Raw genomic sequence first — 72,089 nt, forward strand, 5'->3', positions numbered from 1 at the left:
ACGTACTTGTGTCTATTTTGTAAATCATTTATAAAACCTGCATGTATTCTCATCCCAAAAATATTAGATTTTAAAAGTGGGACTATAACTCACTTTCACAGATTTTTACTTCGTCGGGAAGTAAGACTTGGCCACTGGTTGATTCACGAACCTATAACAATATATACATATATATCAAAGTATGTTCAAAATATATTTACAACACTTTTAATATATTTTGATGTTTTAAGTTTATTAAGTCAGCTGTCCTCGTTAGTAACCTACAGCTAGTTGTCCACAGTTAGATGTACAGAAATAAATCGATAAATATTATCTTGAATCAATCCACGACCCAGTGTATACATATCTCAGTATTGAGCACAACTCAAACTATATATATTTTGGAATCAACCTCAACCATGTATAGCTAACTCCAACATTCACATATAGAGTGTCTATGGTTGTTCCGAAATATATATAGATGTGTCGACATGATAGGTCGAAACATTGTATACGTGTCTATGGTATCTCAAGATTACATAATATACAATACAAGTTGATTAAGTTATGGTTGGAATAGATTTGTTACCAATTTTCACGTAGCTAAAATGAGAAAAATTATCCAATCTTGTTTTACCCATAACTTCTTCATTTTAAATCCGTTTTGAGTGAATCAAATTGCTATGGTTTCATATTGAACTCTATTTTATGAATCTAAACAGAAAAAGTATAGGTGTATAGTCAGAAAAATAAGTTGCAAGTCTTTTTTGTAAAGGTAGTCATTTCAGTCGAAAGAACGACGTCTAGATGACCATTTTAGAAAACATACTTCCACTTTGAGTTTAACCATATTTTTGGATATAGTTTCATGTTCATAATAAAAATCATTTTCTCAGAATAACAACTTTTAAATCAAAGTTTATCATAGTTTTTAATTAACTAACCCAAAACAGCCCGCGGTGTTACTACGACGGCGTAAATTCGGTTTTACAGTGTTTTTCGTGTTTCCAGGTTTTAAATCATTAAGTTAGCATATCATATAGATATAGAATATGTGTTTAGTTGATTTTAAAAGTCAAGTTAGAAGGATTAACTTTTGTTTGTGAACAAGTTTAGAATTAACTAAACTATGTTCTAGTTATTACAAGTTTAAACCTTCGAATAAGATAGCTTTATATGTATGAATCGAATGATGTTATGAACATCATTACTACCTTAAGTTCCTTGGATAAACCTATTGGAAAAGAGAAAAATTAATCTAGCTTCAACGGATCCTTGGATGGCTCGAAGTTTTTGAAGCAGAATCATGACACGAAAACAAGTTCAAGTAAGATCATCACTTGAAATAAGATTGTTATAGTTATAGAAATTGAACCAAAGTTTGAATATGATTATTACCTTGTATTAGAATGATAACCTACTGTAAGAAACAAAGATTTCTTAAGGTTGGATGATCACCTTACAAGATTGGAAGTGAGCTAGCAAACTTGAAAGTATTCTTGATTTTATGTAACTAGAACTTGTAGAATTTATGAAGAACACTTAGAACTTGAAGATAGAACTTGAGAGAGATCAATTAGATGAAGAAAATTGAAGAATGAAAGTGTTTGTAGGTGTTTTTGGTTATTGGTGTATGGATTAGATATAAAGGATATGTAATTTTGTTTTCATGTAAATAAGTCATGAATGATTACTCATATTTTTGTAATTTTATGAGATATTTCATGCTAGTTGCCAAATGATGGTTCCCACATGTGTTAGGTGACTCACATGGGCTGCTAAGAGCTGATCATTGGAGTATATATACCAATAGTACATACATCTAAAAGCTGTGTATTGTACGAGTACGAATACGGGTGCATACGGGTAGAATTGTTGATGAAACTGAACGAGGATGTAATTGTAAGCATTTTTGTTAAGTAGAAGTATTTTGATAAGTGTATTGAAGTCTTTCAAAAGTGTATAAATACATATTAAAACACTACATGTATATACATTTTAACTGAGTCGTTAAGTCATTGTTAGTCGTTACATGTAAGTGTTGTTTTGAAACCTTTAGGTTAACGATCTTGTTAAATGTTGTTAACCCAATGTTTATAATATCAAATGAGATTTTAAATTATTATATTATCATGGTATTATCATGTATGAATATCTCTTAATATGATATATATACATTAAATGTCTTTACAACGATAATCGTTACATATATGTCTCGTTTAAAAATCATTAAGTTAGTAGTCTGGTTTTTACATATGTAGTTCATTATTAATATACTTAATGATATGTTTACTTATCATAGTATCATGTTAACTATATATATATCCATATATATGTTATCATATAGTTTTTACAAGTTTTAACGTTCGTGAATCACCGGTCAACTTGGGTGGTCAATTGTCTATATGAAACATATTTCAATTAATCAAGTCTTAACAAGTTTGATTGCTTAACATGTTGGAAACATTTAATCATGTAAATATCAATCTCAATTAATATATATAAACATGGAAAAGTTCGGGTCACTACAGTACCTACCCGTTAAATAAATTTCGTCCCGAAATTTTAAGCTGTTGAAGGTGTTGACGAATCTTCTGGAAATAGATGCGGGTATTTCTTCTTCATCTGATCTTCATGCTCCCAGGTAAACTCGGGTCCTCTACAAGCATTCCATTTAACCTTAACAATTGGTATCTTGTTTTGCTTAAGTCTTTTAACCTCACGATCCATTATTTCGACGGGTTCTTCGATGAATTGAAGTTTTTCGTTGATTTGGATTTTATCTAACGGAATAGTGAGATCTTCTTTAGTAAAACATTTCTTCAAATTCGAGACGTGGAAAGTGTTATGTACAGCCGCGAGTTGTTGAGGTAACTCAAGTCGGTAAGCTACTGGTCCGACACGATCAATAATCTTGAATGGTCCAATATACCTTGGATTTAATTTCCCTCGTTTACCAAATCGAACAATGCCTTTCCAAGGTGCAACTTTAAGCATGACCATCTCTCCAATTTCAAATTCTATATCTTTTCTTTTAATGTCAGCGTAGCTCTTTTGTCGACTTTGGGCGGTTTTCAACCGTTGTTGAATTTGGATGATCTTCTCGGTAGTTTCTTGTATAATCTCCGGACCCGTAATCTGTCTATCCCCCACTTCACTCCAACAAATCAGAGACCTGCACTTTCTACCATAAAGTGCTTCAAACGGCGCCATCTCAATGCTTGAATGGTAGCTGTTGTTGTAGGAAAATTCTGCTAACGGTAGATGTCGATCCCAACTGTTTCCGAAATCAATAACACATGCTCGTAGCATGTCTTCAAGAGTTTGTATTGTCCTTTCGCTCTGCCCATCAGTTTGTGGATGATAGGCAGTACTCATGTCTAGACGAGTTCCTAATGTTTGCTGTAATGTCTGCAAGAATCTTGAAATAAATCTGCCATCCCTATCAGAGATAATAGAGATTGGTATTCCATGTCTGGAGACGACTTCCTTCAAATACAGTCGTGCTAACTTCTCCATCTTGTCATCTTCTCTTATTGGCAGGAAGTGTGCTGATTTGGTGAGACGATCAACTATTACCCAAATAGTATCAAAACCACTTGCAGTCCTTGGCAATTTAGTGATGAAATCCATGGTAATGTTTTCCCATTTCCATTCCAGGATTTCGGGTTGTTGAAGTAGACCTGATGGTTTCTGATGCTCAGCTTTGACCTTAGAACACGTCAAACATTCTCCTACGTATTTAGCAACATCGGCTTTCATACCCGGCCACCAAAAATGTTTCTTGAGATCCTTGTATATCTTCCCCGTTCCAGGATGTATTGAGTATCTGGTTTTATGAGCTTCTCTATGTACCATTTCTCTCATATCTCCAAATTTTGGTACCCAAATCCTTTCAGCCCTATACCGGGTTCCGTCTTCCCGAATATTAAGATGCTTCTCCGATCCTTTGGGTATTTCATCCTTTAAATTTCCCTCTTTTAAAACTCCTTGTTGCGCCTCCTTTATTTGAGTAGTAAGGTTATTATGAATCATTATATTCATAGATTTTACTCGAATGGGTTCTCTGTCCTTCCTGCTCAAGGCATCGGCTACCACATTTGCCTTCCCCGGGTGGTAACGAATCTCAAAGTCATAATCATTCAACAATTCAATCCACCTACGCTGCCTCATATTCAGTTGTTTCTGATTAAATATGTGTTGAAGACTTTTGTGGTCGGTATATATAATACTTTTGACCCCATATAAGTAGTGCCTCCAAGTCTTTAATGCAAAAACAACCGCGCCTAATTCCAAATCATGCGTCATATAATTTTGTTCGTGAATCTTCAATTGTCTAGACGCATAAGCAATCACCTTCGTTCGTTGCATTAATACACAACCGAGACCTTGCTTTGATGCGTCACAATAAATCACAAAATCATCATTCCCTTCAGGCAATGACAATATAGGTGCCGTAGTTAGCTTTTTCTTCAATAACTGAAACGCTTTCTCTTGTTCATCATTCCATTCAAATTTCTTCCCTTTATGCGTTAATGCAGTCAAGGGTTTTGCTATTCTGGAAAAGTCTTGGATGAACCTTCTGTAGTAACCAGCAAGTCCTAAAAACTGGCGTATGTGTTTCGGAGTTTTCGGGGTTTCCCACTTTTCAACAGTTTCTATCTTTGCCGGATCCACCTTAATACCTTCTTTGTTCACTATGTGACCGAGGAATTGAACTTCTTCCAACCAAAATGCACACTTTGAAAACTTAGCGTACAATTCTTCCTTCCTCAATACTTCTAACACCTTTCTCAAATGTTCACCGTGTTCTTGGTCATTCTTTGAGTAAATAAGTATGTCATCAATGAAAACGATGACAAACTTGTCAAGGTATGGTCCACACACTCGGTTCATAAGGTCCATGAACACAGCTGGTGCATTAGTTAAACCAAACGGCATGACCATAAACTCGTAATGACCGTAACGTGTTCTGAAAGCAGTCTTTGGAATATCATCTTCTTTCACCCGCATTTGATGATACCCGGAACATAAGTCAATCTTTGAATAAACAGACGAGCCTTGTAGTTGATCAAATAAGTCATCGATTCTCGGTAGTGGGTAGCGGTTCTTTATGGTAAGTTTGTTCAACTCTCAGTAGTCGATACACAACCTGAATGTACCATCTTTCTTCTTGACAAACAAAACAGGAGCTCCCCACGGTGATGTACTTGGTCGAATGAAACTACGCTATAAAAGTTCTTGTAATTGGCTTTGCAGTTCTTTCATCTCACTGGGTGCGAGTCTGTAAGGAGCACGAGCTATTGGTGCAGCTCCTGGTACAAGATCTATTTGAAATTCAACGGATCGATGTGGGGGTAATCCCGGTAATTCTTTCGTCAAACTTCAAGTACCATTGCCGAGGTGCTTGCTTCAACCCATACAAACTTTTCTTTAGCTTACAAACCCACTTCTCTTTACCCTTTACCTCAAAGCCCTCGGGTTGCCTCATGTAGATCTCTTCAACAAGATCACCATGTAAGAATGCAGTTTTTACATCTAGTTGCTCAAGATGTAAGTCTTCGGATGCAACCATAGAAAGTACCAAACGGATAGTAGTCATTTTAACTACCGGTGAAAATATCTCTTTGTAGTCAACCCCTTCCTTTTGTTGAAAGCCTTTGACTACCAAACGAGCCTTGTACCTTTTCTTGCTATCCATCTCATTCTTGATTCTATATACCCATTTGCTTTGCAATGCCCTTTTATCATGAGGTAACTTCACTAGTGACCAAGTCTTGTTCTTCTCAAGTGATCCCATCTCTTCTTTCATGGCAAGTTCCCATTGTATGGATTCTTTTGTTTTTCTTGCCTCAAAGTAACTTTCGGGTTCACCATTCTCGGTATAGAGCAAGTATTTTGCTGATGGAGAATACCTAGGATTAGGTTTGGGCACTCTAGTCGAGCGTCTTGGTGTAGGAGTAACCGGAATGGTTGGACCGGTTTCATTTGTGTCCTCCTCATCACTAGAACTCGCACTATGTTCGGAATCATCACCGCTTTCCGAATCATCCCCGTCATTAGCATTTTCCGACGCCTCACCATTATTTGGCAATTCATTGTTCCCCGTACTCCCACTAGAACCTGCAAGATCATCAATAGAAACATCGTCAAAAGTAACTTGACTCGGTTTAGGACTCCCCGTTTCCGGTTTGCCATAGACCGAATCTTCATCAAAAGTAACATCTCGCGAACGAATTACTTTTCAAGCTTCGTTGTCCCAACAACGATAGCCCATTTCATCCGACCCGTAGCCTATGAAAGTACACTTCTTTGAATTAGCTTCAAGCTTGTCTTTATCCGCATCTTTGGTCTTCACATATGCATTACACCCAAAGATCCTAAGGTGACCATAACTCACCTTCTTACCTTGCCATTCTTCCTCGGGAATTCGAAAACCCAACGGTGTTGAGGGTCCCCTATTTATCAAATAAGCCGCCGTGTTAACCGCATCCGCCCAAAACATTTTAGGCAAACCGGCATGTAGTCTCATACTCTTAGCCCTTTCATTTAACGTACGATTCATACGTTCGGCGACCCCATTGTGTTGCGGTGTCTCCGGTACCGTTTTCAACATTCTAATACCGAGCTTTGCACAATGGTCTTTAAACTCAAGACTACCATATTCCCCTCCATTATCCGACTTCAAGCTCTTGACTTTCAAGTTAGTTTCATTTTCTACCATAGCTTTCCACTTCACAAAAGTATTAAATACATCGGATTTAGCTTTAAGAAAATAAACCCATACCTTTCGAGTGGAGTCGTCAATGAAGGTGACATAATAGCGAGAACCTCCATGTGATTCTACATTGGTTGGACCAAACACATCCGTATGAACGAGCTCCAATTTCTCCAACTTAGGTGCATTCCCTGATTTCCCAAAGGTCACCTTCTTTTGCTTCCCATATACACATGGTTCGCAAAACCCAAGTTCTACCTTTTTCAAATCCGGAATTCTCCCACTCGAAACAAGCATCTTCATACCCTTCTCACTCATATGCCCTAGTCTTCGGTGCCATAGAGTTGATTCGGACACAACATTAATCGTAGCAACCACCGTGTCTTCATCAAACACTTCAACCATATAAAGTGTTCCCCTTTTATGTCCACGAGCCACAATACTACTACCCTTAACCACCTTCCATTGGCGGTTTTCAAAAGTAACCGCGTTACCTTCATCATCTAATTGACCAACCGAAATAAGTTTCCTTTTCAATTTAGGAATGTACCTTACGTTCTTCAAAGTCCAATTAGAACCAAGAGTAGTCTTCAAAACAACATCTCCAATGCCCTCTATGTTGAGTTGCTTGTTGTCCGCCAATCTCACATTGCCTTGATATGAACGAAAATTCTTCATCATGCTTTTGATATGAGTAGCATGAAACGAAGCTCCCGAATCCAAGATCCAAGACTCCATAGAATTTTCAACACTACACAAAAGTGCATCATCACTTTCCCCTTCGGCCAAGTTTACACCTTTCGTGGAACCATTTTTGCAATTCCTTTGAAAGTGCCCTTTTTGATTGCAACCCCAACAAGTAATTTCACTTCTATCTTTCGATGGATGCCTCTTCTTAGACTTCTTCCTACCCTTCTTCTCACCGCGTTCAAATTTTCTACCACGGTTGTCGGTACTTAACAAAGAACCGGATGTCGATTCTCCCGAGTTTCTTCTACGAGTATCTTCACCAAGAATCAAATCCCTTATAGCTTCAAACGCTAGCTTAGTAGTTCCCGTAGAGCTACTAACCGCGGTAACCGTACCCGACCAACTTTCCGGTAATGATGAAAGCAAGATAAGTGCTTTTAGTTCATCATCAAACTTAATCTCTACCGATTCAAGTCTTGAAATGATATTATTAAATTCATTGATATGATCCGTTGCACTCGTACCTTCCTTCATCTTAGTATTAAACAATTGACGCATGAGAAATACCTTATTTGCAGCTGTAGGTTTCTCATACATGTTAGAGAGTGCTTTCAAGCAAGCAAACGTCGTCTTCTCATTCACAACGTTGTATGCAACGTTCTTAGCAAGTGAAAGACAAATAGCACCCAAAGCTTGACGATCCAAAAGCGTCCAATCGGCATCGTCCATGCTTTCGGGCTTGGTCTCTAACAAGGGTTGGTGTAGCTTCTTTTGATACAAGTAATCTTCAATTTGCATCTTCCAAAAGCCAAAGTCTCTCCCATCGAATCGGTCGATTCTAAACTTCCCATCTTCCGCCATCGTTCCCTTAACGAAACCTTGTGCTCTAGATACCAGTTGTTAGGATATTAGGACCCAAACAACGCTAGTAATTCTACAAGACTACTAGCCGAGTAGTGATTCTATCAAGATCACTCAAACCCACTTAATGAACGAAAGATAATAAATGCGTAAATGTAAGAACGACACAAGATATAACGTGGTTATATGTAATCGGTGTAATTGCTTTAGTCCACGGACCAACTATAGAGTGTTTATTACTGAGAATCTGTATTTGGTATGTTACAATTGCATACAATGAGTTCTATATATAGGAGAAAACAAGAACACCATGACAACTAGCTAGGAATCTTCATCATGACAAGTAATCATCTTGTTTACCAACTAGCCATGCTTTCCACCTTGTAATGGCATGATCACAGCCCTAATTTTAGGTGTAAAGTGATTAACTTTGCACCTAAAGTGAAAGGAGGCCAAAGCATGCTCGGATGTAAAGGTTGCAACTTGCCAACTTGCTGCCAGACACCAGATGCGCCGCATCTGATGTGTGATGCGCCGCATCACTTGCTTTTCACGTTCCAGATTCATGTACCAGCACTCGATGCGCCGCATTGAGATGGTGATGCGCCGCATCTGACCCCTGATGCGCCATATCAGCTCAATGCTCCGCATCAATAAATCTCGGACTATTTTGCTCGATGAATGCGCCGCATCCATGTCAAGATGCGCCGCATTTGACTGCTTCACGCTTCCCGAAATCTGCAAAATCCGTGCAAGTGTTGGAACAGTTTTTTTTTTTTTTTCTCGTTTTGTATAAATGTCTCCATAATCTAACAATTTTGTCAGAGATTTAGTTGCTCAGGGACAGGTTCGGGTTCTACATGTTCCATCCAGATATCAGTTTGCAGACATCTTCACCAAAGGCCTTCCATTTGCTTTATTCGACGAGTTCAGATCCAGTTTGAGCGTTCGTCGTACTCCCGCTCCAACTGCGGGGGGATGTTAGTCACTATATATATGTCCATGTATTTAGCAGTTGGGCCGAGCCCATTTTCATGTACTAAGGTTTTACGCTCTATATATATTCATGTACTGTACACTCTTAATCATTCAGAAAATAATACTACTCATCTTCTAATAACTACTTCATTGAGTTTCGTTGTTTTCATGCTCGAGTTCATCTTTTAAGTCTTATCGTAGTTCACTATTCGACCTATAAGATGTGATTTTTTTTTTTTTGCTTTTTGTTTTTGGAAAGACGAGAATTTGAATTAAAATGATCATAAGATCTAAAGTGTTAGAATTGATTCAGACTTGAAGCCTGGTTGACATCATCCTATTTTCAACCGGACTATTGTGATAATTTGTCTTTCCAACTTTTTTCTTCTTCCTTTTCGGTATTGTTTTCTATTTTTCATACTATAATAGGATTTTTTTTATATTTATTTAAATGATTAGGTTTGGTAGTTACTTATACAATCGGCTACATTGTTGCGATTGGTTCTTATGAAGTACGGAGTAGGTATTAATTTAGATCTGGCCTATGGGTTTAATTTATATATTTTTATAGATGGTTTAGTTTATTCACCTCTTCATGAATGAGTCAATATATTATCATGCATCCTCGAATATGCTTGTTTTTCAATTAAGTTTATTAAGATTTTTTTTTTTTTTAGAACGGCGGAATTTTATTAACAATCAAACGACTCTCTGGTAAGGAGCTAAAAGAGAATTATAAGGGGCATAAAAATAGAGTATTCCAATTAAAAACAACTTTACCCCGATATCTAAGCCACGCAAACGAATACAATTTAATGGAATCGACAATACAACATTTTTTCAAAGACTTGTCGTTATGTAACGAACAATTCCTGAATCGCCAAATCACAATTGTAAGTAGCTTTTTCTTCTCGTCACTCGATCTATTGCATACAACGCAACTAATAGACTCAATCACTAAACCTCTTCTCAAAAGATTATATCTATGAGGAAGTCTATCAATAACGAAACGCCAAAAAAAATAAAAATATTAACCTTGCCGGGAAGATAACTCTTCCATATCGTAGGATTAGACAACGAGGGAAGCAATAGCCGATCTAAATGATCCATCGCCGACTTAACCGAGAAAACACCATTTCCTGCAATCGTCTACTTCCATTGGTCTTGTGTTTCATAAAGAACCACCTCCGATAATTCTTCACGAAGATGATCCAACATAAAAGGATTCCTACTACCAATATTGAAACGAGTCCAACTCCACGACCATTCAACCGTTTACTTGTTTGTGTGCAACAAGAACCTCGCTCTCTACTTCCAAATGGAACAACCGATTATACCGAATATAAAGAGAGCATTAGTGAGCCAAGTATCAAGCCAAAATCTAATAGAAAGGCCATTACGTAGACGCATCTTAAAAGCGTCAGTAGGAATGAGATTCTGCATCACAACCTTGTTATACACTTCGAACTATATTATTCCAAACTCCATTGCCACTCGCAACTTCAAATGTATCTCCATGTAGAGCATGTATGATTTTCGTCAATAATGAATGTTGTTGATTTAAATACCTCCATTTCTATTTCAATAGCAAAGCCATAATAAACGCTTTTAAGCTACCAATTTTAAGGCCACATTTATCATACGGACCCAAAATGTTGCCCCATTTGACCCAACACATCTTTTCGAATCTACTCCACTTCCCCAAAAGAAATTTTCTCGAATAGAGTCTAAATCTTTAATGACTTTAGTCGGGCACTTAAATAAGGAAAAATGATATAAACCGAGCGAACCCATTATCGATTTTATCAAAGTTAACCGAGCACCAAACGAAAGCAATGAAACTTTCCACGACGCTAATCTCTTACGAAATTTAGCGATTAAATCGGACCAATGAGCTGTACGATTCATGTTAGCTCCAATCGTTAACCCAAGGTATTTAGATGGGAACACACCCACTTTGCATCCTGCCTCCAACGCAAACGATTCAACCTCATGAGAAGACACACCTATGCCAAAGAGATGAGATTTACCAACATTGATCCGCATGCCAAAGATCTGAAGATAATGTGACAGATATTCTCTCTTTCACTATTATTTTTGATAAATTCACTTAATGAGCACGGTTAAAATAATTAATTCAAAAACTAGAGGGGCCAAGAATAAAAAGAGACACACATGATAACCAAAGGCTGATGTACAATAGAACCTTTTATAAATTAATAATGTTAGGACTTAGATATTTTTTAAATTTAGCGACATACTATTATATCGATATTAGCTAGTTTATGCATGTTAATTTATAACTCTTCACATATATTGTAAACTATAAACTATGGCAAACTCAATATATTGGTCACATTAGACTAATTCTCATCTCTATAGAAACTATGGGACATAAGTTATTATTTTATTATTTTAAGAAAGCGGAACTATGGCAAACTCATCATCAAAGCTATGGCAAGCCATTGAGTGGATTAGTGGGTATATGATAAGGCAAAATCGAAAAAATACTATTGTTCAAAGTCTTTCATTTATATTTAGCTTTCTTATTTTAAAACTTATATATTACTCGTATAAATTATTACGAAGTATTTACTCTTCAAAGTTGTGTCTCGGTACATTAAAAATATCAATCATTCATTTATCAATAATGATTCATATTCATTAAGATTTAGTGTAAGGGAGTAAGAGCCCTCAAATTTTATTTTTTTATCATTAAAATCTAAGTCTTGACGCAAAAGAGTTATTTATAAATTTATTATTATTAAAGAGAAATATTTATTTAAATTCATAAATTAAGTTGAGATCCAAGGAACCAATGAAAGAGCGACATGTGGCGCGAAAATCACATTGATTAAAAAATAAAAAATGAAAAAAAATGTACGAAAAAAAAATTTAAAATTTTTTTTCGAAATTTTTTTTTTCAAATTTTTATTTTTTTTACAATCACATGTGATTTACCTGCACAATCACATGTGATTGAATTATACAATCACATGTGACTGAATTGACATGCAAAATTACATGTGATTGGGTTTACAATCACATGTGATTGGGTTTACAATCACACGCGATTAACATGCAGAATCACATGTGATTGTAAAAAAAAAAAAATTCGAAACAAAAAAATTTTTTAATTTTTTTTTTCAATCACATGTGATTTTCGCGCCACATGTCACGCTCTCATTGGTCCCTTGGATTTTAAGCAAATTAATGGATTCAAGAGAATACAATTACAATTCTATTATTAAAAGATAACTTGATTTTTTCTAGTTCGTGTTTAATCATAGTTCGTCAATTAAAATTTTGCAACTAGATATGTTTTAATACTCGTATAATTTTGTGACACCAATGACTTAAATCTTGACTCTACCTTTGACAATAACTAAAATTTGAAAAATTGCTACTAAAATCTGTATGATCAAAGATGAAATAAGTATAACCGATACAACAAAAATAACTTTTACTGAAATGTTGTTTCCATAGTACGGAGTATCTAATTAACTAATATTTGTATGAACGAATGTTTATAGACCATTTTAAATAATGCAAGTAATGACAAACATTTAGTTTTATATCAATTATCAAAATATCTATTTAGGTCCATAGATATCTCTCTATATACTTATATACTTATATAAAAAAGAGATTTGTTAGCCTAATTGTCAACAAAACCATTTTTTAAGGAGTTAATGACAAGTGGAATTTACACTTGTCAAATTTGTTCTTATCTTTAATTTTATCTTTTGGTTGATATATATAGTTAAAACGATACATTATAATTAATTTTAGTTTTTGTTGATTGAAAAAAAAAAAAAAAAAAAAAAAGAGGCGTAGCCTATTTTGCTGGTTCCGTGCAAGTCTAATGCGAATTACTTGATTTTAATTTTAGTCAGAAGTTCATGTTCTTTATAAATTAGTTTATCTATTTATTTATTTCGCCAACAAACCAATTCTGTCATTAAATCTAACTTTTATTGATCATGAATTTTTGTTTTAATACAGAGTAATGTTTATGTTTCAGGTTCTCGATATTATGGTTTTGTTTGATAATATTTACATGTTTCTATTTGTCACAACTATTGTGGCTTGACATGGTTGATCACACAAAGAGTTTAGCGAATTAGTAGACCACTTACGATATATATTCATTTGTGTGTCGTTATTCATTTATATGCCATTATTATGAACCAAAGTCCTTAAAATAAAAAATTTATATCTATACGTAACTAATTTTCAAACAGATATTGAGTAGTCGTGCAACGCACGGGCTCAAACCTAGTACATATGATATAAACTAAAACAACGGACAACAACGTCACAAACACAACAAAAGTTCTTGCGCTAACGGGCGGCTTCAACCGAACCTCGCTTATTCTAATTGTAAGATGAAGAGAGTAGCTTAATTGTAACATATACTTTTGAGTTTTAGGGGTTCAAATTTTTATTTTGTATGAACGGCAAATTTTGCATCAGTGTATCGTTTATTTCAATGACACTCATCATTTGCACACACACACACACACACGCGCGTTCGGGAGGAAACCCGAATCGCATTACTGAAACCGATTATTTAACCATCCCGATGGGCAGGCGGACCGGGTTTGAATCCTGAATGGATCCGAAAGAAAACCCCCCGGGGTCAATCTGGATATCCATATTTCAGGCAGATTAATTAATAGGATGGACAGAGCGAGACTCGAACTTATGACCTAACCCACAGCCTCAACACAAAAGGTGAAATAGATGTTGTTGAAGCAATGCTTCGTTGGCTTAGGGGTTCAAATTTACGATGTAGAATAATACTCCGTATCTAATTTGCAATGAGAAGTTGTGAATTTGTTATTATTATTTTTGAAATTGCTATTAACCGACTATAATCAAAGTTCTTTTATGCATGGTTATAATTTACAATCTAAATTTACTAAACAAGCTATAGATAAAATACTTTTTATCATGAACATCATGATTTTATCTTTGACTCTAGGACTGTAATCAACTTGTGCATATCTGATCACGAAGTAGGTCGGGTATTCTCCTTTGACTCTCGGGTATAAGTCGGCATCTCACACATGGGGTTTCAGTGGAAGTATTTCATAGACATCCGACTATTGAGTGAGTTTAATGGATTCTCAAAGGCAACACACAATTTAGGTGTACATGTGAATCTACATTTTTCGAGATATGATGATGAAGATTAGTTACATTTCACAAATGAAAATGAGACTAGTGGTGAGCATGGAGCAGTTGGGGGCGGTTATGGCAAAATCCACCCCCATAACCAATATTTTAGTTAAATAACATATTTAACCGTTCATGTTCGGTTAAAATCGATTTGATTAATTCGGTTAAAATGATTAATGAGTAGATTTAAAACGGTTAATTCGGTTAACCATTTATCAACAAAAAATATTCACAACGTTGTGTCTAATATTATAAAAACTGAGCAAGTCTTTTGCTCGTATATTTAACTCAAATAAATGTATATCAATGTCGTTTATATTCCAAATAACACTAAAAATAAAATTTCACCCCTATATTGGTATTGTATACTATATATATATATATATATATATATATATATATATATATATATATATATATATATATATATATATATATATATATATATATATATATATATATATATATATATATATATATATATATATATATATATATATATAGTCAAAAGTTCAAACGAGAACCATTAAAATGGCGAGAACTGCGAGATCCTCTTAATTTATAAAGATTTTCACATGTAACTAGATTGAATCACACATAAACATTGATGAAGAGTATGAATGAACATAAAATAGTTGAAAAACACTTAGTTTACCTATATAATTAAATATATAGCTTCTCGTTTACATGTGCATATTTGTTTCCGAACATGTGAACATTTTCATATAATTAACAATTTAACATGTAATTTGAGCTAATGAACATATGTTTGTTAATGATATGTGCATTAATTAACATTTGCATGTAATTTTGTTGCATTTAAACGCATAAAAACTATTAAATTAAATAGTTCTCGCAGTTCTCAACTTTTTAGTGGTTCTTGTTTGAGCCTTATATATATATATATATATATATATATATATATATATATATATATATATATATATATATATATATATATATATATATATATATATATATATAATGGTGTGGTGCAGTTAAATCGGGGTGGATAATCTTTATTTTCATAACCGCCCCAAAATTCAGTTAATCCAAAAACATTAACCGTAACTGCGGTTATATGTTCGGTTTGGTTAATTCGATTCAGTTTTAACGATTAAAACTATTATGGTTCGGTTAATTTGGATTTCTGTTCCGCCCTAAACGAGACCATCTACCAAGTTTCATTGAACAATGGGTAACGTTGAATAGGATTTAAGTGAACCGTTCCTTTGTTTCATATTGGCCCACTCAGAGATTTTGAAGAGAAAAAACAGGTTACCCTACAAAACCTGTCTCATATTTTTTTAGGTTTCTTTTTTGTAGATGCTGATTTATGGTAGATTTTTGCATATGTCGAAATCATTTTTAGAAAAGAACGTATTTACATTAGAAATAATTTTTCAAGACACATTTTAACAACAATAGCAGTAAATTTATTTTATTTGGTACTCAAAGTGATAGGTAACTGAGTCAAACAAAATCATATTTAAGAGTAGTGAGAGTGATGACCGAGTCAATCGGTGTGTCTCAAGTGATTGACTTTGTCAAAAAGTGGAGAGTGATAGTAGTGTAATAATGTCAATAAACTTATTTTATTCTAATGTATTTTTATATGTCAAAAATAAATCACTATTAAAAAATCATACTCGTATCTTTCAATAAAAAAATTCGGAAAAAAGGACTATGTCTGAAATGAAATTACTCCGTTGATAAATCCACATTCGCATCCGTCCATCTAAGAGATTTCTTCGTGCCGGGTCGTGAGCTAGATGGAAATGACTTCCCCGCGGAGCATTTACTCTTTCGTCCTCGGACGTTCGGATCTTTTGTTTGTCTGCTCGGTCAAGCAACCAATTACCCCCCTAATACGTAGCCTGGGAAAAATTTCTAATCTTTTTCTCTTAATATAGCTAAAAGATAATAGTAAAAGTTAAGGGAAAGACTCCGGAATTACAAGCCATGATCTAAAAAGTGATTGCCCACGACCCTTATAAAATTGATAGATAAAATAAAAGGTTTAATATTTAATTGAAATAAAACTGACTTAAATTTTATGTAAACACATTTTTGCCTATCTTTAAAGTTTAAAGTCTATATATTAGCTCATGTTTACAAACAAAGACGAGTTCATAACTTCATTTTAGCACATGTTTACAAAAATGTTTATAAACGAAGGTGATCAAGTTCACGTTTAAGAAATAATTATCATTTGTACCATACAACGTAGTATAGATAGATCATAGATACGTTTTTGTTTTATTGTGTCACCTGTTTACAAACAAAGAGTACCGACATTTAATATCAGCACATGCTCTTAGAAAACCATGTATCTTTATTACTGACTGATCCATCCATCTTATATTGATTACGAACCATCGGCCAGTCTGCCCTACAAAACCTGAGTCATAGGATCGATCTTGTCTTTGTTTTTTAAGATGCTTTTTTCTAGATGTTGACCATACATAGACTTTGGAACATATTATTAGACTATAAATTTAGGTTGGTCCAATATTCGATTGTAAACTTTAGTCGGTTAAATAAATTAGTTGGAGTTATATTGTAATCTATGATTACCGCAACAATAATAAAGTTATGATTACAAGGTCTTATCATTCAACAAACCTAATTAACCCTAATATACCTAAATCCATAATCGAGCATCGTACCAATTAGAGATGCATATAGAGATGCATATTCAAACTGGTTATTTAAAAACTAGTCAATAAAACTAGAACCAGTTTTTTCTACCAAAAAAAAAAAAAAAGGGTTTCATAAAACCATAACTGGTTTAAAAAAAAAAAATGTAAGATCAATTTTGATATTTTGACCCAGGGGGTTTTCTTCCGGATCCATTCAGGATTCAAACCCGGTCCGCCTGCCCCTCGGGATGGTTAAAGGATCGGATTCCTGTAATGCGATTCAGGTTTCCTCCCTAACGCGTGTGTGTGTGCAAATGATGAGTGTCGTTGAAATAAATGATACGCTGATGCAAGCTTGCCGTTCAAAAAAAAAAAAAAAAAAATTGATATTTTGAAACCGCCAATTTTGTTAGGTTAAAATCTAGTGTTTTGGAAAACTTGTTCAAATCGGTTTTTTGCTGAAAAAACCAACACATCTACTGGGCCACAGATCAACTTCAATAAGGCCAAACAATAACACGATGCTGGGGCCCAACAAATAGGTTTGCTTATCAAATCCTTAAGCCTTTGCTTTTATAGCCAACTTCCTTTTTCTCTTTATCCTCTCCTTGTCGATGTATGAACGTAGGATACACAAAACTACAAAAGCCTTCACAATAATTTAACAATGTTTATCCAATCTTTTTTTATAAAGCTATCGAGATTTTATTTTATTTATATATATTTATATATCATATATATGGCATCCACTCTTTATGTAATCATCTCCAGCCTTTACAAGGCGATATTCCTTTCAACAAAACTCTATAATTTGCTAAATTACGCTACCTTTATATATTTGTTTTATTCATTCATTATATGAAAAAGACTATTCAGATCCAGATGGATCATACAATGATACATCGTTCATACAATGATACATCAAAGTCATTATAATTTGTACTTAGTTTACTTTGAATTTTACTTGAATTCGGTTATACACTTATACCAAATTAGAATTCAGAACAGAATCAGTAAAACCGATTCAAGACTGAAAAAATCAACTCCGAAAAAAGACAAAATTGCGCGGATAGTCCTTGTGTGATTTGTAACATATTGCACGGTTAGTCAAAGTATCAGTCAAAGTATCCTCTTGCAAACCACATGGACTATCCATATCAAAAATTGATGCTTTTACTAACTTTGACTACATGTGCAATGTTACAAACCACAGGGATTACTGCGCAAATTTGTAAAAATAAAACTCAATAAAATCGACCCTGTAATACTTGAACCGGAACCGATTTTGGAAATAATTGGTTTTTCAAACGGTTTTTAATTGAAACCGGTTAAAAACTAGTTTATGCGCACCTCTAGTACCAACACTCAACTTATATATTCTAATAGTGTACTTCAAAAATCAAATTAATATGGTGCAACTTTACAATTCTCATGACACCCCCTACCATCAAATGAACCCAAAGTAAGTATTTAATAGTTTCAAAAGGTTAAATTGTGATTTTAAAATTGAGACGGATGGAGTATATCGTAACTACATATATAAAATTCAAGGAAGTATACAGTTTTCCTTATCAACACTTCTCCATTTCCTACTACACTCAACTCACATCACAATCAAAACCACTTAAAAAGTAATAAAGAAGCTAATTCATGGGTAAACAACAACCTAATAACTACCAACCGATCTCCAAATGTAGCAATCAAGGCCGATCGGAACAAACTGTGGCCGCTGATCTCGATGGCACCCTTCTCGTATCTCGAAGCAGTTTCCCATACTTCTTCCTCGTAGCACTCGAAGCAGGAAGTCTCGTACGGGCTCTCATACTCCTATTATCAGTTCCACTAGTCTACACAACGTATATAATCATTTCTGAAACCATAGCCATCAAAATTTTCGTGTTCATATCAATTGTTGGCCTACCAATACACGACATTGAGCTAGTTTCTCGATCGGTGTTGCCTAGATTTTACGCGAATGATGTACATCCTGAGTCATGGAGAGTGTTTAATTCGTTTGGAAAACGGTATATTGTAACTGCAAATCCTAGAATTATGGTTGAACATTTTGCGAAAAATTTCTTAGGGGTTGATAAGGTGTTAGGGACCGAATTAGAAGTGTCGAAAAATGGTAAGGCAACAGGTACTGTTAAGGAACCTGGTGTGCTCATTGGCGCCCGCAAAAAGAACGCGATCTTGAAGGAATTTAAAGATCGTGAAATGCCTGATTTGGGACTCGGTGACCGCAAGAGTGATAAAGCTTTCATGTCCATTTGTAAGGTGCGTATCAATTAGTCGTAAAACTACAATTCTACCAATTAATCTCTTGTGGTAAACTTTTTATACTACGTTTCACACTCATATTTACTCCTTCCTCAAAAAAGTTCATCAAATTACTTATTTTTTGATGTATTTATATGTGATTTTAATCTGGTTCTAACTAGTCTCATCTATGTGATTATTTGCCCTTGTCGAACAATATTTCGATCCGCCACTTGCATAGCTATAAATATGCTCTATGCAATTGTGCTCACAATTACAACAATGAAAAGTAACCCAAAATAAGCAAACGGTTTTTAATAATCAATATATGTATAATTTTAATTAAGTTTGTAATTCGTGAGTTTGTTTAACCAGCCATCAGAGCTAATGACTCGTTTACTGATAGTTAATAATATTAATATTAATATTATCCCTATATCTAAATGTAACGTCCTCCCAATAGGGTCTGGAAGAAACGTTACTAATATCAAATAAACCAACATATTATAATACGAGAACAATACTAAATGAGAAAATTTAACTTTATTGAGTACGCAGCGGAAAATGAAATGTCGTTACAATAATGGAAATAACGATAAAGTAATTGTTCATATGCAGAAGTAATAAATGCGATAATCTCTTGATCCTATGTCCAAGTAGCATCACATAAGCAGTAGATAGGAAAGCTTGAATTAAACAGCACCTGAGACAAAACATGCTAAAGTGTCAACCAAAAAGGTTGAGTGAAGTTCATAGGTTTAACAAAAGTAGTTATCGTTGTTTTTAGACCACAAGATTTAGTTGTAAAGTTGATCTCCCGCAGGATCAAAAAGTAGATCTCGCAGATCCAAAAGTTATGCCAGTGCGTGATATTTAGACTAAACGTTCAAGTTTGCCCCATGACAAGTTGTGTCTGTCCTTGTCGGTTTAAATTTCATTATCAAGTAATACAAAGACTGAGTCAAATGTATCGGGGACGTTACTCCCGATAGGCCTACCCCCAATAAATAAGCATGCCGCAGCACTTAAAAATATCACTGTAGGGACTTAGTCGGACGTAGCCGGGTATAGCATAGTTTTAGCAGTTGGTACTTGTGTCTAAATTGTAAATAGTAAAAGCAGCATGTGTCTCACCCCAAATAAGTTAAATAAGTTTGCTAGCAATAAAGAGTGGGGCTATGAATTCACCTTAGTAAGTAGGGAGAGAGTTATTCCTCGGAATAAAGAGTTGAACGAGTGAGCAGGAAAGTCAACCTATTGACATTTAAGAGTAGTTAAGTGTTTTGCCCATGTTTAAGTTTAAGTATGTGTTTAAGTATAGTTTGTTTTACTAAGTTTCTATTCCTAGTAAGTTACTATTTTTATAAAGTTTCTATTTTTAGAAAGTTTCTTATTTTACTAAGTTTCTATGACTAGAGAGTTTCTACTTTTATGAGTGTTTCCATTTTAGGATACTTGCCGTATTAGATAAGCTTCCAATCACCCCTTTCCCTTCGAATGGCTAATTTAGATCTAGGGGCTTGAGCCATAGGACCCTTTAAATCGGAAATCCAAACCCTCTGCCTAGAATCTCGTAGAAACCATTCGTCAAGAAATTTCGAAGATCTATACATCTCTAATACATATCCCAAAATATTTTTGTGCTACAATATAATTAGTAGGTTATAGGTGCTAGTAATAGTAATAGTGTATACATGTTAAGTAGTATTAGGGTTTCATTAATTAGGGTTAGTTAATTAAAGTAGTAATTAATAACTAGGGTTTAGTAATTAATGTCCTAGGGTTTCATAAATGTTTAGAGTTTAATTAATTAGGGTTTAAGAATTATAGTTTAGGTGTAATTAGGGTTTAAGGTTTTAATATGTATATGTATATATAATTCGTATATATATATATATAAAAATATTTTTTTTACATGTATATATGTATATATAAATCTAGGTGTGTTTATGTATATACTTATGAATAACAAGTTTATAATATGAATATGAATTATCAAAGATCAAAGTTTATGTAAATAGTTTAGGGTTTATGTTATACCTTTGAAGATTCAAGATAATTAACAAAGAAAAGATGAACACGATGAAGATGGAAGATCAAAGCCTTGAAAATCTTGAAGAACTCCTTGAAGATTCTTGAAGAACACGAAGAACAAGCTTGAAGATCCGAATACCACAAGAGAGGGAGAGGGAGAGATTGTTTTTGAGAGAGGATTTTGGTGTGATTTGTGAATGAGAAACTAGGAGTCTAGGAGTATTTATATAGTGCAAGTATTAGAGTGTTAGTCAACATAAGGATGTTCTAATTAATGATTTTATTTTGTTTTATAATTTTTAGTCAACAAAAGGTGGTACTAGTTTATAATTAGTCAACATAAGGATGTACTAGTTTATACTTTATTTTTAGTCAATATAAGGATGTAATTGTTTAAGATTCTTTAGTCTCATTATTATTACTATTATTATTATTATTATTATTATTATTATTATTATTATTATTATTATTATTATTATTATTTACATTTACTACATGATAAGTATTATTTTCTTTTTACTAATTCATGACTTGTATTTATTTTTATTTAGTTCCCAATTGTTTTATTATTTATATAAATGTCACTTTTTATTTATTACTTATAGATTAATAGTTATAAATAATATTACTGAAATGCATAAATTTTAATTAGCAGTGAGTGTCGAATAAAAATTTATTATTTGGTCAACGTTAAATTGATTGTGTATATAACAACCCTTAAATAATTAATACGTATAGTCAGACAGTAAACCCTAGGGTCATTTCAGTAATTTCAGAAGTCAAAAAGTGAGGGTTGTTATAGTACCTCCCCGTTAATAAAAACTTCGTCCCGAAGTTTTAGGTAGACTTCTCGGATGCATCAGCAGTTGAGAAGAGATGGGGATATTTTCGTTTCATATGGTCTTTGCGTTCCCAGGTATATTCGGGGCCTCTACGCGAATTCCAACAGACTTTAATGATAGGTATGTTGCTTTTACGCGTTTGTTTGACCTCTCCTTCCATGATTTCTATAGGTTCTTCAACGAAGTGCATTTTATCATTAATGCGAAGATCATTCAAAATGATGATGTTATACAAGTCATTTCAGTAAATTGGATACATGAAATGTGTTATGAATAGTATTGAGCTCATTTAAAACCTTGAGCATTTTATGCCACAATATTAGGGCAGACAAACAGAGAGGAGTTCGTGAAAATCACAGTCATGAAATTTGATAGAGATCTTCATTGTTTACAACAAGAATATTTTAATGATGAATATAAGTTGAAAAATAAAGTTTTATCACTATTGAATAATATGGATAAAACGATTCGTTTATAGGAAGAGTATAAACGAAGCAATCATAAAAGAGTGAAATGAGAAAATTAAATGTTCGCCTTAACTTTTGACGTAGTCACGATTGATTTCCGGAATTCAAGGAATTAAAGGAAATCTTCGTAATCTATAAGATTTGATTCTCCGGTAATTAAGGAATTTGAGATTTTCTTTGATTAAATGCGGTGGATTGTCTCGATTGTTGTGTTTGGAATTTTGCTATAAATTAGCTTCTTCCGTTTCATTATCTTCACCACTTCTATACTTTCTTCCTCAATTCAAACTTCCAAAAGATTAAGAAAATGCTTAATCCAGTTCTGATCCGGGTTATTATATTGACCATATATGCAGTCATTCTTCTTTTTCTTTTACCGCCAGAGGAATCTGTTTACTTCTACTATGCTCTTGGGGTTATAGTGTTTTTAATTATCCCGTGTCTTTATATTGCTATACGCATTGATATACACGGTTTGTAATTTCGGAGTCGTTATCGGGCTTTATATTTTCCCTTATATGTCGGAGCTTTATGCTTTTGTTTCCTCTTCCCGACTTCAAGTCAAGCGAGTAATGGTCCAGAATTCATAGGTATGAAGTTTTGAATGATCATAATATATAAAGTAGAAAGGAAAGGTAATAGCACGATTTAATTTGTCATATTACCAGAATATCCGGAAAAGACCGAATCATCAAGAAAAATATTTTCTTGATATGTTTAGAGGTTAAATAGAATGTAAGAGTCGTGTAACATGGAAAATGATAATTATAAAATCTATGAATCATCATCTTCCATTAAAAACTTAGCATGACTTACTGTAATATAATCACGTTGGCCTGACGTCATTATATTATACTAACTCATGCTTCAATTCCCAACACTTCTTCAAAGCATTTATAATTTAAACTCGAATTTTACAGAATATAGAAACTAAAACAGTTTCCTTTATAAAGATATCGCAAAGAGATACTTAATTGCGGACATGAATCGTTATGAAGATATCTTCCGAAATATAGAGGATATTTATGATGATATTTTGGAATTTCTAAGTTCGAAAGTTGATGAAGAAAAATTTTCCGCAAGCTTTTAACATGACTTCGGAGCAAGATATTCTCTAAAGATTTCACCGGATCCAAAATTACCTGGATTCTTTGAATATAGGGTTTGGCCCTTGTGTTTGTCCTTGGTCTCCTCCATGGTTAGCTCAATCCGTTTTTCAGTTCCAAATTTTCTTTTGAGCTTTTCCAACGTACCATTCTTTATTATCAAACTGTTGGCCCTTAAGACCATCTACAATTTTTCTGTTTCCTCTGCATTTAATGCAGCCATATTTGAATCATCGGTTATCAATCCGAGATGGTTTCAAGAAATTTCATTTTTAGATGATTAAACGCTGATTGCGATCGTCAAGATTCAAAGGATGTTTTCAAGAATTTTGAATTTGAAGTGTTTAAGCGTAAGATGCATCCATCAATGGATCTAACGGTTGACGAAGAAATGTTGTGATTTTCAAAAGTAAGGAATGGTAAGTTCGGTGGTTTGATGTGATAATTCATCATAGAATACGAATGAATATAATTCATGAATGTAGTGATCTTTAGGAAGATAACACTTGCTAAAGCTTTACTTAAGTTCCGATATGTCAAAATCAGAATATGTAACTGAATTTGTATGAAAATGGTTATTCTTTGGTGAACATATACATATATCATGTGAATGTAAGTAGTATAGTTAACAACTGCTGAATCAGAATGGAAGAATGTACAATGTAACATATTTATATGAGATATGAATATCTCTCGGGTTTTACCTACCCGTTAAAATATTTTTCACAATTACAAAAGAGAAGATATACGTTCATATATGTATTCTTCAGATGTAATCATGGTTTTAATGAGTTAATATAATATTAAACTCATTTGATTTGCTGTTGAAACGAGAATAAATAATCTCCAAAACCTTTGAGATTTCATAATTGTCGTGAAATATTTCGCTAATGAAGTTATGAATCAATACTTCATCATTCATTATTATTGATATACTTCAGTATATGATGTTGGTGCTCGTGGAATTCTTGTGAAATTCATAAGGCACTAATGATGTTTTCTAGAAAGTTTCGAGTACATCGAAAATTAAAGTATACAATCAATCATGTATTTGAGTAATACACTTGGTTTATTACGAAATGGAGTTTATTGTGTTGAAGCAATGATTAACGATTGTTAAGTTATTAACAAAAGATGTACATCATAGCATATTATGATATGAATTAACCATGTAGTACATACTAGTTAAGATTCACACGTAATAGCTTAGTACGAAAAGATTTACTATTGTTCCAATCCATATATATAAAGTATACATATGTAATTCTTCAGGAAGAATGAGTCAATACATCTTAACTCATTATTACTAATATTCCTTGGTATCTATGGGGTGTATGATGTTGATGTTTGAGGTACTGAGTGTGATGTTGAGGCGTGGAATGCGGATGTTGTCGTTGGTGAAGCTGGTGATGTTGGTGGTGATGTTGGTGGTGATGCCGATGGTACTGGTGGTACTGGTTATGCTGCTGGTGCTGCTGCTGGTTTTCGTAGGTTTCGCACCATATTCTCCAGAGCCACTACTCGAGCGCGAAGCTTGTTGACTTCTTCTATTATTCCGGGATGATTGGAGGTTCGGACAAGTGGATGAATAAGATCTAAAATTTTAGATATTATATATTCGTGACTGGATATCCTGGAAATGAGGGTGAAAATAGTGTTCCGAACGGGTTCGCCAGTAAGTGCTTCAGGTTCTTCACCAAGAGGTGAATTCGGTTGGTGGAAGGGATCACCTTCTTCTTGTCTCCATTGATTAAGTTTACTACGAACCCATCCCCAATTCATCCAAAATAGATGATGGCTGATTGGTTCGTTCATTCCGGTTACGCTGCCATTGGAGCTCGAAGAGTTCGAGGAATCCATATTATGTGTTTGGAATTAGGGTTTTTGATATGAGATTAGTGTTGAATACTGGATGATATATTCGTCTCCTCGAATACGTGTATATAGCAAAAAGATTTCCTTAATTTACGGAGGGAATTTAGGAAAAGTGTTAGACAAAATCTATTGGGATAGATACGATAAGATATAATAAGATATGATGTGTCTATACTTTAATAATGGTAGTATGACGTGTCGAGATCATAAAGTGATAAGTATGTAATCTAATAATCTTTTGATTAAAGACTTTCAATTCGTATACTGTGATAACCCAATGACATTTTTCGATTCACAAACCGATGCATAAAGGCATAAGGCATATAGGTACGTGATATAACAGGGAGTTATATACGTTTGTGTGTGAGTAGTAACAATTATAAGAGTTTCAAAATCATGGATAATATTTCATGTAATACATATGTAATACACATAACCATGACAGATGACTTATGAATGTCAAGAATTTCTGAAATCATTGTGTCGCATTTAGATGCGGTGGTGTAATTGGATAGTACTCAGGAAAGTGAGAAGAGTTCTTAGATTAGCTCGGCTTTCTAAGATAAGTAAAGTTTCTAAAGTATAGTGTAGCATTTAACAGTTAAAGTCAACAATTAAAGGCACTATGGTCAAGAAAAGTTGTAGTCCTACATTAGGAAAGAGACTTTGATTAGAATCTTTAAGTCTAGTTTGGTAAAGCATGATTGTTAAGATTATAAGGCAATCCTAAGTGCTTTAAGTGTAAGGCAGGAAAGGTTATAGTTTCCTAGATTGCTAAGGCACCCTAGCTAGCAAGTAAGGCACACATAAAAATGCAATCCTGGTTCTCTATAACAGCCTGGTTATGCTCTGATACCAATCTGTAACGTCCTCCCAATAGGGTCTGGAAGAAACGTTACTAATATCAAATAAACCAACATATTATAATACGAGAACAATACTAAATGAGAAAATTTAACTTTATTGAGTACGCAGCGGAAAATGAAATGTCGTTACAATAATGGAAATAACGATAAAGTAATTGTTCATATGCAGAAGTAATAAATGCGATAATCTCTTGATCCTATGTCCAAGTAGCATCACATAAGCAGTAGATAGGAAAGCTTGAATTAAACAGCACCTGAGACAAAACATGCTAAAGTGTCAACCAAAAAGGTTGAGTGAAGTTCATAGGTTTAACAAAAGTAGTTATCGTTGTTTTTAGACCACAAGATTTAGTTGTAAAGTTGATCTCCCGCAGGATCAAAAAGTAGATCTCGCAGATCCAAAAGTTATGCCAGTGCGTGATATTTAGACTAAACGTTCAAGTTTGCCCCATGACAAGTTGTGTCTGTCCTTGTCGGTTTAAATTTCATTATCAAGTAATACAAAGACTGAGTCAAATGTATCGGGGACGTTACTCCCGATAGGCCTACCCCCAATAAATAAGCATGCCGCAGCACTTAAAAATATCACTGTAGGGACTTAGTCGGACGTAGCCGGGTATAGCATAGTTTTAGCAGTTGGTACTTGTGTCTAAATTGTAAATAGTAAAAGCAGCATGTGTCTCACCCCAAATAAGTTAAATAAGTTTGCTAGCAATAAAGAGTGGGGCTATGAATTCACCTTAGTAAGTAGGGAGAGAGTTATTCCTCGGAATAAAGAGTTGAACGAGTGAGCAGGAAAGTCAACCTATTGACATTTAAGAGTAGTTAAGTGTTTTGCCCATGTTTAAGTTTAAGTATGTGTTTAAGTATAGTTTGTTTTACTAAGTTTCTATTCCTAGTAAGTTACTATTTTTATAAAGTTTCTATTTTTAGAAAGTTTCTTATTTTACTAAGTTTCTATGACTAGAGAGTTTCTACTTTTATGAGTGTTTCCATTTTAGGATACTTGCCGTATTAGATAAGCTTCCAATCACCCCTTTCCCTTCGAATGGCTAATTTAGATCTAGGGGCTTGAGCCATAGGACCCTTTAAATCGGAAATCCAAACCCTCTGCCTAGAATCTCGTAGAAACCATTCGTCAAGAAATTTCGAAGATCTATACATCTCTAATACATATCCCAAAATATTTTTGTGCTACAATATAATTAGTAGGTTATAGGTGCTAGTAATAGTAATAGTGTATACATGTTAAGTAGTATTAGGGTTTCATTAATTAGGGTTAGTTAATTAAAGTAGTAATTAATAACTAGGGTTTAGTAATTAATGTCCTAGGGTTTCATAAATGTTTAGAGTTTAATTAATTAGGGTTTAAGAATTATAGTTTAGGTGTAATTAGGGTTTAAGGTTTTAATATGTATATGTATATATAATTCGTATATATATATATAAAAATATTTTTTTTACATGTATATATGTATATATAAATCTAGGTGTGTTTATGTATATACTTATGAATAACAAGTTTATAATATGAATATGAATTATCAAAGATCAAAGTTTATGTAAATAGTTTAGGGTTTATGTTATACCTTTGAAGATTCAAGATAATTAACAAAGAAAAGATGAACACGATGAAGATGGAAGATCAAAGCCTTGAAAATCTTGAAGAACTCCTTGAAGATTCTTGAAGAACACGAAGAACAAGCTTGAAGATCCGAATACCACAAGAGAGGGAGAGGGAGAGATTGTTTTTGAGAGAGGATTTTGGTGTGATTTGTGAATGAGAAACTAGGAGTCTAGGAGTATTTATATAGTGCAAGTATTAGAGTGTTAGTCAACATAAGGATGTTCTAATTAATGATTTTATTTTGTTTTATAATTTTTAGTCAACAAAAGGTGGTACTAGTTTATAATTAGTCAACATAAGGATGTACTAGTTTATACTTTATTTTTAGTCAATATAAGGATGTAATTGTTTAAGATTCTTTAGTCTCATTATTATTACTATTATTATTATTATTATTATTATTATTATTATTATTATTATTATTATTATTATTTACATTTACTACATGATAAGTATTATTTTCTTTTTACTAATTCATGACTTGTATTTATTTTTATTTAGTTCCCAATTGTTTTATTATTTATATAAATGTCACTTTTTATTTATTACTTATAGATTAATAGTTATAAATAATATTACTGAAATGCATAAATTTTAATTAGCAGTGAGTGTCGAATAAAAATTTATTATTTGGTCAACGTTAAATTGATTGTGTATATAACAACCCTTAAATAATTAATACGTATAGTCAGACAGTAAACCCTAGGGTCATTTCAGTAATTTCAGAAGTCAAAAAGTGAGGGTTGTTATACTAAATGGTATAGTGGAAATGAATAGTCCTATTCATTTCCCCACTTTCAACAAACTTAACTCCTTAACTTTTAATTACCTATATCTAAATGGTATAGTGGAAATGAATAGTCCTATTCATTTCCCCACTTTCAACAAACTTAACTCCTTAACTTTTAATTAAAATACAAATCGAACCCTCCACTTTATACGTTTATTTTTCCCCAAATTTCACAAGCTTAACCCCCCACCTTTTATTAAAATACAAATCGAACCCCCACTTTACTAACTTTTTTTTTTTTTTACTTATATTCAATTTTCACAAACTTAACCCCCTAACTTTTATTAAAATATAAATCGAACCCCCACTTTATACGTAAAGTTTTTTCAAATTTCACAAACTTAACCCACTAACTTTTATTAAAATACAAATCGAACCCCCACTTTACTAACTTTTTCTTTTTAAAATAAAACCCGAACGCTAAAAGAAGCAACTTTCACAAAAGGAACAACCCTTCAATGTTATGTCGAAAAAAATTCTTTTTTACAAAATAGATCAAGACTTTTTTTTAACTCGCATTCAAAACGGAGCCCCCGGCGCGAAGCGAGGGCTCCACAACTAGTTAATATTAATATACTACTCCGTATATACTATTCATTTGTAAATATTGATTGATTTGTTGGCATTTAGTAGTTTGTAATGTGAAAGAGGGTCGTGTCGAAGTAACTTTGTTTTTTTTATATATTTTTCACATTTTTTTTTTAATTTTCGTACTTACTCCGTATTAATATTAATATTAATATTAATATTAACATACTATTCCGTATATACTATTCATTTGTGAATATTGATTGATTTGTTGGCATTTAGTAGTTTGTAATGTGAAAGAGGGTCGTGTCGAAGTAACTCTGTTTTTTTATATATTTTTCACATTTTTATTTTAATTTTCGTACTTACTCCGTATTATCCTTTGGTCCATCCAACATAATAATCCTGGCTACGACATTAAATACATATCGACGTGTAAGCATTTAAGGTCAAGCAATCCGTACTACAAATTCTTGTTTTATTTTATTTTATTCTTTTTTCTTTTTTCTCCAAAATAACGTTAACTTTATAACAAAATTTTTTCATAAAAAAAAAACAAAAAAGACGAATAAAGATATAACCGATTACAAAAGCACTAAAAGGCTCAGGGGTAGTAAACGAACCATGTACTAAACATCGAACACAAGCTAACTAAACTCGAGCTTTATGTATGTGGATAATGCAAAAAACATGATGGGCATGTGAAACATTAAAGGCACCAAAGTACACAGTAGTAAATAGGCAGTTTATGGAATTTTACTCATGTTTGCCTTGCCATGTTCTCATTATGTTGATTTCATACGTTCCACATTATTACAATATGTGACATCCAAATTCAAGTTAATTTAATAGATAACAAGTGTAATTGTTATTGATTATCTCATTCATGTCGCAGGAAGCATATATGGTACCAAGAACGAAATGCGATCCTGTACCTAAGAACGAGCTTCTAAGTACGATTATTTTTCACGAAGGTCGTTTAGTTCAAAGGCCTACACCGACAGCAGCGCTATTAATGTTTTTATGGATGACAGTAGGCGCGTCACTATCACTCGTACGGATATTACCCTACACTTTTTTCACCCCGAAGATTTCTTCTTTTCTATTTAAGATCCTTGGAGTCAAGATAATCATCAATGGCACTCTTCCACCTCCTACACTAGGCGCAAGTGGTACACTTTTTGTATGCAATCATCGAACTGTAGTAGATCCTTTTTTTATCGCTTATGCGCTAGGAAGAAAAGTCAGTTGTGTCACATATAGTATTAGTAAGTTCACAGAAAGAGTAGCTCCGCTTAAAACCGTTGCGTTATCAAGAGAAAGAGAAAAAGACGCAATGTACATCAAACAGTTGCTTAAAGAAGGCGACACCGTTATATGCCCCGAGGGAACTACATGTAGGGAGCCATTTTTGTTACGATTTAGTGCGTTGTTTGCAGAGCTCACTGATAACATTGTGCCTGTTGCAATTAATACGAAACAGAGCTTGTTTTATGGAACAACGACTCGTGGTTATAAGTTACTCGACCTATTTTTTCTGTTAATGAATTATAGACCTACTTATGAGATTACCTTTTTGAGTCAACTGCCGTTGGAGTTCAGTTGTGGAGGTGGAAAGACTGCAATCGAGGTCGCGAATTATGTTCAAAAGGAAATAGGTAATGTGTTGAAGTTTGAGTGCACTCGTTTGACTAGGAAGGATAAGTATCAAAGTTTGGCGGGAACGGATGGAACGGTTGTGAACAATAAAGACGATTCACCGTGTTGAGTAAAATGGTTCTTATACATGAATGGAATTGTGTCATATTTACGCATAAGCTTGTTTCATTAACATTAACAAAGAATCCAAGTAGCACTTGGTAATTTTTGTTAAATTTGAATACTACATTTTTTATTCAAATATGTGAATAAATCATGGCTGTGGTGGTATGTTATTTATGTAACAATAATCTTCTTTATAGTTTATAGTATGTTGTGTGGTCATGTGTCGCAGAGAAAAGGCGAGAGGAGTGTTTATAGCCATGAAAATGATTAAGAAACCATGAATGTTATGTAGAGGTAAAGTATGTGATCTTGTAATATGATATGTTGAGGTTCACTCTATGAAAGTTATACAACAAAGTTGAAATCAAACTTTCTAAGGGTAATAATGAATTTAAATACAAGATAGATAAATAGATAAGAGCGGGTCCTCGAGGTTGAGGTTGATTGTTGTGATCCGATTAGTTCATTCCTTTTATTTTCGTGTATTTTTTGGTTTCTGTTTGGTTTAAATGTTTGTAAAGTTTCTTTCGGGATGTTAAGGAAGCTCGTTTATAGATAGTTTTTGTTTAGATAGTTGTTTTTTAGGTGCAAGCTTCCCCGTTTTCTTTTGTCCTTTTGTATTCATGTTAAGAGCGTTTTCTTTTGAAAAACGTCATCATTTTCTTATGAGTATTCGCTTTTTCGCCCAAAAAAAAAAAAAAAAGATAAGGTTTTCTCTATCCGACATACCGAGTGAAATTGAATCAACCACATCATCTGGTAAAATTACTAATTTTTGTCAAACAAATTAGGAGGTACAGAATTTTGAATCTAGTACCATGGATGTCCAAAGTTTAACCAAGTTCGAACCAAGTAAGCCAAAAGTTGGCGATAATATTTAAACAGAAGCAGTAATATGGTTAGTTTTACCGAGACGTAAGGTAAACCTTTTTATACTCCATGGTTAGAAGCTTTCTTCATTTCCAAAGCTGTTTTATAGGGAGGGTCAATTGGAGGCTGGACAGGGTCCAAGATCTTGTAAGTTCCGTCAGGGGCTTTAGGAAGAGGATATGAACGGTCCGAATCATAACCGCTAAGGTCCCCACAAGCCAAAAATGGTATATAAACCTTGTTTGGCCCTTCTAGCCATCCACTACTACAATCTGTAGTATAATGATTAAATGAAGATCAACAAAATAAAGAATCTCACAAGATAATACGTAGATTTCGATAACATAAAATCCAATCGAGATGTACATAAATGGTTGATTAAGATACCTAAGTCGTCTGCACCAGAAGGAGTTCCAACCTTCTCAAGAAGTCGATGCAGATCTTTTTCATTGAACCCTTCAGGAGGCGAATAATTCTCACAAACAGCAAATGCCTCTATTTAACAAAGATAATGAAATAATCAGATTTAATTCATGACATCGTAATTATGATGATTATTACAGTGTACACATGTACATCATGATAATGATTGATGTTTCACAAAATCTGTGATATAAACTCTTTTCGTACAGTATTCATTATTGTTTTTGGGTCACTGGAATGCCACTTTGTGTTTCATTCCAACCCTTGGTTGTAAATATCAAGTTCAGACCACATGATATTATTAACTCTTTTGCACGCTATCCCTCATCACTGTTTCTACACCAAATTTTTGTGTGCATGTGTGTTTATGCATATAGAAGCTATTATATAATCAACATAAGTGACAATGAAGGCTGCATGGAAAAGGAATAATTACGTATAGTTTGAGCTCTATATTGATGACTACGAGTTTAAAGATTTCTAAATGTGCAGCACTACACTGACCAAAAGGGCCAAGAATGAAAGTACTAAAATAGAGCAATGATATGAACTTTTTTGTGAATTATCCAAGCAATGTTATGTTTATTATTACTCTGAACATTTTTTACATTTTATGCATTATATAATCTGGCTCTAACAAAAACATTTAAGGAGTGGTCAATTTTCATTCAGCTAAAGTCTTCCCTTTGCAACAAACCCAATAATTCCATCACAATTATAGTGCTTAAAACAATAAAAGCATGACTTCACACATAAACACGACAAAGACTATAGTCATCGAACACATTATGTGCAAACATAACATGCATCCCGGACATACCTACCATAATCTATTATATGCTGACTGACAGCAGTACTCCCCTTAAATCCTTATCTATAATCTCTCCATATGAAAACTGCTTATCATCTTTAATTTTAGTACAGACCATGATTCTAAGTTTTAAAAAAAGGTAATTTAACCATCAACTTAATTGATAGAGGACTAAACACATGTTGGTATCCATATTTCATATCGTATATTTCTTGACACCGAGGTTCAAATTTTACTAGCAGCAAAACTTAGGATGGCCAAGTAAGGGTCAGAAACGGTCAGCGTACATCTCAGTAAAAGATATTCCCCCACCCCGGGTAGCCTGAACAAGAAACCTTATCCGTTTACCCGTTTACGTTCAAGACGGGAAAATGGGTATTTGGTGGTCACTTGGGAAACATCTATACGCTAGCTCAAATAGACATGGCTTAAGTGAAACTCACCAATGCTTGAATTTCTGCTACTTTTGGGCTTTGCAAGAGTTACTTCTGTGAAAAATAGTTTTAGCTGCAAGATAAAGCAGATCACCCATCATAAAGTGGCTACTTAAAGATCAATGACTTCAACACATTAAGGATGATCTCAAACCTGACAGTACAAGAGGCTTGTATCTTTCCCCCTGAAGATCTTTGCAATAAATTTACCACCATTTTTGAGTATGTGAGTTACAATTGTTAAACCCTGAAAGTCAATTTTCCAAAATACCTTTTACCATTGAACGAAATTCAGAGATTCACAGATATATATCAACACCAAAGGAACGAATGCTATTCAAAAGTTACATCCTTTTCGCAATATAATATTAAACATATCTATTATAAAGAAGGGAATGGTTGAAATACCGCCAATATCAATTGTGATTGAACAAATTCATCCATGTCATGGAGTCCAGTTACTGCATTGTGATATATAATAAGTTAAGGGAAACAAGGAAATTGGACAAGTAGTAGAGCATGTTAGTAAATTTACCATCAGGAGCACCATCACAAACAACTAGGTCAGCCTTGCATCCATCAAAATGCCTAATTACCTGAAAATATATATATATAAAAAGGGCATATGAAGAACCATCAGATTATTATTATCTCGAATAATAAAAAGTGATGGTGATATGATATATAAAGAAGAAAAACATTTCAACACACCACTTCTGCAGTTCTAGCATTTGTTATGTCTCCTTGAACTTGAATAACACCCTCAATTGGAGCCATGGGTTGTAAATCGATAGCAACAATAAGCGGAAGTTCCTGATCCCTGTAAATTACACATATCTTTTAGAAGCAGGTGTCTTAACTAAAAGAAGAAAACAGAAAGTTAATTTTATGCAGTTATATACAAAATCTCGTATAATTCGGCATATTAACATTACTGAAAATTGTAGTCGCTTGAACAGTTGAACTAGCAAAGACATAATGTAATGCCCACATCACCCAAATTAGGCGATGTGTTAAAAGACACGAAATTTTCTCTTGAAAGGAATAAAAATCCACATTAGGGGTTACATGTAAATGGTGACACTCGGGTTTGCATGTAATGTTAGTTCAAACGTATCTAACTATACTTACTTTGTATCAGATGATAGCTTAGCTGGGAGATACAACTTACGACTCAAAACCTACAAATTGAAAATTGAAGATGTAATGTTAGTGTAGTGCAAGTGTGCACCACATAAAATATTGATGCGAACACAATTTGGTAATGCTCAATAAACCATAGATAAACAAGGAAGGTTATATATACGGCCCCTGGACCTGTGACCATAGTGGAGCTTGGGAAAAAAGCTACTGAACATAGTATAATATTATGACCGTTGTAAAATTCTTATTTATCATACAAAAAAAGGTCAGAAAAAAAAAAGCAGAGTCTACATGAACAGGCCTCATGATAGAGCAAGAAAAGACATGTCTAACCAATTCCAAACTTGTTACACATGCATTTATGAAGAAAATCGACGATAACATCATACCTTAACAATAGCCATTATGACTTGAAACAAGAAAACGATAGGAGGAAATATTCAGAAATGTAGGAAAAAGAGTGGAGATATATGAAAAAGAAATAGAAAAGGCGCTATAATACATCCAAACATTAGAACTAACATCAAATACACTGCGGTATAGAAATAGAAAATTATGTGAATAAGCAGGGTTCCTCAGCCATAAAAGGATGTTTGTATACTTGTGCATAATAATATGTCAGTGCATTCAAGCTGTTAATAGATAAAAATACATACGTTTTCTAGGCATAATATATGTGCACATCCTGTTATAGGAAAAATGAGATGTAAGCAATAGAATGAAATTTTCAATGAGAAAACTGTAAAACCTAGTGGTATCTTAAATCGGAGTGATACTTGAAATGATCAAAAAAAATTACGATTTCAGAGAAGAGGAAAAAAGTCAAATATATACATTAGTCAAGCATAAGCATATAGTTGATTCTTATATATTTATATAGGTTAAACAAATGAATTTATTACCAGGGGACAATAAGGATAGACATAAAATTGAAAAATAAAGTGATCATTTTGACATAAAAGTATGACATACCTGACTCCAGCTACCGGGTGCAGCACATAGATCTACCACATGTTTAACTCCTGATAATCAATGATATCATACATATGAATGATGTTTTGCCAATATGTATAATTCCATTGTTGATTAAATTCTCACCTTCGAATATGTTGAACTCCTCGTCAATTTGAAGGAGTTTAAAGGCACTTCGTGCACGCCAACCTTCTTCTTTTGCTTTCCGGTAATAAATATCCTATACAAAATTTATCTAGCCAAACTATAACATATACACCAATAAAGATCAAAAAAGAATATAAAATCAATGATACCCTTTTATCTCTTGAGGCCTTTCCCATTTCCTCGCTTATTCTTCTTCCAACACCTCTTAAGGAACTCTAATATCCTGAAGCACAAAAAAAAAAACTTACTATATATAAATACAATTAGATTCAAAATATATTAACCAAATTTGCCTCACACAAAACTTATACAATTATACATCTCAACTTTCGCACATTTACTAACTTAAATTCAAATCTATCAACTTGACTTGCAAAATGTGGTCATCCAAAATAACATTCATAAATTTCAAATATACAAGTTCAATATGGCAAAAACTGCACACACGAGAGTCACACACAAGAGTCACAAGAAAAAAAACGCATTCACATCTTAACAGTCACGGCCGCCAAATGCTACTAAAGGTAGAAAAAATTCTGGTTGACAAGTTTTATCAAACAGTTGGTGTGCATGATATTAACAAAAAGAAATTTAGGTTAAACGAAAGATCATACCAGCAGGAAATATAAATTACGGTAAAGAAATTGCAGGAAGTGAAATTGCAGCCGAATTAAAAGGAAGAACAGATTGCAGTTTTGCGGCGTTTTGGTACAAGCAAAGTCAATTTTAGAGGTTTCAAATTGGGTTTGATTTACGAAGAGCTCATCAGCTTAATGATGTCATACGATCAAGGGTTATTTTAGTCCTTTACTTATTTGTTGGCTTAATACTTCTAATTCCACTTAATTTTTAATTTCAACTTCTCTCATCTAAATCAGCAACCAAAAAAAAAAAAAAAAATTCTTTTAACTAAACACTCCATATTTGTACTAAATAATACCCAAAAATATACATATAAAATATAAAGTGTACAGACAATTAAACACAAGGTACAAATAAAAAAATAGTAGATTCCATGAATTCCGTGAGAGTGATTGTTGCAAGACTCGCTAACATGGCCTTTAACAATTTGGTGGCTATCTTAGTTAAATAACTAAGGATAATATGGGTTAACGGGAGCTGGTGGCGAAAGATAGGAAGAGGCCTTATTGTTAAAGCTTTTTTGGTTAACATTTTTTCATATGAAATAACTTTAGCTCACTCAATTGCTTGTCAAAAACGAATTCCCCGACTCGAATTGATGGACCCATTTTTGTCGCATAAGACGGATTCGATACTTAGGTTACAAAAACATTCCCGAACTTCCACCACTTCTAGACGGTGGCGTAATCATAAATTTTTTTCACCGGGGGCAAATTTTTATAAAACCGTTCATATTCACTGTAACTTTTTTTCTTCCATTCTTCCATGAAAATAAACCTTTTGGGTCATGGGCCTTTAGGTTAGGGGCAAAATATGAATACTTTTAGGCCTGGAAAAAATCTACCGAGAGCAAAATAAAAAAATTCAAATTTTAAGCCTGATATTTAAAATTTACTGAAAGTAGGTGCTCCTTCCCCTTAATATTTTCGCCGCTGCTTGTAGACCTTTTCTCCATATATCCATGGCATGTTTGCAAAATATAAGAGAATATTCAATAGATCCAATATCTTCATCGCATAAAGGACAACGAACCGAGCCTAAGTTTATTCCTCTCCTCTATCAAAGTTGACACGAAATAGGAGCCTTCTAAATTTAGCCCTCCACACAAAAATTCCAGTCTTTCATACTATTAAAAGCTAAGATGGATGATTAACTACAAATAATACAAACTTAATGAAATTCATTCAGTTAAGAAACAATACAGAAGAATATGGATTCATTATAATTGTAATTGCAAGCACCAACACACTTTTACATTTACGTCAAAATCATTACAATATTACAATTACATTACAATTACAATTACAATATACATGAAATAGACACCAATAATGATCAAAATAGATTTTACCAAAGAGGAATGAGCAACATGTACAAAATGTACTCGTAACATGTTACCTTAACAACAACAAAATTTCGCATTGTCATTAAAACCCGGATCCATTTGTCCGCCTTCTCCTTCATCGACATCATCTGGTGATTCCTTATACTTATAAAAAAGTGCAATAACAACATATACAACAAGATTAGCCGCACTTAGCGCAGCCAACACCCAGTAATAACGATCCAAATGGCTCCTATTTAACGAAAACTGAAACCAATTCGGCTTATCATTTTTCTCACTAACCTTTCCCCCAACATACACAGACAAAACACTAGCCATGCTTCCTAACCCTAACACACCCTTTGTGAAATGACCCAAATACTTATGCATAGACTCAGGGGTTTGGTGCTTAAAAAAACTACTAATACTCGTATTCGAAATACCATCAACGGCTGCAAGAAGCATAAATTGTGGAAGGAGTGAAAATATACTCATCGGTATCATCTCATCGGGTTTGTCTACTAACCCATGAACCCTAATCCGATTTAGTCTTCGAGTTTCCACTTTTGCTGAAGTAATGCAACATAACACCGAGATAATCATACCTGTTGCAATCCCGACTGGCGGAGCGTATTTTTTGCTCGGTAACGATTTTGTCAAAAACGAATAGAAGTATGTGGATACGTAACTTGTGGCGTTATAGAATAAAAGGAAGATTGGAATGGTGACTTTTATTTTTCCGATTTTTTTATCCAAGTGATTAGCTTGCTCGAGAAAGTAGGTGTTACCTATAGAAAGCACGATTCCGATTACAATGAAGGTTAGCCACATTGGGAGCATACGAATACCGATTTTGGTATCTTCTACTTCACGTACGTTGCAAACCTTCCATTTTTCTGATTCGTGCATGTCTGGTAACTTAATAGCTGCCTTGTCTAAGCACCTGTAATAAATGTGTAAGAGTATTGCGGGTTTGATTGGGTTGTCTAAGCACCAACGTGCATAAAATAGTTGTACAATTTAATGATTGTCACTATTAAGTCAATGTGTAACCACCATGTACAATCATTTTATGCACGTTAACGACAAAACCTTAAAGGCCTGTCGTTAACAAATTCCAAATAAAAAATAGCAAGATAGCAAAGGTGAAATAGTTCAACAATCTTTTATAGTAAATGGGTAAAATGGACCAAATAAGTTCAAAATCACATATCTTTTTTGTTTCTTAAAGTATACAACCTTAAACCACCAAAATAATTTGGGCAAAATCCATAAAAAGGTAACATATTATACCATTTTTCCTATTTTCGGTAATCTATTTCGTTTCGATATAAAAAAAGGAGTCCTTTTTCTAAAGTTAATCAAATAAAGGGGTGTCGTTAACTTTCTCTGTTAAGCTGTATCATGTGTCATACATGTGAGGGTATTTTCGTCTTTTCACATAAAGCTTCAAGCACACAAACAAATCCAAAATCAGATTTAGTTCATATTCATCTTTGTTCTTCATCTTCTTCAAATGAAATTTGAGGGTTTTTGATTTTGTTAAGTAAAACGAGTTCTGAGACCAGATTTAAACTCCTAAACATTATTATAATTCTCGTCAACAATCAGATCCGTTTAACAATTGCAGAATTTTCTCAGATCTGAGGTCAAACTTTATGCTCATATGGTCAACAAATCAATTGAGACGAATCTGTGAGTTTCAGTTATTAATATTGGTTGTCGAGTGTTAGTATATTAATATCGAGCAACTTTCGTGCTAAAATCACCAACTGAAGTGGCCTGAATCACGAATTACGATTTGAAGTTCATGAAGAAAACCCTTACTGTTCATCATCGATTATGAAGGTTGGTGCTGTTTTGATCCTCAATCGTTCACATAGAGTGTTAATCGATGCTTCAGGAATACATTACGACTGATTTCAGGCGTCAATCCAAACAATTGATACGTTTGGCAAATCTCATGATGAACAGAGTTGGTTGCCATTGTTTTGTGTTGAAGGTTAGAATTGAACCTAGGCTGAAAAGAAATGGCAGCAAGTGATAAACTTTGGAATCTTTAGATATGGTGCTAGATACAAACTCGAATGACGAGTTTAAATTGGCAGTGAAAAAAATTACTTTGAATTGTAGGGACAAAAACAATTGATTCTAAGAATATCTTGTATAGCCAAGCAACAATAATAACGAAGTGGTGGCATAAAGGAATATTTGTGTGAGAAGGATTATAGTTTAATAATAATAATAAGATTTATGTGTTGGTGTTTAAATTTGTCAAAAAATCTCAAATTTTTTTTTTTTTTTGAAGAACATGAAGAACAATTGAACAAATATGAATATGAACTGAATCTGATTCTATGTGTGCTTGAAGCTTTATGCAAAAAGACAAAAATACCTGCACATGATACAGTTTAACAGAGAAAGTTAACGACACCCCTTTATTTGTTTAACTTCAGAAAAATGACTCCTTTTTTTATATTGAAACGAAATAGATTACCGAAAATAGGAAAAATGGTATAATATGTTACCTTTTTATGGATTTTGCCCAAATAATTTTAGTCGACTTATATTATGTTCGCAGTCACATATAAATTCCTTATTTATAAGAAAAAAAAAAAAAAACTATTTAGAAAAAGTGTTAACTTGTAAGTCCAATTCGAAGCGGACTTTCTTTACTTGTACCAAAAATGACTTGTTTCAATCAAACCCATTTGGACTCATTATCCAACTCCCTGACCCGCCCATCTTGCCACATCTAAGAAAATCAACATTTACTACCAGCTTCTATTTTAAACAGAAGAGCTAAAAAGAGAGAACCAGCTAACCTGAGGCTGCTGGTGGAACGAACACCATCTTCATTGTTGAGCTGTTTATAATCCGGTTTTGGTTGAGATATATTTAGAGAAGCAGCTACAAAAACTCTCAATGTAATAGTTAACGGACTTCCAATTGGCTTTATCCGTTTGTAATCCTTAAATCCCGTCAAGAACAAAATAGTTGCCACCAATGTACATATAGCAGGTATACCGAACCGAATCGACCATGGCTTTATATATGGAAGCCCAATACCTCCAGCTATTAGTACAACCACCACCATAATCAAACCCGGTATCTGCCATAATATTTTCATCTCGTCTTTATCTCCCTCTCCCTCTTTAGCTTCAACTTTCTCTTTCTCTTCATTTTCAACTTTCGTTTGTAGTTCTAAAAACGATGCTAACGAGACTACATGACCAGCCATCCCGACTGCTATTAACGGTAACGAGATATAAAACAGGACTTTTTGTGTATTTCCGATACATTTTTCCTTGTAGTCGTTACACGGGCCAAAAACAGGTGGAGTTGACATGGACAATAGTCCTAATCCCTGAAAAATTTAAAATTAATTTCAGGATTTTTTAAATTTTTTTGAAGAAAGTGTTGGTTACTCGAGAAATGCAGATATAAATCACTTACGATACTATACGAAATGCTAGAGATCACAAGCATATTAAAGTCACCTAGGAAGGCGTCAACAATGAACGCAAACATAATGACTAAAACTGGTGTGATTCCATTCCAAATGTTAATGATACCAGCAGCATGTGTAGTGCTTAGATTCCAAACGTTTGTTAAGTAGGTCATCATCACATACATTGCAAATGCAGCTAACAGATCCGCCCATATCAACACTGCAATTCCAAAAGGAACAACATAACTTATAAATTTACATATATATGAAGGAAAATTACCTAATCCTGTGAAGAACCCTGTACTAGTAGTGAATTATGAAGATTGTAAATGCGTTTTGATGGGTGAACAGAGGAGGTCGAGCATATTTACTCGGATGTACGCAATTGGATTATCTGGTGGCCGTTTACGTCCCTTTTCCTTTTAGAACGACAATTTTGGCATCGAATCCTCTCATTTACCACCCACACATACGTTAGGAAGAAACTACTCGCATCCATCGCGCAAAGCGTACCCGGAATGCTTTACGTTAACTGCTTGGCCCGCACAGAGTGAAGGATACCAGAGGCACAACCTTTGGAGAAAACTCCCCCGGGATTTGAACCTGCACCTATTTTTTCAAGGATACGGGCCGAAAACCAACTGAGTCTTTTTACCACTCAACCAACTGTAATTATGTTACAAGAACACTGGTAACAGGGGCGGATTTATGTAGGGGCAAGGGGAGGCGCCCGCCCCAGTGATTTGCAATTTTCAGTGTAAGAATTTCAGATTTTTCGACTTTGCCCCGTGGATATTTTTTTTTTTGCCCCAAGACCTACATATTTCGCCGCAAAACCTTCAAATGTTGTACAAAAAATCCAAATTTTGCCCAAAAACCTTCAAATTTTGCCAAAAAACCTCCATATTTTGCCCAAAATCCTCCATATTTTGCCCGAAAAAATTGCTACTTTTTAAAAAAAAAAAATCGCCCCAGGTGAATCCGCATCCGCCACCGACTGGTAACAAGATTATACAACATACGAACATTTATATTTTATATACTATATCATTCTACAGTTACCCTTGACTTTACTTTAGCTTTGAGGAAAGAATTCGTTTTTCTTTTTTTCTTTTTTTTTACAGAAAGTTAACATGAAGATATTCAAAGTATAACCTTATGTCCATGATTCATATAAATACAAATGATTCTTTCAATGATAAGTTATAATGTTTCTTAATATCAACATTTTGAGTTTGGTTTGGATGAATTACCTGAAATTCTAACAAAAGAAGCCATTCCGGGTCGGGTTGACTTTGAACTTCCTGCAGGCAAATCGTCAACCAATAATTGAATGAATAAGGGAATTAATAAAGAAACAAACCTAAATTTATATAAAGAAGAATCAAATGTTTCTTACACTTCTTCTCCCTCTTTGCCTTGGGTTAGTTGAAGAAGAATCAAATGTTTATGAATCATCATGATTCATGTACAGTAATATAATAAATTCATAAAGAAAGACCATATTGACTTCCACGCAAGTGGCTGAGTGCCTCGTACCAATATTATACAGAATATATTAACAACATACAATTTTTCTTATTTATTATGAATAGTACTATTTAATTTTTCACTTTTCACAAACCTAACCCCTAATTTTTATTAAAATACAAATCGAACTCTCACTTTATACCTATATTCTAACTTATTATTTATCTCATCAATATCACCAAAAATACTGAATAATAACACCCACCACGCTTTCCGACTTCTACACTGCGCTCAAACAGTAGGACCCACATAGGCCACTACTGCGCTACATTTTTTTTTGTCTCCAACGATAAAAGAAACAACTTTCTTAAATAGAACAACCCTTCAATGCTACCAAAAGATGTCGAAAAACATTCTTTTTTACAAAATAGATCAACTAACTTTAACGCTAAAAGAAGCAACTTTCACAAAAGGAACAACCCTTCAATTTTAGATGTCGGAAAAAAAAATCTTTTTTACAAAATAGATCAAGACTTTTTTTTTTAACTCGCATTCAAAACGGAGCCCCCGGCGCGAAGCGAGGGCTCCACAACTAGTTCATATTTATTTTGTTAAATTGTTAGACCGTATATAATGTAGCGTGACATCTTCTTTTTTCCGTCAGTCGTTTTCTACTGGGTCCTTCCTCTCACTCCGGTGACAGGCGGCGACATTAAGTGGATCCACTTGATCTCTGTTTTCCGGGGTACGGATTTTCCTTTCAGGTTCGATTTTCTTCATGTTCTTAGTGTACTTGTTCTTTTTTTTTTTGTTGCTGGATCTTGCCGGATCTTCTGGCCGTTCTGTTGGTAGGCAGCGAACTCCTTCGGAGTTCTACCATCAGGGTTGGTTAGGTGTTTCGGCTTTTTGAATGGTTCATGATCTGGCCGTTGGATCTCTATTTTTTGTTTCCTTCTTTGTAAAACTGGCGGATTTATTGGTTGGTTTAAGCTCTGACCGGTTTTTCCGGTTTGGTACTCGTTTTCGGCTTCCCTGAGTGGGTTCTCCCTCCTGTGGTCCGGCTTCCGTGCTCCCCTGTCGGAAATCTGGCCGGATTCCGGCCTGTTAGAGGTTGGGGTTCGGTTAGTTATGATGGTGGGTTTTAGGCGGGTTTTCAGTCGGGTCCTCGTGCTTTGTCGCTATTCTCATGCGTCGCTCGTTCCATTTATCCCGTCGTTGTCCTTGTTCGGGTGGGGTCGACGTCGTTGCCAGCGTTGCCAATTTATTTGGCTTCGGCAAATTCATGTTTCTGGGGTTGTCTCTCGGGGTTTTCTGCTGCCCGATTGGTGGATTACATTTGTTCAAAGATGCTAGGGGATCGTGGGTTTTTGGTGGGTTCTTCCGAGTGTTTTTTGGTATCGAGAGATCTCTTTGGTTACCGGCCTCGGGGCGGGTGTTTCGTGTTTGTGTTGTTGACGATTGGCGTTTGCTGACGAGGACGGAGTTGTTGGTTTGGCTTGAAGGCTTTGGGGCTCTGTCTTTTTGCCTTTAGCATTTGGTTTCTGATTGTCATTTGTGAGGGTTTATCTTGCTTAGAGTAATATGTATCGAGGTCTTGTGGATCACTAGGTTTACACTTTTAGGGTTATTCAAGTTTGTTAGCCTGTTTTATCAATCACGTGTATTGATTAAGTTGTTTACAATGTTCAATAGGCGTTTGTAGGTTTAAACGCGTGTAACGCATCACAGATCGTTGGATCTGCACAATTGTAATCCCTGATCTTTATATATATATATATATATATATATATATATATATATATATATATATATATATATATTTGGCACAAAAAAAATAATGCAGCGTGATCGGCTTGATTTTGCACCCATCGCGCCACCATCGCGCCATAGTGGGGCGTGATGGTGGCCAAATTCCTCCGGCGCGATTAACCCATCACCGAGCGTGTTGTAGTGCTCGATCTTTCTGATTGGTTGAATGTTCAAACGGTCATATATATATCCGTTGATTGAATATAAAATAAATAATTTAATAATAAATTTTTAAAAACTCTATAAAAACAACACACCCCATTCTATTTTTTTTTTTACCACAAAACACTTTCATTTCTCTCATTTCTCTACACTTTTGACTTTATATTTCCCAATTCAAAACCATGTCTCAAAATTCCGATCAAAATGAGTCCGGTTCGGGTAACCTCTACAACTTCGGGTCACCAAATATGTCTGGTTCAAGCTCCAATTCCCCGCACAATGTTCGGGGTAATCGACCAATTGGAAATGTCTCGTAACAAAATCTTCTTCATGAATTTAATAATCCGGCATTTTTTTCCTCAGTTTCTACAACAACAACAATTTCAACAACAACAACAACAACAACAACAACAACAACAACACCAAAAATCTTTTCACCAACCATTTCAACAATCTTTTCCATCACAATTTTCTCATTTCTCGCAACAGGGTATTATACCATTTCAACTTCCAAATACTCAACCATGGCAACAATCACAAACAACATTTACCCCTTTAAATACCGAAGAAGCAGAAGAAGTTCGTGCTAAGTCGAGCCAACCACAAGTACGAGTTCGAGGTAGTAATAAACGAAAAGGAAAAGGAGTTCCGAAAGAACCACAAATAAAAAAATTGTCGACTCTGCAAGAAGAAATTTGGTTGGCCACGTGTTGGATAGATTGCTCAGAAGATGGAGTTCGTGTTACTCACAAAAAATTGATGCATTTTGGAAAAGAGCTTGAAATAAGTTTACCACTAACGATTTCAGTTTTTTATGAAATGACGATCAATTAAGTGGGAAATGGCGTCATTTGGATAAGGCCTGCAAAGATTTCACAGCCTTATATAATGAAGAAGAACGTAACCCAAGGTGTAGCGGTCGCGTCGAGGAATACATATATAACGTATCAAAACCAGACTTCGAAGCGGTGGAGTTACAAGGACGTTTGGAAATTCTTAAGGAATCGACCGAAGTGGTATACTGAAAGGACCCGTTCATATACATTATAAACGATTCACAATAGTTGATTACATTGCGAGGTATTTGACCTCTATATGATACATTTTACAAACATTGCATTTGTTTTTAAAAGACAATCTTTCTTTACATCAAAAATTGACAGGCATGCATACCATTTCATAATATCCACTATCCAACTATAAATTGATTTAATAATAATCTTTGATGAACTCAATGACTCAAATGCAACGTTCTTCGAAATATGCTATGAAAGACTCCAAGTAATATCTTTAAAATGAGCAAATGCACAGCGGAAGATTTCTTTAACACCTGAGAATAAACATGCTTTAAAGTGTCAACCAAAAGGATGGTGAGTTCATTAGTTTATCATAATCATTTATTTCCATCATTTTAATAGACCACAAGAATTTCATTTCCAGTTCTCATAAATATACGTCACATGCATAGAGACAAAAATAATCATTCATATGGTGAACACCTGGTAACCGACATTAACTAGATACATATAAGAATATCCCCTATCATTCCGGGATCCTCCTTCGGACATGATATAAATTTCGAAGTACTAAAGCATCCGGTACTTTGGATGGGGTTTGTTAGGCCCAATAGATCTATCTTTAGGATTCGCGTCAATTAGGGTGTCTGTTCCCTAATTCTTAGATTACCAGACTTTAATAAAAAGGGGCATATTCGATTTCGATAATTCAACCATAGAATGTAGATTCAATTACTTGTGTCTATTTCGTCAAACATTTATAAAAGCGCATGTATTCTCAGTCCCAAAAATATAAAGGGTAAAAAGGCAAATGAAACTCACCATACTGTATTTCGTAGTAAAAATACATATAACGTAATTGAACAAGTGCAAGGTTGGCCTCGGATTCACGAACCTAAATTAATTATATATATTTATGTGTTGGTCAATATTTGTCTAACAAATTAGGTCAAGTCATAGTGTACCACAATCCTAATGCTCGAGACTAATATGCAAATGTCAACAAAAGTAAATTTGACTCAAAATAATTTCCAAAAATCTATACATGATTAATATATAGTTTAAATATCGTTGTTTTATATTTTTAAATATTTTTAAAAGATTTATTAGAGTAAATAATATAATTTATTTATTAATAAATAAAATCTTATATTAAATTTATATAATAAAATATACTTTTATATATATTAAGTAATAAAATTTATAGGGTTCATTTAATATCATAAAGATAATATGATAGGTATTATTAAAGTAAGTTATTACACGTAGTAAAATATGTTTGTATCACATATTTATTTGATAAAATAATATCTATAATGATAGTAAGTAAAAGTTGTATTATTTTGTAATAATAATTATTATTATAAAAATATCAATATTTATAATTACTAAGATGACATTAGATAAAATGATAATTCTAATTATGATAACTTTAATATTTACGATAATTTTTAATATTATCTTTAAAATAATAATTCTATTTAAAATAATAATAATAATAATGATATTTTATAGTAACAATGACATATCTATTAAAATGATAATTTTTGTTAAAATGATAGTTTTAATACTAACGATACTTTTAATAATAATAGTAATGATAAAAATAATAAGAACGATAATTTTATCTAAATCAATATCTTATAACATTTTAATTTCATCATGATACTCTTACCCATTATTTCCTAATCGTTTCGTTTAATAGCTTTTAATCGTCTTTTATATCGTGTTCATAATAATGATAATAATAGTAATCAAAATAATTAGGTGTTACAAATATTTGTTTGAATTACACAAATATTAATAATGATAGTTACTATAACATTATTAACGATAATACTAATAATTATCTTAATGATAATATAGTAATAATAATAATAACAATAACAATAACCATTTTTAAATAATGATATATATATTAATAATGATAATAATAATAATAATAATAATAATACCAATAATAATAATAATAATAATAATAATAATAATAATTGGATAATAATAATAATAATACTAATTATAACTTTAACGATAATAACGATAGTAATAATAAAAAAAATAACAATTTTTAATGATAAATCTCTTTTATTGATAAAGATAATAATAATGATAATAATATGATAAAACTAGAACGACGATAAAAACGACGATAATAATAATCATTTTTAATAAAAATATCAAAAATTCAATTGATTATAACTTCTAATCCGTTCATCGAAACCATTCGATATCTAAAGGAAAAGTTCTTAATTTTTCGCTAGCTTTCCAAGGACATGCATATCTTATACCTTATCTCAACCGCAAGTGTAACTAATTCAACATTCAACCTAACCAGTCTAAGGGCAATATCAAAAGTACAAGCATGCATAATCCTAAATACTCGAGCACTAGTCAGGGATACACTATTAGTATGTAAAAGTTAAATTATGAGTACTCACGTATCAATATTGAGATTCAATATTGCAGGAAAGGTACGTAGACGCAACGGAAATGATAAACACTATATTGACCTCACGAGCATACCCATGAACCATACTCAATCACCTCCATAGCTATAACCCATAATTTCCTTAATCCTATCCCACTCGAAAAATAATTTCGAAATCACTCGAACAGCACTCCGTCGTAATATTTTATGTATACTAATAATATCTTGAAATAATACGGAGTAAATATATATATGTAAATCGATTGAGAGAGTTTAGAGAAAAATATTTTCAAGTTTCTATGAAATAATGAAACCTATTGAATTCTATTTATAATAGATTTTTGAATTATTAAAGTGAATTATTAAAGTATGAATTATTAAAGTGAATTATTAAAGTATGAATTATTAAAGTGAATTATTAAAGTATGAATTATTAAAGTGAATTATTAAAGTATGAATTATTAAAGTGAATTATTAAAGTTAAAGTAAAGTAAAAATAAAGTAAAGGTAAAGTTTAAGTATAGTAAAAGTATAAAACTATGTACGTATAATACGCGTATAAATATATATAATATTAATTTAAATCTTTATATATATAAAATAAAATATAAATATCGTTATCTTTATCATACTAGTTAAGTAATGAGTTGTCAAAAGTAGTTCTAGATATTTATAAAAGTTATATAAGTTTTAATAATAAAGTTCTTTTTAAACTGAAAACGTTTTTGTACGTTTGTAACTAAATAGATCAATCGAGTCTTTATGAGATTTAATCTTCCACTATCCTTTGTCTAGTTCTCAATGATTGACAATTTGTTCTTATTTATAAATCACTTTACCATTTTCCGAATATTGTTAAAATGGAAAGATTTCTCAAATCAACGTAGGCCTTTCAACAGAGACTTGTAATCATAATTCAATATATCTGATAATTCAATCATTTGATCTTATCTTCTAATTCCATTGATAAACATTTTGAAACAGATACAATCATATAAAGTATTTAATCTAATATTTTGTTTACGTTTCAAGTTATAATATATATACACATATACATATATAATCATATTCGTTTAATGGTTCGTGAATCGTTGGAACTTGTTCGAGGTTGAATGAATGTATGAACATAGTTTAAAATTCTTGAAATTTAACTTAACAAATATTGCTTATCGTGTCGGAAACATATAAAGATTAAAGTTTAAATTTGGTTGGAAATTTTCGGGTTGTCACATATACTCCACCTGCAGTTGGTGGTAGTGGAGTGCGTAGATAAAAATCATCACAAATTGTACTCGAAGATGAATACGAAGATGAGAACCAAACAGTTAATCTCGGGGAAGATCGCTTAAACAACCTGCAGGAACTATTTGGAGACGATGCGATTCAGCGTCCAATGGAAAGAGACCGATCGAAGAAGGCTGCTAGAAAATCCGTTTCATCTGATGTGGGTACTTCATCACAAGGTACAAAATCTTCACGTGGTACGAATTCTTCTTGATTCGAAGAGTTGGCTTCAAAATGGGAAGACGAAAAGGACAAAGTGTAACACCGGGCATTTTTTTTTTAAACACAGCGGAAGACTTTTATGTTAAAATCACAACATTAATTACATCACAGCAGAAATCTACATAATTAAGTTTAAGCTTACAAGACGGTGTTACTTATTACAAAATACATGTTACAAAAGTCCACATCAGAGTTCACACGTCAAACATGTCTTCAACACTAGCAGAACTTAAACCTGCAAGGGTGGAAATGTGGGGGATTAGCATAACGCTAAGTGAATGGAATCTATCTAACAGATATCGCATAAGCACCACACATGTGAACAATATCACTAACATGCTAACAACCAACTAACATACAACATAAAGACAATATGAGGATCGACGGCTTGTACGAGCACACGACTCCTAGTTGATCGAGCTAGAGTCTACCGATAGTCCTTACTACACGATTCACAGCATAGTTATCAGGACGCAGGGGATGCGTTGTGATGACCCGGGAATTTCCGACTAGAATTTAAACTTTATCTTTATATCATTCCGACACGATAAGCAAAGTCTGTAATATTGAAATCTCAAAAACTTTGAATTTTATTCATATAATCAATTGACCTTTGACTATTCCCGACGATTCACGAACCACTATTTGTAAATAGATACATATATTTGTAAGAATATAAATATATGAAATATAAGATATTAATAGATGATTCGATTGTAAGAATTAAGTTGTAAAATTAATAACGATATAATTAAGTTGTTATGAATATATATATATATATATATATATATATATATATATATATATATATATATATATATATATATATATATATATATATATATATATATATATATATAAGTATATATATAAGCAGATTAAAAATAATAATTAATCGATGGTAATAATCGTTTGACGTTTCGATTATTATTTTGAGAAGTTTAATTCGAACTTATATGATTTTAAAATAAATGATGATCCAAAAGTGAGTTTTATAAATTTTAGGTTTACTAAAAATGTATTTAGGATCTAGTTATTAAATTTTAAGACTTTTTATATTTTACTCAAAAATTGAGAGGGACAGTTGATGTAATTTTTATTTAATAATTAATGACCAAATTTTATACCATAATGACTCAAATAAATAAAGATGATTACTCTAAAAATATGGGATTTTTCGGTAGACTTTTATCCGCCACTGATTAAAAACGGAGCACGATCTAGCATCGCTAATAAAAACGTCCGTGGATTAAAAAAAAACATAGTTAAGGCTGCTAAGGTTATTTTATTAATTCATGTTTATTGCACATTTTAGTTGTATTATTAATCAATAATATAAGTGATGCATATATTCAACCATGTACCACCATTTAAACTTGGAGAATCATCCACCATCTTTTTGTTTCTTTTTCTGTTTCATATAGTTACCTAGCTAATCTAAATCCTATATATATTATAATACATATACATACATATATACCAGATTCTTTTAAACTTTTCCTCTTGTAAATCACTAAAGGAGAGTTCATTTTTTTTCCTTGTTCCCCATTACCTAATTCTGTTTCATGTCTTATCAAAACCCATTATCCCTTGATTTCCTGTATCCCTTTTCTTGTTTCTTTCAATCATCTAACGTATTATATGTATAAATGATTACATATGTTACAATCATATCAAAACAACAAACTTTTCTCTTCTTCCTTCTAGTAGTCGACACCCTGCAACACCCGTTACATGAAATTATCCTCACCACATCTCCTTCCTTGGCCTCCCCTCGCAATCATTTTCTCCGGCCATACCACAACAGTCAGAGATCACCACCCTAGCCACCACACCCTTTCTCTATATTTCTTGTTCAAAGAAATCACACAACAAACCACCTTCATCTAACTACGAACCACTCCATCTTTTTGTTTAAATCGAATCATCACCACCAAGAAACCACTACTACAACGAATCTGTGGTGTTTACAGCTGCAATTACTAACTAGTGTTTCTGTGTCGAACAAGTTATAAACCAAACACCATAAACCGGCCACCTGTAAAATTAATACGTTTCCTATATATTTTTTTTATTTACTTCGATCAAACAAACAGAAGGCTGCTTCTTTTTCTATTTTCCGGTCGATAGATCAATAGGTACTGCTGCTGTAGATTCTAATTTTCTGTTTCCTTCGATAAACACAACAAACCACCTCATTTATTCTTCTTCTATTTTGAATTCGAAAACTTACAGACTTTTGTTTCGGTCTTAACCCGTCACCACCACCACAAAATTTCTTTCTCCTGTTTCCTGTCTATTTCGAACAAAACAGCGTAGATTACTGCTACTATTTCTGTACGGGCTGTTGCTACAACGAGATGATGGTAAACATGATTGGTGATAATGATAATAGACGATGATGAAATAACAAGGATGATGAGATGTACGTTCTAGTATGACGATGATGATAAGTTTAATATTGTATTGAAAAGTGGCGGCTACCATTTGCCTTTCCCATTATTTTATAAACCGAACCCTCCAGCTACTTTACGAGACATATTAGAATTAAAACAAATTGAATTTGGGCCGTGTCTATGCTTGGGCTGAAAACCCAGCTTCTGTTGGGCCATGAATTGATACATGGGCTGAGAACATGCAGATACATGGATGAGATTGATTTAAATTTTTGGGCCAGCTGATAACATGATAAATATAAGTGGGTGACAGGCTATTTAAGAAAAGCATAAAATAGAAGGGTGGTTAAGAGTGTTGTGGGTTAAAGGAGAGGTCACGGGTTCGAGTCCCGTCGCAGGCAGTTTATTTTTTTTAAGCCTATTTTGAGGTAGTTACTTATCATTTTTATTATCTTTATTATTAATATTATTATTTTTATTATTATTATTATTATTATTATTATTATTATTATTATTATTATTATTATTATTATTATTATTATTATTATTATTATTGTGAAATTATTGTTATTACTAGTATCACCCTTAGTATTATTATTATTATTGTTATTAATATTAATATTATAGTTATTAATATTATTATTATTAATATATGTACTATAATAAAATTCTTATTTATTATGATTATAAATGTAAGCACAAAAATTATTATTATTATCACTAATAGTTATAATATTGTTATTAATTTGATTATGATTATGATTATTATTATTATTATTATTATTATTATTAATGGATCATTAATATCATAACTATCGTAAACAGTAAAATTAATATCTTTACAAGTATTATTATAAATATCATTGTTATTAGCACTAATAGAGTTATTATTAACATAAGTATATTATTAAAGTTATTATTATGTATATAAATGTTAACTTAGTATAATTAGAACTACTGTTTTGTTAATCAAATAAAATACATATATATATATATATATATATATATATATATTTAACACTTATAACATGACAAAAATTTAATACATTTTTTTTTTATATACAAAATGAACATATAAAAACATCTATATTATTAACATAAAAATGATATAACTAATATATATATATATATATATATATATATATATATATATATATATATATATATATATATATATATTTATGTGTTCAGTTACAACTATGTATATTAATAAATATACAAATGTTATAGGTTCGTGAATCTGAGGCCAACCCTGCATTATTCAATATTGTCATATGTATTTTTACTACAAAATACATTAGATGAGTTTCATTACTCCCTTTTTAAATGCTTTTGCAATATATATTTTTGAGACTGAGAATACATGCGCTGCTTTTATAACTGTTTTACAAAATAGACACAAGTACTTGAAACTACATTCTATGGTTGAATTATTAAACCGAATATGCCCCTTTTTATTAAGTCTGGTAATCTAAGAATTAGGGAACAGACACCCTAATTGACGCGAACTCTAAAGATAGATCTATCGGGCCCAACAAGCCCCATCCAAAGTACCGGATGCTTTAGTACTTCGAAATTTATATCATGTCCGAAGGAGGATCCCGGAATGATGGGGATATTCTTATATGTATATTGTGAATGTCGGTTACCAGGTGTTCAATCCATATGAATGATTATTTTTGTCTCTATGTATGGGACGTATATTTATGGGAACTAAAAATGAAATCTTGTGGTCTATTAAAATGATGGAAATGATTATTTATGTTAAACTAATGAACTCACCAACCTTTTGGTTGACACTTTAAAGCATGTTTATTCTCAGGTATGAAAGAAATCTTCCGCTGTGCATTTGCTCATTTTCAAGATATTACTTGGAGTCATTCATGACATATTTCAAAAGACGTTGCATTCGAGTCATTGAGTTCATCAAGATTATTATTTAGTCAATTATAGTTAGATATATTATGATATAGTATGCATGTCGTTAACTTTCGATGAAACGAAAGATTGTCTTTTCCAAAAACGAATGCAATGTTTGTAAAATGTATCATATAGAGGTCAAGTATCTCGCGATGAAATCACCTGTTGTGAATCGTTTATAGTCGATATGGACTTCATCCGGATGGATTAGGACGGGTCTCTACAGTTGGTATCAGAGCGGTGGTCTTAGCGAACCAGGTCTGACATTAGTGTGTCTAACTGATAGTCGTTAGGATGCCTTATTGAGTCTAGACTTCGACCGTGTCTGCATGTCAAAAGTTTTACTTATCATTTCTAGTCGGAAATCATCTGCTTATCATTCTTAGTCTAGACACATCTTACTGCAATGATTGCGTGAATAGTGTATAGACAAAATTCGTATCTTAGCGTATCTGCTAATTCATGTCTTAGCATATATGTTACTGTAGACTTTGCCTGGCAGATTCCGTAGATTCCTCCGTAACTTATGGGATTTTAGAATTATATATGCATACATAAATTATGTATTGCAGGGTACTAATCTACATCCTATAATCTATATCTTATCGAAAATCCTTCATCTGATCGTACGAGGTGAATCCCTCAACCAGTTCGAGTCCCTCAGATTCGATAGCTATTCCGATAGTTATTCCGACAGCTATTCCGACATGGATATTCACCTAAGCTCCGAAAGCGGTGTCACCAGAACGAATCAACCAATCATCCATCCCCAATTCGTCTGATGGGTTCATAGTCGACTTAATCAATGGAGATGCGAAGAAGGCGATCCCTTCCACCAACCGAATTCACCTTTTGATAATGAACCTGAAGCGTTTACCGGCGAACCTGTTTGAGACACCATTTTCTCTCTCATTTCCAGAGTATCTCGCCATGACTATATCACAAGTCAGATTCAAAACCCTATTCATTCGCTCGTTCATACTGACAATCATCCCGGAGTAATAAAGTCAATGAGTTTCACGCCCGAGTTGTAGTCTTGTAAAATATGGTGCAAAACGTACCAGCTTCAACAACATCACCGGCACCAACAGTACCATCAGTAACATCACCAGTACCATCAACAATCTATGCCTCAACATCTCATTATGTACCTCGAGCATAATCATCGTTCTACGAATCGTTCTACATCATCTATCTTCGTTCGACATGACAATTATGTAATCTCTAATGTTTTAGAAATTATATATTCTTGTTCTAACGGTAAATCAAATGAGTTTAATATCATATTAACTCATTAAATCCATGATTACGTCTGAAGAAAATATATATGCATATATATTTTCATAAAGATTGTAATTAAAAAAAAAAATTCTTTCGTATAAACTGTTAATGATGAAAATATTTTAACGGGTAGGTAATACCCGAAGAATATTTAGATTTCACGTTAATAAGTTACACTGTACATTCTTCGAATATGATTCAACAGTCATTTACTATCCTACTTACATCCACAAGATATACGTATCCGTTCACCGCATAATAACTATTTTTATTCAAATTTCATATTTGGATTTTGACCTATCAGAATCCAACAAGTGGCATAATGAAGAAATAATGGACACAATAAAAATTGATTAGAAACAGACTAATTGACTATATAAATTTTGTTAAGAAACCACGCTAACAAAATCTTAGCTAACTGTTCCTAGCTAACTGTTCCTAGCTAACTGTTAATTCCATATTACATTTTATTTATCGCAATTTATTTTATCGCAATTTTAATTCTCGCAATTTTATCTAACATCATTAAATTTCTGTTATTTACTTTACGCACTTTATTTATCATCATTTATTTTCTGTTATTTATTTTACGCACTTTAAATATCGGGACACGTATACAAGGTTTTGACATATCATATCGACGCATCTATATATATTATTTGGAATCACCATAGACACTCTATATGCACTAATGATCGAGTTCTCTATACAGGGTTGAGGTTGATTCTATAATAATATATATACTTTGAGTTGTGATCGAGTCTGAGACATGTACACGGGTCACGATACGTATTAATTAATTCGAATATTATAAATTAAACTATATATGAATTATTGGACTGTTTGTGGACTATCGACTGCGGACTAATGACATTGGACAATTAAAATGAATTAAAATATTGATTATAACATATGAAACTAAACAATTCTTCAAGTTTGTCACTTGATTTCATCTTAAACCTCAATTGTATTTTGACGATTACAGTCTGCGTTCAAACCTTTCATGATTCTTGAAAACACCTCAATCGAGAGGATAAACCAACCGCACTTTATCTACGGAAGGAAAGAATTATGTATATAGTATTGCACCTGAGAAACTCTCGGTAACTGAGTAAAAGTTTAACACGTAGCCGCGTCAGATCCTTTGGTATTTATTAGCAAAAAAAAAAAAATAACTTTGCGATCCCTTTTTAAAGTAACCAATTTTGTCACAGCTCTAGCAAGGCAACTTCGACTTTTCATTCGAAGTAGCCTTACTATAATCCTGATATATACGATTACCCTTTTGATACCGGAGAATTCTTTTATATTCCACCATATTACCAGCAGACATACCAGCAACCTCGTTACTACTTGGTTTAAATCTCTCCGACAAATCACCACATTTATCTATTGAAGTCTCATCATGTACTCATCTGCATCTTGTAACAAGAATTGCCATACCAATTACCGGGAATCAGCAATCAGTACTTTGAAAACTCACAGCATATCTACATCAATAGTTATATGTGTAACATTTATCTCTTAGAATTATGATCTCTCATTCTGAAATTCTAAAAAGCACTCAGTCACAAATTAATACGCTGAATGTTGAAAAAGCTGAATGAAGCAGCAGAAACCATAGACAACCGTAAACGATCTTAATCATTGAAAGTTTGATGATAAAGAATAGTATGTTGGAAAAGCTCAGAAAAGTTGGAACTGAAAAACGGATTGAGCTAACCACGAAGGAGACCAAGGACAAATACAAGGACCATACCATATATTTAAAGAATCCAGGTAATTCTGGATCCGATGAAACCTTCAACGAATATCTTGCTCCGTACTCATGTTAAAATCTTGCGGAAAATCTTCCTCATCAACCATCGAACTTAGAAATTCTAAAATATCATCATCAATATCTTCGATATTTCTGAGGATATTTTCATAAATATTCTCGTCCCCCTCTTCGTGCTTCCTATGTATCATTATATTGGAAACATTCAATAGAAAATTTAGTATCGAAAAGCGGATTATGCGAAACTATGAAGGAAGCCGTGGAAAAATCACAAAGAATAAGTTTGACTTCAAAGAATCCAAATGATTCAATGCCTGCTGAAATCTTTAGCGAATACCTTGCTTCTGACTCCAAACTCTTGCGGATAAATTTTCTTCACCATCCTTCGATATTAGAAAATCCAAGATATCATCGTATCTTTCGTTATAAATATCCACCATATTTCTGAAGATAATTTCATAACTATTCTTATCTGAAATCATTAATCTCTTCGTGCTACATCATATAGAAACTGTTAGTTTCTATATTCTGTAAACTTTCGAGCTTAAAATATGAATGTTATTGAAGTAATGTTGGGAACTGATGCATGAGTTAGTATAATATAATGACACTTGATCAACGTGATTATATTACAGTAAGTCATGCTGAGTTTCTAATGGGACGTGATGATTCACAGATCCTAACGTCATCACGTGCCATGTTACATAACTCTTTCATTATGCTTAACTTCTGAACATATCAAGAAAGTATTTTCTTGATAGTTCTATTCTCAGTGATTCTGGTAATTTGATAAATCAAATCGTGCAAATACATTAGTTCTTATTTAGAACACAATGTTTATTCGAAATTCCATACTTACGAATTCTGGACCATTACTCGCTTTACTAGAGGTCGGGAGAATAATAAAAAGGCAGAGAGCTCCAAAATATAAGAGAAAATATAAAGCCCAACAACAACACCGAAATTACAAACCGTGGATATCAGTGCGTATAGCAATATAAAGACACGGGAGGATTATAAATACAATAATCCCTAAAGCATGGTAGAAATAAACGGATTCCTCCGGTGGAAGTTGAAAAAGGAGAATGATTGTTGCAATAATCAGGATAAGGACAAGGATCAGAACTGGATTAAGCATTTCATGATCTTTTGAATTTGGGAATTGAGTATTGAAGTGGTGAAGATTAATGGAACGAAAATGGTAAAATTTATTGTGAAAATATCAGACAGAGGAATCGAGGCAGATCACCGTATTTAATTATAGAAATCTAAATTTCCTTATTCGCAGAAGAATCAAATCTTTTAGATTTCGAAGATTTTCTTCAAATCCCTTAAATTCCGGAATTTAACCAAAACAACGACAAAAGTTAAGATGCATCTTACTTTCAAAATTCAACCCTGACACTGTCAAAAGTTACGACGAATCTTTACTTATCCTATTTCAATCTCTTGTGATAATTTCACTCGTACACTTCGAATAATAGAGTTGTTTTTATTCAAATCACCGGATAGTGATAAAACTTTAATTATTGACTCATATTCGTCATGAAAACATTTTTATTGTTAGCCACGACGACCACACTCAAATTTCGGGCCGAAATTTCTTTAACGGGTAGGTACTGTGATGACCCGGGAATTTCCGACTAGAATTTAAACTTTATCTTTATATCTTTCCGACACGATAAGCAAAGTCTGTAATATTGAAATCTCAAAAACTTTGAATTTTGTTCATATAATCAATTGACCTTTGACTATTCCCGACGATTCACGAACCACTATTTGTAAATAGATACATATATTTGTAAGAATATAAATATATGAAATATAAAATATTAATAGATGATTCGATTGTAAGAATTAAGTTGTAAAATTAATAATGATATAATTAAGTTGTTATGAATATATATATATATATATATATATATAAGTATATATATAAGCAGATTAAAAATAATAATTAATCGATGGTAATAATCGTTTGACGTTTCGATTATTATTTTGAGAAGTTTAATTCGAACTTATATGATTTTAAAATAAATGATGATCCAAAAGTGAGTTTTATAAATTTTAGGTTTACTAAAAATGTATTTAGGATCTAGTTATTAAATTTTAAGACTTTTTATATTTTACTCAAAAATTGAGAGAGACAGTTGATGTAATTTTTATTTAATAATTAATGACCAGATTTTATACCATAATGACTCAAATAAATAAAGATGATTACTCTAAAAATATGGGATTTTTCGGTAGACTTTTATCCGCCGCTGATTAAAAACGGAGCACGATGTAGCATCGCTAATAAAAACGTCCGTGGATTAAAAAAAACATAGTTAAGGCTGCTAAGGTTATTTTATTAATTCATGTTTATTGCACATTTTAGTTGTATTATTAATCAATAATATAAGTGATGCATATATTCAACCATGTACCACCATTTAAACTTGGAGAATCATCCACCATCTTTTTGTTTCTTTTTCTGTTTCATATAGTTACCTAGCTAATCTAAATCCTATATATATTATAATACATATACATACATATATACCAGATTCTTTTAAACTTTTCCTCTTGTAAATCACTAAAGGAGAGTTCATTTTTTTTTCCTTGTTCCCCATTACCTAATTCTGTTTCATGTCTTATCAAAACCCATTATCCCTTGATTTCCTGTATCCCTTTTCTTGTTTCTTTCAATCATCTAACATATTATATGTATAAATGATTACATATGTTACAATCATATCAAAACAACAAACTTTTCTCTTCTTCCTTCTAGTAGTCGACACCCTACAACACCCGTTACATGAAATTATCCTCACCACATCTCCTTCCTTGGCCTCCCCTCACAATCATTTTCTCCGGCCATACCACAACAGTCAGAGATCACCACCCTAGCCACCACACCCTTTCTCTATATTTCTTGTTCAAAGAAATCACATAACAAACCACCTTCATCTAACTACGAACCACTCCATCTTTCTGTTTAAATCGAATCATCACCACCAAGAAACCACTACTACAACGAATCTGTGGTGTTTACAGCTGCAATTACTAACTAGTGTTTCTGTGTCGAACAAGTTATAAACCAAACACCATAAACCGGCCACCTGTAAAATTAATACGTTTCCTATATATTTTTTTTATTTACTTCGATCAAACAAACAGAAGGCTGCTTCTTTTTCTATTTTCTGGTCGATAGATCAACAGCAACTGCTGCTGTAGATTCTAATTTTCTGTTTCCTTCGATAAACACAACAAACCACCTCATTTATTCTTCTTCTATTTTGAATTCGAAAACTTACAGACTTTTGTTTCGGTCTTAACCCGTCACCACCACCACAAAATTTCTTTCTCCTGTTTCTTGTCTATTTCGAACAAAACAGCGTAGATTACTGCTACTATTTCTGTACGGGCTGTTGCTACAACGAGATGATGGTAAACATGATTGGTGATAATGATAATAGACGATGATGAAATAACAAGGATGATGAGATGTACGTTCTAGTATGACGATGATGATAAGTTTAATATTGTATTGAAAAGTGGCGGCTACCATTTGCCTTTCCCATTATTTTATAAACCAAACCCTCCAGCTACTTTACGAGACATATTAGAATTAAAGCAAATTGAATTTGGGCCGTGTCTATGCTTGGGCTGAAAACCCAGCTTCTGTTGGGCCATGAATTGATACTTGGGCTGAGAACATGCAGATACATGGATGAGATTGATTTAAATTGTTGGGCCAGCTGATAACATGATAAATATAAGTGGGTGACAGGCTATTTAAGAAAAGTATAAAATAGAAGGGTGGTTAAGAGTGTTGTGGGTTAAAGGAGAGGTCACGGGTTCGAGTCCTGTCGCAGGCAGTTTATTTTTTTTAAGCCTATTTTGAGGTAGTTACTTATCATTTTTATTATCTTTATTATTAATATTATTATTTTTATTAATATTATTATTATTATTATTATTATTATTATTATTATTATTATTATTATTATTATTATTATTTTTATTATTATTATTATTGTGACATTATTGTTATTACTAGTATCACCCTTAGTATTATTATTATTATTGTTATTAATATTAATATTATAGTTATTAATATTATTATTATTAATATATGTACTATAATAAAATTGTAACATCCTCATTCGGGCCTAGATGTAAGATTACTAATGTGCCCTTAAGTTAGTATTGTGTTACTATGTGCTTTTATTTTTATTTAATATTTATTATTAAATAATAATGTGGTTAGGACCAGTTTGTGACAAGGGTCACAGAACAGGTTTGTTTATTTAATTTGGACTTCGTTTGAGTTACCAAATGATGTACGAAAGATATCAGATAACTGATAAATACCCGTGTGTCACACAGTATGGGATTTAATCCCAAATAATAGACTTGTGTCTATCCCTTTCTTGCATTTTCCAGAATTTTCCCAAACCACCCCGTTCTTCATCTTCTCCAACTACCAAAACCCTAATTCCCCATTGTTGATCTTGAGCTCGAATTGGTCTTGGAATCACGTTCTTTACACTCTACTGATTCTTTTAAGGTATGAATCATGAGCTTTCATGATCAATTTGGTGTTAAAATGGTGTTTTTAAGTGTATTTGTTCAAAAGCTTGAATTTGTGTCAAAACAAGTGATTTAAGTGTTGTTATGGTCAAATTGTTGTGGGTTTATAGTCTATAACATGTAGTAATTGAGTTGTGGTAAGTTTTGATGTCGAAAACGAGCTCTAGATCGAGTTTTGGTGAATTTAGCTTGAAGTCCGTAGCCTTTGTTCAGTTTCTGATGAAGATGAACACAGTCGGCCGACTGTCGGTCGACAGTCGACCGACTGAGGGTTGAACCGGCCGATTAACGAAGACAACCGACCGACTGAGATTTACATTCGGCCGATTGATGTAATACCAAGTGAGTCGACCGACTGAGAAGGTCAGTCGACCGATTGTGTAGACAGTCGACCGACTGTCAGTGTCAGTCGACTGACTGAGTATCCAGGGCAGAACATTTTACCTAAGTGTTGATTTTTAGCCGTTATGCTGCCCGTTTGTATTTTGGTGTTTAGGATGTAAATTTTGAAAGTGCACAAGTGATAGTGCTCCAAATGAACATATATTTAGTAGCAATATCCTCCCAATATGTAAATTATTTAGTTGTAATTGTCCTATTTTAAGTTGTAATCGTTTATATTAAATAAGTGCGAAGACAAAAGGCGAAAACGACGATTTGAAGACGCAAATGACCAAAAAGCTCAAATGTACAAGATACAATCCAAGTGGTTCAATTTATTGATGAGAAACGTCTAAAAATGACAAAAGTACAAGTTGCGGAACGCAAAGTTCAAGATATTAAATTATACGAAAGGACGTTCAAAAATCCGGAACCGGGACCTAAGCCAACTATCAACGCCCGACGCAACGGACCAAAAATTATGAGTCTACTATGCACAAGAATATAATATAATATATATATATAATTATATAAAATTATATATATTATATTATATAATTAAATATAACGTCGACAAGCTAGCAAACAAAGCAATTGGGCATGGCCAGACTGGCCATGCGATCGCATGAGATTAACACTGAGAACCCATGCGATCGCATGGGCCTCAGGATCAGACCACATCTATAAAAGGCAACGAGTTTTGGCCATAAAATATATATATATATCATACTCCTCTGTAATAATAATAAAAGTATATATATATATATAATATATATAGTATAGGGTAGTTTTATATTAGATTAGTTTGGGTTATGTAAAGGTTATTTTACGGGTTTTAAAGTCGAAATTCTGTCCGTGTAACACTACGCGATAAATACTCAATGTAAGTTATGTTCTCCTTTTTAAATTAATGTCTCGTAGCTAAGTTATTATTATGCTTATTTGAGCCGAAGTAATCATGATGTTGGGCCAAATATTTAAGATGGGGTAATTGGGCTTTGTACCATAATTGGGGTTTGAACAAGAGAACGACACTTGTGGAAATTAGACTATGGGCTATTAATGGGCTTTATATTTGTTTAACTAAATGATAGTTTGTTAATTTAATATAAAGATTTACAATTGGACGTGCCTATAAATAACCATATACACTCGATCGGACACGATGGGCGGGATATTTATATGTACGAATAATCGTTCATTTAACCGGACACGGGAATGGATTAATAGCCACTAGAATAATTAAAACAGGGGTGAAATTATGTACAAGGACACTTGGCGTAATTGTTAAGAAAGTATTAAAATATTGGGTTACACGCAGTCGATATCCTGGTGTAATTATTAAACAAAGTATTAAAACTTTGTTATAGTTCGAGTCCCCAATTAGTTGGAATATTTGACTTCGGGTATAAGGATAATTTGACGAGGACACTCGCACTTTATATTTATGACTGATGGACTGTTATGGACAAAAACCAGACGGACATATTAAATAATCCAGGACAAAGAACAATTAACCCATGGGAATAAACTAAAAATCAACACGTCAAACATCATGGTTATGGAAGTTTAAATAAGCATAATTATTATATTGTTATTTATTTTACGCACTTTAATTATTGTCATTTATATTTATGCTTAAGTTTTAAAATCGACAAACCGGTCATTAAACGGTAAACCCCCTTTTATATATTATTAATATAATATATTTTGTACAGATATAATTGTTTAAAAATATAGTATACAATAAGCCCGCTCCCTGTGGAACGAACCGGACTTACTAAAAACTATACTACTCTACGATTAGGTACACTGCCTATAGTGTTGTAGCAAGGTTTAGGTATATCCCATCTGTAAATAAATAAATATCTTGTGTAAAATTGTATCGTATTTAATAGTTTTTCCTAGTAAAATATAAGCTATTTCATATACACCTCGCATAACATCAAGTTTTTGGCGCCGCTGCCGGGGAATCGGTGAAACGCTATATTTTTAATATATATTTGTAAAAATATAATTGTATATAATTTTTAGAAAAACAATATAAAAAAAAAAAAAAAAACCTGGAACCCAGACCCATGCGATCGCATGAGCCGGGTGCCTTAAAACCATGCGATCGCATGAAGCCAACTGACACGCCAGGTTTGACTCTGCAACTGCATTAATTACGGAGTATATTTTAATTATTATTATTATTAAAACCCTAATTAGGGTTTATTAGTTAATTAATATTAATTAGTTTAGTTTTATTTATTTAATTTGTATTTTTAAGTTTAATTAGTTTTATAAATTATAAAATTAATACTTTTATAAAAATAAATAATATAAAAATAATATTTTTATAAAAAATTGTAATTTTTACAACTTTTAGTATATTTTTATATTTTATTCCTTTTTAATTGTTTTTAGCGTAATATTTGTATTTTTCGTTCATATTTAGTTTTAAGACATAGTTTTTGCCGTAGTTTATTTTTATTTCTAGATTTTTAGGCTTTGCCGTAAAAGCCCTTAAGTGCTTTTTCTTTAGATTAAAATTTAGGCGCTTTAGAATTTTGCGACGCAGTTTTTTAGATTTTAGTGCCTAATTAAGTTATTGTCGTTTTGGATATAGAATTCCTTTAAGCTTTAATACCTTTAGGCGCAACTTTTTAGATATAGTTTTTAGACTTTTAAGTCACGACGCGCTATTTTCTTATTTTTATTTTTCGACGTTTTTCGACACGTATTCTTTTTCTTTCTTATTTCTCGACGCTTTAGTTTTTAGGACTTAGAAATTTTCTCTATTTCTTATCTAATATCTCAAACGAAAAGAAAAATTATTTTAAGCGGTTAAATTGATAGACATCCAAATTTTCTGCTTCGTAGTAATAGTTGGATTTGTTAGTGGCTGAGTTGTGAGCTTCCGATTTAAAGGGTTCTGGCTCCCTGCTGCATCTATTGGCTATTCGAAACGTGGGCAAAAGCAGAAAAGTCTATTAATTTGATAACTTATATAAGATTTTCTATTTTTATAACTAATAGGATAATTAGTAAATGCACCACATTGTAGCTAAAATTTGGCCATCGCAATAAAATAGAAAATTTTGAAAACAAGGCTATGGAAACTCTTTATGACATCCGAAATCAATTTCATCAATACTCTCAAATAGGTGTTGATGACAATTCATTCGGTCAATCTTGGATCACGAATGACGAAACAATAACTGGTTGTGAAATCTGTGGAGATTATCACTCAACATGGGAATGCTATTATTACGTTCCTATGGAAAATTATGCCCCCATGGAACTTGAATGGAATGATTATGAAGAATACAATTCAAATTGGGATTATTCCCAAGAATATATCCAAACTCAACAACCAGAAGACGAGGAAAATTATGTGTCTGAAAATTCTTTAGATTATATGAAAATCAAACTCGAAGAACTTGATGCTCAAAATGAACAAATAAGAGAGTTTGTAAACCGGCAAGCTGAAACTCTATCAGACTACACACCTGTTGATCTGAGGAGTATTGTGCAAGAAAATCTCATATCATCGAATTTTGATGAATTCGAGAGCTCCGAAATCACCAATTATCCCGATGATACTTTTTATTCAGTCTTACCAATTTCACAACATATCGACACATTAGCCTCTACCGACGAAATCCTCGATCCATCAATGGATAAAGAAGAAGTAAGGGTGACATATCGACACATTAGCCTCTACCCGATGATAGTTTGTTAATTTAATATAAAGATTTACAATTGGACGTGCCTATAAATAACCATATACACTCGATCGGACACGATGGGCGGGATATTTATATGTACGAATAATCGTTCATTTAACCGGACACGGGAATGGATTAATAGCCACTAGAATAATTAAAACAGGGGTGAAATTATGTACAAGGACACTTGGCGTAATTGTTAAGAAAGTATTAAAATATTGGGTTACACGCAGTCGATATCCTGGTGTAATTATTAAACAAAGTATTAAAACTTTGTTATAGTTCGAGTCCCCAATTAGTTGGAATATTTGACTTCGGGTATAAGGATAATTTGACGAGGACACTCGCACTTTATATTTATGACTGATGGACTGTTATGGACAAAAACCAGACGGACATATTAAATAATCCAGGACAAAGAACAATTAACCCATGGGAATAAACTAAAAATCAACACGTCAAACATCATGGTTATGGAAGTTTAAATAAGCATAATTATTATATTGTTATTTATTTTACGCACTTTAATTATTGTCATTTATATTTATGCTTAAGTTTTAAAATCGACAAACCGGTCATTAAACGGTAAACCCCCTTTTATATATTATTAATATAATATATTTTGTACAGATATAATTGTTTAAAAATATAGTGTACAATAAGCCCGCTCCCTGTGGAACGAACCGGACTTACTAAAAACTATACTACTCTACGATTAGGTACACTGCATATAGTGTTGTAGCAAGGTTTAGGTATATCCCATCTGTAAATAAATAAATATCTTGTGTAAAATTGTATCGTATTTAATAGTTTTTCCTAGTAAAATATAAGCTATTTCATATACACCTCGCATAACATCAACAAGTGTTAAGCAGAAAATTTTTAGCGGACAGTTTTCTGACAAAATTTTCTGTATTGTGTTATTTGATGTTTATGGACATAAACTAACTCGTGTATATGTATTTCTCAGGAGAAAAGGAGAAAGAGAAGGTTCAGTGATTAGATAGCTGAACACCTTCTCGTTTGCTGGTAATCGGTGAGTGGGACTAACTGGAGTATATAGTATATAGTAGCATGTTATATTATGACTGCCATGCTTGTTAGATATACTTATTGTTGTGGATAGTTGGTACATTGTGATGACTGCATGTTGGTTGATGCTTGTCTGCTGGAGCCCAGTGCGTCCCTATTGTGTGGGTGGCCTCGGTAGGAGAGATCAACCTGCGGGTTGGGTTCCTCATGTGGTGGCCTAGACAGCCGTGGTGTATATATATATGTGAATGACGCGTCCGTCGCGTGTGGATTATGTATATATATACGATGGTGGAGGAACTTCTGGTAAGCCCCAGTCCGATCAGCTGGTGGTTAATGGTTTGGCCGAGCCGCCAGAGTCTCTGTAGACGGCACTTGGGTGATGTTTGTGTGTTAGACTAAGTGACATGATTAGTATAACACTTATGTATACTATGGCCTGTAGTTAGTCGTACTCACTTAGCTTCGTGCTAATTCCCCTCCATCTCCTCCCTGCAGGTTGTTAGCTTTTGTAGATAGTGCTTTTGGGAGAAGACGGGCATGATGATGTTATGTTTGACAGGGTTAACTCTGATGTGGTCTTTTAGAATATGAACCGTGTACCTTTGAAAACAGAATGTATTTACGTCTCTTCCTATTAATATGTAAATTGTTTTAATGACACGTGACATCGGTTTGTACAAATGGTGATATCGTAATTAATTAATATTATGCTTCCGCCACGTATAATAAAAAAAAAATAGCGGTGTCACAAAAATTCTTATTTATTATGATTATAAATGTAAGCACAAAAATTATTATTATTATCACTAATAGTTATAATATTGTTATTAGTTTGATTATGATTAGGATTATTATTATTATTATTATTAATGGATCATTAATATCATAACTATCGTAAACAGTAAAATTAATATCTTTACAAGTATTATTATAAATATCATTGTTATTAGCACTAATAGAGTTATTATTAACATAAGTATATTATTAAAGTTATTATTATGTATATAAATATTAACTTAGTATAATTAGAACTACTGTTTTGTTAATCAAATAAAATACATATTTATATATATATATATATATATATATATATATATATATATATATATATATATATATATATATATATATATAACACTTATAACATGACAAAAATTTAATACATTTTTTTATATACAAAATGAACATATAAAAACATCTATATTATTAACATAAAAATGATATAACTAATATATATATATATATATATTTATGTGTTCAATTATAACTATGTATATTAATAAATATACAAATGTTATAGGTTCATGAATCCGAGGCCAACCCTGCATTGTTCAATATTGTCATATGTATTTTTACTACAAAATACATTAGGTGAGTTTCATTACTCCCTTTTTAAATGCTTTTGCAATATATATTTTTGGGACTGAGAATACATGAGCTGATTTTATAACTGTTTTACGAAATAGACACAAGTACTTGAAACTACATTCTATGGTTGAATTATTAAACCGAATATGCCCCTTTTTATTAAGTCTGGTAATATAAGAATTAGGGAACAGACACCCTAATTGACGCGAACTCTAAAGATAGATCTATCGGGCCCAACAAGTCCCATCCAAAGTACCGGATGCTTTAGTACTTCGAAATTTATATCATGTCCGAAGGAGGATCCCGGAATGATGGGGATATTCTTATATGTATATTGTGAATGTCGGTTACCAGGTGTTCAATCCATATGAATGATTATTTTTGTCTCTATGTATGGGACGTATATTTATGGGAACTGAAAATGAAATCTTGTGGTCTATTAAAATGATGGAAATGATTATTTATGTTAAACTAATGAACTCACCAACCTTTTGGTTGACACTTTAAAGCATGTTTATTCTCAGGTATGAAAGAAATCTTCCGCTGTGCATTTGCTCATTTTCAAGATATTACTTGGAGTCATTCATAACATATTTCAAAAGACGTTGCATTCGAGTCATTGAGTTCATCAAGATTATTATTTAGTCAATTATAGTTAGATATATTATGATATAGTATGCATGTCGTTAACTTTCAATGAAACGAAAGATTGTCTTTTCCAAAAACGAATGCAATGTTTGTAAAATGTATCATATAGAGGTCAAGTATCTCGCGATGAAATCAACTGTTGTGAATCGTTTATAGTCGATATGGACTTCATCCGGATGGATTAGGACGGGTCTCTACATGCGTCATTCAATACTATACTCCACAATCGGTATTCCTTGGACCCAACCTCCTCAGGCCCGGTTGACCTCACATGAACTCTAACCTCCTCAGGCCCAGTTACGAGTCCCCAGCCTCCTCAGGCCCGACTGGTGCCAAACACAGTGCGCACGTAATATCACATAATCACAATAAACATGTATTAAACTCACTAGCATGGCAACTGATATCTAAACATGGCAATAACATTATAGTAAAGCATGGTAATAGAATAACTCACAGTAGCATGACATGCTACGTAAACTCTATCCGGAGATAGACCCACTCACCAATTACCAGCTACAGCTCAGTTATCTTACTTCTGAGCTTCTTCCTTGTTCTTATCACCTGAGAACAACACAAAAAAAGTCAATATACATATTTCAATCAATATTATAACCAAATCATACTATAAACTAGGTCATAACATCATTTCACAAGTCCACAACTTAACTCCATTCACTATTGTCAAACAAGTATGTGGAAAATGGGACACACACGCCAAAACCTATTTTCCAACCTCAAAAACAGTTTGATCCAGCTTCTTAAAAGTTAATCATTGAAAAGTACTCTTCAATACGATTTCAACGATATTTGACTCATTAATAACGGAGTTACGGTTTGAAAGTTATGACCCAAAACAAATTTCTCAAATTGTTGAAAAGACACACTACCCAACTCGGTAGTGTGTGTCATAGACACTCGACCGAGTGTGTAGACACAAGGCCGAATGAGTAGAGACACTTGACCGACTGTCTTTTCAAAAGACACACTACCGAGTGTGTAGACACACAGCCCACTTCAAAAGAGACTCGACCGAGTGTGTACACACACGGCCCACTTCCAAAAGACACTCGACCGAGGTGTTCTTGAGCTGCTGAAAATTGAAAAAGTGACGGGTTTGAGCCAAAAATCACCAAATCTTGACCATATACTCGTTTTAAACCTCAAAACTCATCACATCTTGTTTATAAAACCTTTTGGGACATAAACCCACAAAAATTACATCAAAACAACAACAAATTAAGCAATTTTGACCCAAAATCACACTTTTGTAAAACCTAGCACAAAAACTCCATTTTTGCACAAATTCAAACATGAAAACACATGATTCTTACCTTGTTTGAATCAGTAAAACACAAAGAATCGATTTCTAACACAAATTAGACTTCAAATCGAGATTTGGAGAATTAGGGTTCAAGAGGTGAAGAAATTAGGTACGGGAGTGATTTTGGGAATTTTTTAGAGAGAGAGAAGAACATGGGAGAAATAAAGCAGCCTATACACTTATTTGGGGTTAAAACCCCATACCCCACAACACACTGGTATTTATCAGTTATCTAAAAGCTTTCGTACCTCGTTAGGCGGCCCTAACGGAGTCCAAATTAAATAAACAAACCTGTTCTGTGACCCTTGTCACAAACTGGTCTTAACCAAATAATAAAATAACACTATTCACATAATTAAAATAAAAACATATAAAACACATAATAAAATCCTAAGGGCAAAATAGTCCACTTACAACTAGCCCAGGTTTCAGTCTGTTACACAAAGAGTTGGAGAGACGAAGCATTGGTATTGATGCTATAGTTGAGGAAGAACGAATGAGATCGGCAATGGATTGTGTCACAAAATTATTTAAACTTGACGTTAACGAAATTGCCGACCCGAAAGAAAGGAAAAAAGCTTTGAAGTTCAAGAAAAAGATGACCGAGCGATACAAAGAGTATATCGAAGTTTCAAGCGACGACGACGATGAGTAAATGTTATCTTTTTTAATTAACGTACGTTTTATTTTCTAGGAAATTAATAAAGTAATTGTATTAAGATTTTTTAATTATCGTAATTTTTATTTTTTAGGACTTTTATAAATTGTAATCGTTTGATTTTAATTAATGTATATGTGTTTTTATAAATTTTAATTACTTATATATGTAATATTTTTATTAAAAACAAACAACTTACAAAAAATAATGCAAACAAAAATGAAAAAACAAATAAAAATATGGGGCCAATCTAACCCATCACACAACCATCCAGGGGCGAGTTTAGTGTGTGATGAGTGGGGTCCTATAACCCTGATGTGCGTAGAGGTGTATACGAAATAGTTATATTTTTACTACAAAATACTATTAAATACGATAAAATTTTACACAAGTTATTTATTTATTTATAGAGTGGATATACCTAAATCTTGCTACAACACTTATAGGCAGTGTACCTAATCATACAGTGGTGTAGTTTTTAGTAAGTCCGGTTCGTCCACAGGGAACTAGCCAAGTTTAACGCTATATTTTAAAAACTATATTTGTATATATATATATATATATATATATATATATATATATATATATATATATATATATATATATATATATATATATATATATATAAGTAGTAGTATTATTATAAAAGGGGGTTTTTACCGTTTAATGACCGGTTTGTCGATTTTAAAACTTTAGTCGCAGTTAAAACCTAATGTGAAATATTAAAAATATAAAAAGACTTAATTTAAAGCGCAAAGTAAATAACGATAATAAAATTTCGATAATTAAAAGTGCGATAAATAAATTGACAGTAAATAAAAGTTGCAATAATATAAAATTACGATAATAAAAAGTGCGATAAATAAAATGAAAGTAAATAAAAGTGCGATGAAATATGAAATAAAGGAATTATGCTTATTTAAACTTCCATAATCATGATGTTTGACGTGTTGATTTTAGTTTATTACCATGGGTTAATTGTCCTTTGTCTTGGATTATTCGATATGTCCATCTGGTTTTTGTCCATAACAGTCCATCAGTCATAAATATAAAGTGCGAGTGTCCTCGTCAAATTATCCCTATATCTGAAGTCAAATATTCCAACTAATTGGGGACTTAAACTATAATTACACCAATTTTCCTTGTATGTAATTCACCCCTGTTTTAATAAGTCCATTGACTATTAATCCAT

At 32.9% G+C, this 72,089-nt stretch overlaps 3 protein-coding genes across 4 annotated transcripts; 1 reads left to right on the forward strand and 2 right to left on the reverse strand.

Annotated features, from left to right (window-relative positions):
- The first annotated feature begins 18,682 nt into the window (after positions 1-18,682).
- Positions 18,683-31,248, forward strand: LOC139882624 (glycerol-3-phosphate 2-O-acyltransferase 6-like). Its single transcript, XM_071866911.1, has 2 exons — positions 18,683-19,329; positions 30,342-31,248. Exons 1-2 carry the CDS (start codon positions 18,703-18,705, stop codon positions 31,212-31,214), a joined length of 1,500 nt encoding a protein of 499 aa, XP_071723012.1. The 5' UTR covers positions 18,683-18,702; the 3' UTR covers positions 31,215-31,248.
- A 688-nt stretch (positions 31,249-31,936) lies between these two features.
- On the reverse strand, positions 31,937-36,767 carry LOC139882631 (uncharacterized). Its single transcript, XM_071866917.1, has 12 exons — positions 36,625-36,767; positions 36,160-36,225; positions 35,990-36,083; positions 35,864-35,913; positions 34,880-34,929; positions 34,460-34,568; positions 34,284-34,344; positions 34,157-34,209; positions 33,903-33,995; positions 33,758-33,821; positions 32,468-32,575; positions 31,937-32,352 (listed from the first exon to the last, which is right to left on the reverse strand). The coding sequence occupies exons 2-12, from the start codon at positions 36,184-36,186 to the stop codon at positions 32,141-32,143; spliced, it is 921 nt and encodes a 306-aa protein (XP_071723018.1). The 5' UTR covers positions 36,187-36,225; positions 36,625-36,767; the 3' UTR covers positions 31,937-32,140.
- A 1,165-nt stretch (positions 36,768-37,932) lies between these two features.
- On the reverse strand, positions 37,933-42,963 carry LOC139882641 (protein NRT1/ PTR FAMILY 5.5-like). 2 transcript variants are annotated; one of them, XM_071866925.1, is made up of 5 exons: positions 42,827-42,963; positions 42,681-42,731; positions 41,433-41,647; positions 40,802-41,343; positions 37,933-38,919 (listed from the first exon to the last, which is right to left on the reverse strand). In XM_071866925.1, the coding sequence occupies exons 2-5, from the start codon at positions 42,703-42,705 to the stop codon at positions 38,052-38,054; spliced, it is 1,650 nt and encodes a 549-aa protein (XP_071723026.1). In that variant the 5' UTR covers positions 42,706-42,731; positions 42,827-42,963; the 3' UTR covers positions 37,933-38,051. The 2 variants fall into 2 exon arrangements, with proteins under 2 accessions (XP_071723026.1, XP_071723031.1); XM_071866930.1 differs by lacking the exon at positions 42,827-42,963 and having other exon boundaries at positions 41,433-42,036.
- Between the last annotated feature and the right edge of the window lie 29,126 nt (positions 42,964-72,089).

Source organism: Rutidosis leptorrhynchoides, chromosome 1, assembly GCF_046630445.1.
Source record: "Rutidosis leptorrhynchoides isolate AG116_Rl617_1_P2 chromosome 1, CSIRO_AGI_Rlap_v1, whole genome shotgun sequence".
In the NCBI taxonomy this organism is placed as follows: Eukaryota; Viridiplantae; Streptophyta; class Magnoliopsida; order Asterales; family Asteraceae; genus Rutidosis; species Rutidosis leptorrhynchoides.

Coding starts and splice junctions, on each gene's coding strand:
- LOC139882624 (XM_071866911.1), top strand. CDS start 18,703: ATGGGTAAACAACAACCTAATAACTACCAACCGATCTCCAAATGTAGC. Junction 19,330..30,341: donor CTTTCATGTCCATTTGTAAG/GTGCGTATCAAT, acceptor TTCATGTCGCAG/GAAGCATATATGGTACCAAG.
- LOC139882631 (XM_071866917.1), bottom strand. CDS start 36,186: ATGGGAAAGGCCTCAAGAGATAAAAGG. Junction 33,822..33,902: donor CAAGCCTCTTGTACTGTCAG/GTTTGAGATCAT, acceptor TTTATCTTGCAG/CTAAAACTATTTTTCACAGA. Junction 32,353..32,467: donor TTCTGGTGCAGACGACTTAG/GTATCTTAATCA, acceptor ATTATACTACAG/ATTGTAGTAGTGGATGGCTA.
- LOC139882641 (XM_071866925.1), bottom strand. CDS start 42,705: ATGGCTTCTTTTGTTAGAATTTCAG. Junction 41,648..42,680: donor TTCTTTTGTTAGAATTTCAG/GTAATTCATCCA, acceptor TTGGAATTGCAG/TGTTGATATGGGCGGATCTG. Junction 41,344..41,432: donor CTAGCATTTCGTATAGTATC/GTAAGTGATTTA, acceptor TAAATTTTTCAG/GGATTAGGACTATTGTCCAT.